Source organism: Chenopodium album, chromosome 3 (genome assembly GCF_948465745.1).
Source record: "Chenopodium album chromosome 3, dcCheAlbu1.1, whole genome shotgun sequence".
Taxonomy (NCBI): Eukaryota; Viridiplantae; Streptophyta; class Magnoliopsida; order Caryophyllales; family Amaranthaceae; genus Chenopodium; species Chenopodium album.
The window spans coordinates 67839055-67911143 of record NC_137836.1 but is presented as its reverse complement, the minus strand read 5'-3'; the positions used below and the strand labels follow the sequence as shown (position 1 = coordinate 67911143).

General features: G+C 33.6%; 2 protein-coding genes and 2 long non-coding RNA genes across 4 annotated transcripts; 1 reads left to right on the top strand and 3 right to left on the bottom strand.

Annotated features, from left to right (window-relative positions):
* Positions 1-27807: 27807 nt before the first annotated feature.
* Positions 27808-28970, bottom strand: LOC145615119 (uncharacterized). The gene is made up of 2 exons (XR_014107231.1): positions 28006-28970; positions 27808-27897 (listed from the first exon to the last, which is right to left on the bottom strand). It is a non-coding gene; the product is annotated as an uncharacterized LOC145615119 (long non-coding RNA).
* A 24730-nt stretch (positions 28971-53700) lies between these two features.
* LOC145625253 (uncharacterized) lies at positions 53701-54459 on the bottom strand. The gene has a single exon (XM_081678319.1). The coding sequence runs from the start codon at positions 54457-54459 to the stop codon at positions 53701-53703; it is 759 nt and encodes a 252-aa protein (XP_081534445.1).
* Positions 54460-61274: 6815 nt separating this feature from the next.
* On the bottom strand, positions 61275-63513 carry LOC145615111 (uncharacterized). The gene is made up of 2 exons (XM_081670192.1): positions 62523-63513; positions 61275-61604 (listed from the first exon to the last, which is right to left on the bottom strand). The coding sequence occupies exon 1, from the start codon at positions 63448-63450 to the stop codon at positions 62539-62541; it is 912 nt and encodes a 303-aa protein (XP_081526318.1). The 5' UTR covers positions 63451-63513; the 3' UTR covers positions 61275-61604; positions 62523-62538.
* Positions 63514-65959: 2446 nt separating this feature from the next.
* LOC145615105 (uncharacterized) lies at positions 65960-67572 on the top strand. The gene is made up of 2 exons (XR_014107229.1): positions 65960-66221; positions 66893-67572. It is a non-coding gene; the product is annotated as an uncharacterized LOC145615105 (long non-coding RNA).
* The last annotated feature ends 4517 nt before the right edge of the window (positions 67573-72089 follow it).

The window sequence follows — 72089 nt, the reverse complement described above, 5'->3', positions numbered from 1 at the left end:
CATTCAGGGATAAGCGAACCATCTACAGCCCATATTCGGGAATAAGCGAACCATCTACAACCCACGTTCGGGGAAAAGCGAACCATTTACAACCCATGTTCGGGGATAAGCGAACCATCTACAACCCACGTTCGGGGACAAGCAAACCATTTACATTCTACGTTCGGGGACAAGAGAACCATCTATAGCACACATTCGGGGATAAGCGAATCATCTACAACCCACGTTCGGGGATAATCAAAACATCTCTAGCCTACGTTTGGGGATAAGCGCGAACCATCTACGGCCCATGTTCGAGGACAAGAGAACCATCTACAGTTCACGTTTAGGGATAGTCGCTCGAACCATATCATTTTTTAGTGGTCATCTCCCAAGCGAAGACGATTTACGACGCTTGGTTCTTGATACTTAGAGGCTTGCAATCTTACCATCAGATAAGCTTTTCCTCAGGGATGGGAAATTGTCGATCGTTGCCATCTCTCAAGGCGAAGAAGTCAATGATTATATCATCATTAACATTCCTCGAGCATGGAAAATATCACAACAATCTTCATCCGGTGGATTTCTTCAGGCATAGAAAACTACCAAACTTATTTGCCACCGATACACTGGTGTCAGATACTATCGAACATCTTCGTCACCTATACACTGGTGTCAGATAAGAATTCTATCCCCTCTCTTTTTTCTGCAAGTATCGGCGTTTACAGAGTGATTTAGGATCGCATAACTTCTTAAATCATTCTCCCTTCCAATTGAATACTTCGACTATCGTTTTTTAAACTGAAGTTTTTACAAACTCTGTCAAAGTAGGGGCTTCTACAGACACCTAAAAATGTCTCCCCGAAACCAGACCCAATGATGAATAACCTTTCACCGCCATTATTATTCGGGTTGAGTATTTAACACTACTAAAATTCAGCTAAATTACGATTGTTTTTCTACGACCGTTAAGTAAACGGTCGCAAAATATGAAACTTGCGACTGTTTTTTACACGGTCGCAATATTATGACCGTTTTTTACATGTTAGCCATATTACGATCGTTTTAAAGGCGGTCGAAAATTTGCGACTGTTTTGTAACAGTTTTTTGGCTTTTTAAACGGTTGCAAAGATGTTTAAACAATTAAAAATAATTCTGAAATAAAACAATCTTTTTGCGACTGTTGAAACGGTCGTAATTAGCGATCGTTTATTTGACAATCAAAATTTTGTGACCGCTAAAAGTAGTGGCAAAAGGGGGTTTTTTCAAAAAAAAAAAAGAAGGATATGAAACAATGCCTCATGTTCCCAAACCCTAATCTTCTTTTCATGCACGCCGCTCATCTCTCTTCTCTTTCCATTTTATATCTTCTCTTTCCTATCCATCTCTCTTTCTTCCTTTCCTTTCTCACCCGCCCTTGGCCTCCATCTCCTTTTCTTTCCTTTTCCTTTCTTTCTCCTTCTTCTCTTTCCGTTATTGCAGCACCATTTCCTCCATTTTCGTTCTCTTTTTCTTTGAATTTTTGTCTACAAATGATTTTGGTTGTTTGGATTTTGTTGAACTAACGAAGAATTATTGTGTTTATGGTCAAATTCGAACATAAAAACTTCAGATATTAAGTTTTTATGGTCGAATTTGACCATGCAAACCCAAAGAGGAAGAAATATTGGGAATGTGGTTTGTTGCGTTTTTTATTTCAATTTCCATGATTATTTTAATACAAATTTTACATATTTTTTTGATTTTTTCGAGTTTTTATTCGAAGTTCGTAGATTTTGGGTTTGTTTATGAGTTTTCGTTGATTTTGTAAGAATTTTCGTGAACTTTGTTCATATTTGGTTCGAATTTCATTCCTTTTGTGTTTGATTTCGATTTTTTGTTGATTTTTTTCATATTTTCGGTTATTTTGTTTATGTTTTCGTTGAATTTTTTCATGTTTTCGTTGATTTTGTTCACATTTTCGTTGATTTTGTTCATGTTTTTGTTTGATTTTCATTAATTTTCTAGATATCTCTTCTTTTAAAGTCTATTTTTTTTTATGAATTCAAATGTTTTTTTAGGAATGTTTTGGGTGCGCGACGATGGTGGGTATAGGTGGTAATAGTCGTGGGGTCGCTGGCTGTGATGAATAAGAAGTGGGTGCATTTTTCTTTTTTTTTTTCTTTTTTTAGATTTAAGAGACTGCCAAGAGCGGTCGCTAATTGTCATATTTGCGACCGTTTTCCTTACGGACGTTGAAAATATTAAAAATGGTCGCAAAAAATCTACGACCATCAATTGGTCGTAATTATTATTTTTTGCGACAAAATTAATAATGACACCACGTTACGACCGTCGACGTTCGCAATTAATTTTAGCGGCCGTTTTTATTTTTTTTCAACGTTTGTAAGGAAACGGTCGCAAATATGACAATTCTACAAATGATTTAGGATTGCAGAATGTCGACGGTCGTTATACGCAAATAGTATGTTGCCATATATATATACTAATATAGTCAAAAGAAATAATTAGATTGATAAAAATAATAATTATCTTTTTATAGTTAGTTAGAGTTTACCCCTAAATTTAAGAGTTATACATGACTGGCCGACTTGGAAATGACTCGGCCTGATTGTAACCCGCAAATTATTGACTTGAACTGATCTCGACTTGAACCCGAGAATGACTCAACTTGGAAATGACCCAACCTGATTATAACCCGCAAATTATTGACTAGAACCGAACCCGACTTAAACCCGAGAATGACCCGACCTCATTTTAACACGCAAATTATTGACTTGAACCGAACCCGACTCGAACCCGAGAATTATCCTAACCCGTTTTAACCCATGAAAACCCGAATTAAACCCGACCTATTATTCACCCGACCAGAATGTAACTTATTAACCCGACCTAAACCGATAAGATATATGACCCGACGTGACCCGACTCAAGCATGACCTACTCGAACCTGACCCACATAGTTTACGGCATTAACCAGACCCACTTTTACCCGACCCATTTATCCGAATTGACAGCTCTATATTTACAAATATAGATTAATATATTCTATATTATCTAACAAGAATATTTGTAACTTATCGAACTCTTGAAGGGACCGAGTATAGCACAGTATATATTCATTATTGGGCCGGGTATAGAACAGTATATATTCATTATTTCACTCATGGATTATATTTTCCAGAAAATATGCTTTATTGATGAAAAAGTCAAAATTTCAAGCCCATGTTGTTAAGATTTTGGGAACTTTTAAATGGAAGTCTATAGTTTTGCTCATTGTCATTGATAACAAAATCTTTGGTAGATTCTCCCTAATAACATTACCTTTTTTGAGGAAACCTAATAACATTACTTTTTATAAGGGTTTAAGTATTTTAGTAATGAAAAGGTTAGTTGTGATAACGGGTTTTTTTAAATTTTTTTTTTTGACATATGCAGATGTATTAAAGGTTAATGGAATGGTTAATATAAATATGGGTAATGATATATATAACCCTCATAGTTATGTATAAGCATTATATTTAATTTGTAAAATGGAAATAAGTTGGGAATTCATGGCAAAATTACACGCAAATATGTGTAATTAATATAAATTTATCCTTAATCCTTTTTAAGCTTCTTATACATAGCTTTAAGGGCTATGTTTATCATTTTTCTATAAATATTCAACTTATCTAAAATTAACCTTTTAATTATTGTAATTGGTCACACTTATTAAAATTATATACAAGTAATAATTTTGAAAATTGCAACAATAAAGTGGAAATAACTTTTTCTAGTTTATTGTTTTTGGTTTTAGTTTTAAAAATAAAAAATAAAAAACTTAAAAACAAAAAACAATCACAAACAAGTACGTCCTAAAATTATAATTACAAGGTTAGGTCTTGTTCCATGTATGGTCCTTTTAGTATTATTCTTATCAATTTTACACTATTTTAAATGGATTCCTTAATTATGTTCTATTGTTGGTGTTGTTTTTAACTTATCACCAAGTCTTTTGGATGAAAGCTAAATTTATCAATACGATTTGTTAAGCATTATTTATAAATTTATAATGAGATGCAATGTTGTCCAATAATGACTTACTCTATTAATTAATTTTTTTTTTCAAATTAGGCATCAAACAAGCAAGTGTATGTCAATCGGTGAAGTTTCATTTGAGATTTTTTGAAGTGTACTACTTGTCAAATTAGTGATTCCATCCAGTAAAAGGTTGAAAGAGTGATTTATATAGCTTTATGGGTTATTTTCAATGAAATATTGTTTTATTCATTAATTTATTTTTCTAAGATGCCTTTGTTAAGTCGACATCAATAAAGAGCTAATTTGTTTGTTTTTATCCCATTATTTTCTTTCTTCCCATAGTTGTTGCCTTGTTGGTGCTTATGCCATAAATTGTCTAAAGAGATAACCTTTGGTTCAGATATCAATAATTAGACTAAAAGAGATATGAAATATAAACGATGGAAATAAAATGAATATAAACACGATATGGTGACACGGAAAACCCCAATGAAGATAGGTAAAAACCGAGGGTGGCTATGTATCCACCAATTCAGTATGATGCGGGCGTTATAGCCATTATTGATACAAGTACAATAATTATTCGGGCGTCTAAAGCCATAAAAAGTAAGAAATGAACAAGATATTAAGTACTACGTATATTTTATAGCTACTGAGAAGATGTATAAACGTTTAGTTGATCATTGCAACTTGTGGAACAATCGAAAGAGAAATGTGCTCGTTTAGACCGTCAAACGAGCCTTGTGATGTATGTTTTGATGATATATTTTGTAATGTATTATTCATGGGTGTTGTATACTCGGAATATGATGTGTATCATTTGCTTTTATGGCTAGTCTTGTGCTCCTTTTAGTCTTTTACAGTCCTCCAATTAGTAGAAGTTGGTTAGAGGAAGATAAGGGCCGGGTGAGTTTCTTGATTTTAGGAAGTGGTTGTTAGCATCTTGATTAGGACCCTGTTCTTTTGATTTATTCTGCTCTTCTCTAGTGAAATATGATCTCCTTAAATCTGCTCTGCATTGCGTTGGAAGCCTTGCCTTGCCTTACTATGCTCTGATGTGCTGAAATTTGCTTTGCTTTGCTCTGCTCCCGCTCTACTCTGTTCGAAGCTCAAAAGAATAGGGCAAGGTCATTTGATGAATATGGACTAATATAGGTTATTTTTTAGGAAGCACTAATAATTGCTTCAACCTGTTCCTCAGCTTTCTAGCGTCATCCGGCAAGTATCGTGTCATGTTTGGTCGTTTGGATATATTGGATGTCAATGTCGTGTGTATCATCTTCTGGTGTCGAATGTTGGATGTTGGCATCAGTGGTCACGGTAAGTCGTCAGATGAAACAATAGTCATCGTACGTCAAACATCGACTTCCATCATTTACGTCCGTCGTTGCTAGATATTAGTGTCGAGCATGCCTTGATTGTCTCGACTACTCCCTTGATATTCTCTTCTATGTTTGACCGCCTCTTGTCTTTCTTCACCTGATATAACCTTGAACACCAAGAATCGTGTAACATGTGAGTGTCTTGGTAATAGAACCTTTTAGGAGTCAGTTATGTCATTAAATTATGGAAAAGTATTTGTGAGTCTAGTCATACAAAAAAAAAAAAAAAAAAATATCAATTTATAAGTCGGGGGATGGGGATGGGAGGGGGAGGATGGTCTCTGGCCTCGGTCACTGGCCTCCTAGGTAGTGACAGTGGATAGAGATGAGTGTGTGCATTATAAATCGGACTCACGTGAAACGGTATCATGCAAAACCTTCTCTTAAATTATGCCCATAACAATTTAATGTACTCCTTCTGTTAAATAATAGTTGCAATCTTTCCTGTCATAAAATAAACGAGAATAAAATAATAATAATAATAATAATAATAATAATAATAATAATAATAATAATAATAATAATAATAGTTGCAATTTAGTATTATTTGTGAGTTATAAAATATTCTAAAATTACAACTAATCTGAGATAGAGGTAGTCATAAAAATAAAAGTAGTAAAGGAAGATCAATTAAAACGAAATGGCATTAAAGGATAATGATTTGCAATAGAATTAATAATCTTGTTAAAACACAATTAAGGGTCTGTTCTCTTCCCTTGAAATTCAATTCAGTTCAATTCAGTTCAGCTCTTAATTTATGTCTAATGATATTGCTAATGATATAAAGCCAAAATTCATTCTTTTAAGCTCTTATTACAACGACAATAATAATAATAATAATAATAATAATAATAATAATAATAATAATAATAATAATAATAATAATAATAATAATAATCAATAAGTAATAATAATAATAATAACAATAATAATAATAATAATAATAATTTGGGGTTAGATACTAGTTAGATACATGTATTAATTAAAACATTAAAGAGAGTGGGTTAGGGAGTTGGACTGTTGGGCCGTTGCCTCTGTTAGCTTTTCATGTTTTTTTCTTTTTTTTTTTTTTTAAATATTTTTTTAAAAAATTTGTTTAAATGGGTTAGATACATGTAAGTGTTTTGAGTTCTTTTGTCATAATACTATTTTATTTTTAAATTAAATAGTATATGTGTTTAAAATGTTTAGAGGTTTCAAGTTTTTAATATATTTTCCATAAATTTTATAATTATATAGTATTTTTTCGTAAATATTTTAATATGTACATTAGTATATACACATATGTATAGTAATAAATAATCAAATATCACTAATCCGTAGTTAAAAATCACTAATCAATAAGTTTAGCTCAGTTCAGTTCAGCTCAGTTCAATTCAGCTCATTTCATTTCAGTTGAGTTCAGACAATCAGAACAGACCCTAATTTGTAAACAAGTAACATAATTAGTGTGTAGCATCTTGATTACTAATGAAGGTTATTGTTGTTAAAGTTGACAGAAACATGCCCTTGTGTACCAATCTTGGTCTTCACACTAACATCTCCATTAGTCTGTGTACCAAATCCATTGACATTATGCCCAAAATTCGTCAAAGAAGAGCCGCCGCCGCCGCCACCACCACCAGAGACATTAAAAACCATCTGCCCTACCTGAAATGCACCCACCGCTGCCTGCTGTGGCAGCGGCTTATCATCAATATGTTTCGTCTTTTGCTCAATAATTTCGAGTCGTATCAACAACCTCTACAGTCCACCTTACCGTAAATGCTCTTGAGACGGAATTGTTGAGGTCCTAACCAAGTCACTATCCAATCTGTACTATGTGGTATTGGCCTATCTATATCAGGATAATACAACCGTATCGATTTTTGATCTTTATTAGCTCTCAAGTAGTTACCTTTCGGTGACCTGAGACGTATCACCTCGACGGATTTATTCAAATCATCCATCTTACATAATATGATCTAATCTTAAATTCTTAATTAATTCTCTACACTATTTTTGTATGGCAAATGCTAACGAATGCCCGGGGTATTGGATAAGCTAGATAATAGTAGAAGGATTAAATTAAAAATTAACATTAATTTCACCGATCGACGCGTGATTTTGTCATGGTTTTCCAAATTAATACCATTTTAGGTAATATTTTACATGCTTATCTAACGCCCCGGGGGCGTGAAAATAGTATAGTGCACCCGGGTGCACCATGCGCATGGTGCACCCGAAAAGAACATTAATCTTATTTTAAAGAACATGGGCAAAAAAAAAAAACATGCTAGTGTTTGAAAAAGAAGACCTGTTTGATAAAAGAACAAGTTTGTGTAATGACAAGAACATGACATTACAAAGAACATAAATTCTTTACAAAAAAACATGTTATTTTTCATGGTTATTCGGTTGGTTGAACGTGTTTGAAAAATAACATAATATTTGACAAAAAAAGAACATGTTATTTTCCATGGTTACTCGGGTGGTAAATCGTGTTTGAAAAAGAACATAATATTTGACAAAAAAGAACATGTTTGCGTTTGACAAAGATAGAGGTGATCATTGGGCGGGCCGGGCAAGGTTAAAAAAATCAACTCACTTCTGGGTCAGGATAAATTTGGGCCAAAATTTTTGTGCCCAAACCCGCCCAAAATGGTCTGGACGTGCGGGTTTTTCGGGTCGAGTAAAAAAAATCAACTAAAATGCAAAAAAACGCATTCCCAAACCCACCAAAAAAAAAATTATAGGCCGAGTCCGACCCGATTTGGGGGGCGAAAAAATTATGCCCAAAACCCGTCCAAAATCCGGTCGAACTTTGATCACCTCTAGCCAAAGAACATAAATTCTTTACAAAAAAAAACATGATAATATATTAAAGATCATGCTCTTTTTCCGGGTTACTCGGTGTTTTTTTTTAACATTAAAAAGCATATTATATATTGTAAAGAACATATATTTCTGACTCAGAGAGCATAATAATCAAATTTAAAGAACATATTATACCCGCGTTCTTTATAAATATCTATAATGTTTTTTTTTCCCATTTTCTTTTAAATATATCTAATATTCTTTCCGGATAGGTATCCCCTTTTTCTCCTTTCTCTCTCCTCTCTCCTCTAGGGTTTTAATTTTCTTGGCCGCTTAGACCGGAAATAGTTTAATTTCTTCGGAAATTAGACTATTTCCGACCCTTTTTCTTTAATTCAATTTAGTTTTTTGTTTTGTTTTACGTTTTCGTTTATTTGTTATGTTTTGTTCTCTCCATCTGTGAGAGTCTGTCCCAATTTTCTGGGTTTTTCCCAATTTTCTGGGATTTTTATTCTCATCTATGGATGAGAATTTTATTTTTAGGGTTCTTATAATAATTGGGAAGGTGATTTGGATTCCTATGGGTCTGGGATGTGTCATCAACTGATCGATCAAAACATCAGCGCAGATTGCGGAGGTCTCAACTTGGAAAGATGCAAAGACATCGAAAATCATTGCTCGCGTCAAGCTTGAAGCGGTGGAGTATTAGCTATGCCAAATATGCAAATTAGTTATGATTTTGATTGTAAAAGTTATGATATTTTCTCTAAATCTGTGGTTTACAGATCCTTATTATTGTAGATGCCGTATGGCTTTTATTTAATGATATTATTCTTCCCGTTCAAAAAAAAAATCTAATATTCTTTCCGGATGCACCAACCACACGTTAGTGGGGGCGTTCGTTAGCAATATCCTTTTTGTATATGCCTTGATATGTACTTGAAATCTTGAATAGATGAATATCGTATAGCGTCTAGGGTTAAAGCGGTAATTTCATATTATATACAATTGAAGTCTATATTCATCATTTCACTATTGGACGAAGAATCTTTGCTCTCCATCAATGAAAAAAAGATAAAATTCGATTCAAATTAAAAAATAAAGGTAAAATTTGAAGCCCACATACTTTATAAGTCAAAAAAGAACAATTAATTTACCAAGGTATAAGGACAACTGTAAGGGGATTCTTATCAAAAAGATCTTTTGGAGAGTGGGATTCTTATTAAAAAATCTTTTGGAGACTCTTGGCACTTTGGCAGCTATTATTGTTAATCCTTAATTTAAAACTTTATATCGGTTAAATCCAAGAAGCTTGGAGAAAAGTAGAAAACAGCTTACCTAGTACTGATAATATTAATCACAAACTAGTTCAAACAAGGGTAATCTAACTTTTTTTAAAACTATGAAAGGATGTATATATCAATTACCAAAGATAACTAGACAACATAATATTAACAAAATTTTGTTAATTACTACCTCAAAATGAGAGGCTTTGTGAATTACTATCCCTATAAAAAAATAATTGTTAATTACTACCCCTAAAAATGATTAATTCATGTGTTTTAAAAGTGAAAATTTTCGCTTTTAAAACATATGCATTTCACTTTTGCTAATTGGGAAAATTTTTATTTTATTTTACTACCATACAAAAGCAAGTTTGTTAAAAATTGCTACCGCTTAACACTTTCAGTTACTAATTGCGTTAGAGAGATCGGCCACCCTCATTATCACCTTCCGGCCACCACTCCCTCCTTAGCCACCCTAATTTCCTCCCTGTCAGCCACCAAAATTTATTTTTTTTTGAATTCCAGCCACCCAAGAAACTAGCCCAGCCCCTCCCGTTAGCCACACAGCCCCTCCCTCCGACCGATGACTGGCGCCCAAAGCTGCGGCCGGCGCCGGCAAACCCATCCCACCCCTTTCCCCAAAAACACAACCTAGCTCGAAATAACTCGAATTTCATAAGCAAAACTCAAGCAAATTTCCAGAAATTCAATCAATCAAATACCCTTTAATTACTTCAATTCATCAATGGCGTAACACCCAAATTCCAGAAGATACAAAAAACACCCACCAAGAACAAGAACAGGAAGAAGAAGGAGAGGAATAGATAGAAAATTGATTGAGAAATTCATCATCATATTTATGGTGGCGATGGCTCCCGAAAGATCAAGACCTCTCCATAACTTTTTCTTATCACCACACTTGAATTGGGGAACTTAAAAACTTCTTCGTTGCGCCAAAATCACCAATTTCGACAACCTCTCTTCTTCAAACGACGCCGTTTCCGATTTAATCCCCACTTCAGGCGCCGGCCGCCGGCAGGGGGGAGGGGAGAAGGTGGCTTACGGGAGGGGCTGGGTTGGTTCAAGGGAGGATGTTTTTTTTTTTATTATTATTATTTAAAAAAAAACTTAACGGAACCCCTAACGGATCTTGTTAAGTGGTAGCAATTTCTAACAAAGTGACATTTATATGGTAGTAAAATCAAACACAAAATTTCTCAGGTAGCAAAAGTGAAATGCATGTGTTTTAGAGGTAGCAAAAGTCAATATTTCTTAATATTAACATAACCAACCAACTTCTAATACTCCCCCTCCTGTTGGAGCTTTTAATAATGCCCAACTTGCTAACAGAACCAAAAATGTTATCACTTAAGAGCCTTAGTAAAAATATCTTTCAATTGATGATTTGACAAAACATAAAAAATAGGAAAATCTATTTAAAAACAAAAATCATTACACAAACTTTCATATGTGCCTTGTCACACCGTGTGGCCAACCATAATTTTTTTTTCGGTTTTTAAAAAATATTTTTTCTCTCTCTTCTCAGACCTCTCAGTTTCCCTCATCAACGCCCCAACTCACTTCAAACTCAACTACCTCGTCGTCCTCTTCCTCACTCTCGCTCCCGATCCTCTCTCTTTCCTCCTCGTCTTTGCCTTTGTCGTCGCATGGTTGGTGTTCTTCTTCTCCTCCCGCACTTCTCCAATTAAAATTCTAGGGTTCGTCGTTGACGATCAAGTGTTAGCACGGTGTTCTCAGCAACGACGATCGAGTATTTTTCACAATGTTCTCAGGGCTCCGGTCGGTGATTTTGATCTTTATGGTGGTCCTCACTACAAGAAAACAGCGTAATTGCGACGGAAAAATTCCATCGGAAACTATGAAAAATCTTTCGGAAATCGAGTTATATAGTGAGTTATAATTCATTTTATGTTTCCTAAATTTTGTTTTATTTTAGTTTGTGATTGTCGTAGATTTGTGATTATTGAATCATATGCTTGATTTATATGAGCATTAATTTTTCTTGTAATTTATCAAAATTTGTAGTTGATTGCAATGAAATTCATCACGTTATTGCTAATTTGGACAAATTTTGTGTAAATTTTTTGTCAAATTGGTGGTGTGGTGGAGTTTAAAGCTTTGAGGTAATATAGGATTAGGGGTTACTAGGTCGGGGTTATTGGTCGTTCAGGGGTTACTAGGTTAGAGGGTCAGTGGATACTGGGTTGGTCAGGGGTTACTAGGTCGGTTAAGGGTTACTTAGGTGAGGGTTTGTTAGGCGTGTCGCGTACTTTAGACACCCATTTGTGTCTCCCCAAAACAAAACCCAGTGATGAATACCTTTCATGTTATTTGATTATCGAACAAAGCGAAAGTGTGCAAAGTCTAGTGTTGCGGTTAGTTTTTTATTAAAAATCTCTCTTTTTGTTTTCAACAACCTACTCTATTTTATGAAAATATACAATCTAGTTTAGTTTGGTCCATAAAAAAAGTCTAATAATAGTGTAGTTGGATTGGGCTCAAAAAGAGTTTTCCGACGATATATTATAAGCCCAATTCCGATGTATAATGAGGAAGTTATGGCCAAAATACTAAACTGGGCCCGGTTTGATTTTTATATGCGGCCCAATGATCTAGAGGAGGTCCTATTATGAATTATCATTCCTAATGGAATTAGGATTGATTATAGTCTTGTATAATCTTCTAGAAGGTTCTTTTGAATCTTAATGTGATTAGGATTGATAATTATGTTTTATGAGTTTTTTTTGGAATTACGATTTTACCCTTCGTACGAAATTTTACGACTTAATTTTATCAAAAATAGAAAACGTGTGAAAAAAACTTCTGCGGCGCCAAAAGTCAGGTTGTCGCCTAGCGACAGACTCAGTTGCGGTGACAGGAGCTGTTGTTGGCGACAGAGGCGTGTTTTATTCCTTTTCGAACTATGATTCTTTTTATCAATTCAGGACTTTTCATTATAAATAGCGTCCTTATACCTCTGTTTTTAAGAACCGGAATTCTCTAATTCTTCTCTCTCTCTAAGCTAAAGCTCATTCTCTCTCTCTCTCTCTCTCTCTCTCTTTCTAAACTAACCCTTTTTCAAACAAAATTCCGCATTCACAAGATCTAGAAACACTTAGCCAAGTTCGAAGTTGCTTTCGCCCTAGATGTGAAAGGTTTGATATTTCTTAGGGTTTGGTCCCAAATCTCTATTTCAATTATTTAATTTAATTATTTTGATTTTTTATTTTCCTTGAAGTTACTAACGTGTGTATTTAGCTATTAGAAATAGGTACGAGGCATCCAAGTAAGTGCTTTAATTGTTTAATTGATATTATTATGATATAGAAATCATGTTTAGATTGTTATTTTGAGTATCATGTTAGGATGCTTTTCTTAGTATCATGTTTAGGGTAATGAATAAGTTCCTCATATCAATTATGATTTATATGGTGCTTCCTATTTTCTTTCCTAACATCATGTTAGTATCATGTTAGGGCTAAAGCTTTGATCTTTATTGTTTAGTGACATGTTAGGGTTTGTTATATATTAATCTTGTTAGTATCATGCCTAGGATCTTACTTTTATTATTATGCTTTATTTTTAACATGATCATGATTATTATTTTTATTATGATGATTATTATGTTGCTTGAGTTTATATATTTATTATCATTGCTTGATCACGCCTTTATGCATGTTTAAAGAGAATTTGTACTTGTAATCACGCTTAATAAGATAATTAATAATCTTGTTTACGGTTAATTTGATTATAATTCAAGTGATCGCCAATAATAGGTTTGTTTGTGCATTAATATTCGACCAACATAGATAAACAGGTTTAGGGTTAACCTATTGATCGCTTGTTAGTCAAAAAGCGCACATGAATACGAGAAGAATAAAGTAGAGGCCTATTATAAGGGCAGGTTCTTTCTCTTTTAGATTGGATTTGTACCTTCATCCCCGAACTTCCAGTCTTGGTTCCAGACCTATTGGAGTTAACGATCTCCTGGATCGTTAAGGTGTGTAACCTTCACCCTGTGAACGGTTTACAAGTTCCTAAAATTTGTTGGCGACTCTTTTGCTCTAGCTTCTTTCCCTTTGGACGCCACCATGATTAAGTGTTTGATCACAGTGGGGTTCAAGTTTGGGGTAATGCTTGAAATATTCCCTACAGTTTTTTTCGACTCCACTTGGGAGGATTTCTAATTCTATTCCTAAAATTTATTTTGGCAATGATTTAGAATGACTGGATGAGACTCGAAAAGTTCTAAGTATTTCATGTGCATAATTTTGATTAACATCATTGTCATATGCATAAAAAAGGTTCTCATTAGAAAGACCATCCGTAATGAGTAAAAAACATAGGATTTTTACACGTAGGAAATTTGAGAAATATCTTTCACAACTAAAATCGAAATAATAATGCGAAAACTTGAAAATTCTAAGAACACATAAAGCTGGTGAGGCATGTAGGAACTAGCGTCTATAAAACAGAGTGCGTCGTCCGAAAAATGGCCTTGTCGCCTGGCGACAATGTTTTTGTCTGGCAACAGACTCTGTTGTCTGGCGCCGTTCTCTTCCAATACCAAGCCAGAATTGTTTCGACTAGTTCTATCTAGCACTGTTGGCTCGATTCTATTTCCTGATTGAGTTTTTCTCTCTTTTCTAAAACTCATATGTTTTCTTCATATGGACATAACCGTTTGGGAATTCATGCTCCATCTACCCGATTGAACGCTCTAAGCAACAAAGGGTACATCTGAGAATGCATATTGAATTCACCAAACCATGGAAGCGAGTTTAACTCGCGGGGTCCCATCCACACGCGGCAACCCTTCCAAAGGTAAGGCTTCTGCGCGGTGCATCCGGACTCATAACCATGGACCCTATTTGACTAACCCTTATCCTTGAACTTTAGAGAACTAGAGTCATGGTTAGGTTGCAAACTCATTGCATCATATTGTGACTACTTGACTACTTGTGCATCTCTTATTTGTACATACTTATTAAGTGACTAAACTAACCGTTTGGTTTGACTTGTAATTATGAATATGCTTAAATAAACTAACCAATGACTAAAGGAATTTACTTAATTAATTAATTAATTAATTAATTTAAACTTATAAATATGTCTTAAATTGATTTATAGTCCCTTTGAGTCAACCCGGATTTTTATTCCCGTATACTGCACAAGCGTCAACTTGTTTTGGTCATATCCAGAGTTCTAGAAACAGTTACGAGTCTTACAACCTTTGGATCTGTAGCCCCGAGTTTTATATTTAATTTGGCGTTGGTTTCGTCCCAATAAGAGTCACAGATCAAAAGTTATGACTAAAGTACCACAACCTGTCTAGTTTAATGCATGTATGTGAGGTCTTAACTTAGTCTTTGCTTGAGTCTAGTCACATGGTCATGACACAAGTCTTAACATATCACCTACACTCACTAGTCTTAGCAAACACTTTGTATATGTCACCAAGACCATATCTTAGGTTCATGCATGAGTCGTCTTTCTGTCATTTGAGTGGGGGTCCAATCTATTCCCATTCTCTTCCACATTCTCTTCCATGTTGAATAGAGCTTGAGTCAAAATAAATAATAAAAAATTTATCCCTAATTTCCCTTTACACAGTACTTGGTCAAGGAGAGAAGGGCGATTAATCAAGGACAACACCTTCATTCAAGTTCAACTTTTTGATAAACCAGTCGATCGAAAAAGAAAAGCTAAGAAGATAATGGCAAGTCAAGAATAAGTCAATGAGCGTAAGAAGCAAATGGCAGACGTGACTAAGGTGTTGAAGGCTTTAACCCTCCAAATCAATGATCCTGTGAAAAAACAACAAATGGAGCTCATGCAAGAAAGCTTGAGTAAAATCCAATGACTATATTTCAGGGCATAAGCTTACAAGGGGTCTTAGTGGACAAGGAGCTTCTTCCGCAGAAGTTCAATGCCAATGACATCCCTAAGTTTAAGCCAACTGACAATCCTTACTTTCATTTAAGGTCCTTTGAAACTGTAATGAACATTAAAGGGATTGATAAGAATATTTTTCACTATTTATTCTCGTTATCTCTTGAAACCATTTGTCAACATTGGTTCTTCTCCCTTGATAAAGAGAAGACCTCTACTTGGGATGGAATAAAAAATGCTTTCATTGATAGATATAAGTGTAATATTCAAATTGAAACCGACTATAGACAACTTGAGATGCTAAAACAAAAAGAAAACGAAGGGTTCACCTCCTTCTTCAACAAGTGGAGGGAAACTTCCGCTAACATGATCGAAGTCCCTACTGAAAATTAAAGAATCAGTGAGGATGTTCATAAAAAATTTACAAGAAAAGTATTCAAAGCACTTAAAATATCAACACAAATTGAATACTTTCAAGGCCGTCTATGACATAGGCATCGAGATCGAAGATGACCTTGCAAAGCAAAAAATACTAACAATAGTAACCACAGTGGCTGGAAAGGAAAGAAGAACGACAATCCTTCTTCTTCCGAAAACGCCCACTCTAGTAACAATAATAGTACCTTTGATCTCAGTGATGTTTTAGCCATGGATAACCAAGGATCTAAGAAGCAACTAAGGAAAGACTTCACCCCCATTGGGATGAGCTACGATGCTGCCTTCAATCGACTCCATACTGAGGGACTCATTACTCCCATTAGACCTATTCAAGATCCCGCACCTGAAAAGAGATTGCCTAGTTGGAATCCAGATACACATTGCAAGTATCATCAAGTTAGGGGTCATACTACTGAGAGCTGTTGGAAGCTAAAAGAGGCTATCCAACATTTGATCGATAATAACAAGCTTTCCATACTTCCAGCTAGCAAGAAGAGCGAGTAATGATAAAGCAAACGACACAAGGCGAGCTTCAACGACAAGATTTCGTGACCTCTCTTTTTTCTATTTCTTTTATTTATCCCTTCCCCAATAAGTCTAGCATAGGCACCTTTTTCCCCCTTAGATTTATTTTGTAGGATCATTCTTTCTTTTCCTTTAATAAAATGAGCATTTTATTCCTTACATATGATCATTATATTTCCAAAAAAAAAAATCGTCGAACTGAGTACAAGGTATATCAATGATTTGAGGCACCTCTTGTAGCCATATCATATCTCCTTTCACCTTTCAAATATACAATCCTTTTTTGATAAACCACTTTGAGCCTCGTCTAACGATAAACCTTTCTTTCTTCAACCCACATCTACATAACCTTAGGATGGGACAGTGTCCAACATATGAAATTTTAAAAAGCTTGAGTGATTTCAACTGATCAAAATAAATAAAATAGCAAAAACAATAAAAGTGTATAAAAGGGAAAGTGTTCCAATGTCTTTGATATGAACACGTCTCAAATTGCGTTTTTTACCGAGTGCTCGATACCGTGCCTGAGAAACAAGAATGCCAAGTGAGTGATAGACCGCATGATCGGGATTTCCCACACTTATATAAATAAAATAAATGCTAAAGAAAAAGAGAGAGCAAAATATAAACATAAAAAGAAAGAGAGCTAAAAAAGAGTTAAAAGCCTCAAGCGTAAAAATATAAAGATTCGTTCAAAAGCAAGGTTGCACACCTTGGGGGTTTATCTAGGGTCTTGAGCCTTTGTCCTTTTCTTCTATAACCTTTATCCTAACCACATTACAACCCTTGAGGTATACACACACTTGTGCGAGGTTCGGCTAGAGCTACGTTCGGCTTGATTCCTAACAGATACGTAGGCAACCTCACATCAAGGTGCGGCCGTAATAAAAATGCATTCATATTTACGTTGTTCTTAATCGATCATATCAAGGGATCTCCGATGCTCATCCCTATTTATTTAGAGCTAGACTTGGGGGCTTGATCCCTACATCATTAGCCCACCCAGCCTAAGAGTCATCACCATTTGACTCTTTTCAATATATTTTTCCACACACTTAGCCCTTGCGGTCTAACTTTAGTTTCACTATCACACACATCAGAGATACATGACCAAATAGTCCTTTCCTTAGGAACCCTTTGTCATGAAATCTTAAAGCATACTTTGTCATAACAAAATCACTCATCACTCATCATTGCATCACAAAGTACGAAGTGGTTAGCCTCCGTGCCTAAGTTACCCAAATACTTTCATCATTGAGTCAACAATCAAGATAGCCTAGGATGAATTAATCCTTGTACCTTAATTGAGAAATAGTATCAAACAACATTTGACTAAGCTCATTCAACATGCACCATCAAAAATATCTTCCTTTTTGTGTCTTTCTTTTCGAGAGAAAGTCGGTACCCTCCACAAAAAAATGACAGAAATTTTTTACTTCACACTATAATGCACACACGAGTCATGAACATTGAATCATGTCGTGTCATATCATCTTGAATTGATTCAAGTCACATGTGTCAAGCACTTTGAGTCAAGTCATGGCAAGTCATATATGTTTGAAACACATTAAATCTTAATGATAAGCAATACTAAGCCTTAGGGCAACCCTAAGATAATTAAAGAGATGATCAAAGTCCTATAGTCAAAAATATAAATGCAGGTGCATCCAAGCAAGCAAGAACATTCCCGGGTATTTTTCAAAAAACCGCGAATATGACACATGAAATTCTTCCAAGATGAGAGGAGTTACATATATCAGTAAATTAGAGATAAAGAGCTTAAATTTACAAAAGATTTGAGCGGATTTGGTTAAAAGGAAACAACCAAGTTCAAAGTTCGGAGCAAAACCGAGCAACGAACAGCAGCAACAAGAGCAAAATAAGGAAGACTCGACTCCATCGCCAGATGACAAGGCTGTCGCCTGGCGACAGAAGCAAAGTGCGGCGACACGTTTTCCAACTGCGCTGGTGCAGCAACATAATGCATGTCCCCATATTAGATTATGTGGACCTAGTGCAGCAATTTCTGAATTCCTTGGTACGCCAGTTAGCCCCTCTAAGAAATTTGACATGATTTAGTAATCGGCTCGATTACAATCACATAAAGTGATCGACCTGATAAAAGATCGTCTCACTTAGCTTAAAGCGCCTAAGCATTAGCTCATCACAAGCACCGAAATAACAGTTCACAAAGAATTCCTAGGATGGAAGACTTCAGCAAATCAATTTGAAGACTTTGAGAATCTTAGATATAGCTCTTAAGAAGAATTTTCCAAAGATGGAAAGGTCGATTATTCCTAAGGAGTAAGGATAAGAAGATTTGGAGATTCAAGATGATGAAGCTTTCAACAGGGGGGCTTAAAAAGAGTCTCTTGCTTGGATTTGAGAAGGACGGTTTGAGATGAAGCGACCTTCAATAGCTTTCACTATGATTGGGGGGGTTATTATTAGATTTGAGAAGAACGATTTAAGATGAAGCGGTCTTTGATAGGTTTTGCTATGACTGAGGAAGTTATCACTTGATTTGAGAAGATGGCACGAGATGGGAAATCTTCGACAACGTTCACTAAAATTGTGGAGGTTGTCACCAAGATTTGAGAATATGGCACGAGATGGGCGGTCTTCGACAGCGTTCGCTAAGATTGTGGGGGTTGTCAACAAGATTTGAAGATAGCACGAGATGGGCGGTCTTCGATGACATTCGCTAAGATTGTGGAGTTTGTCACCAAGATTTGAGAAGAACAGTTCGTGATGAGTCGGTCTTCAAAAAGTTTCGCTATGATTGGGAAGGTTGTCACCATGATTCACGAGGAAGTGTGGAGGTCGTCACAAAATGCAACAACAAATCGGTTACTTCAGAGACGTGTGCTCGACTGTGCAAGATACGCGTTTCTTAAATCTCTTATCTGTTTAACTAACACTAGTTTGCAAGTATCGGCGTTACAAGAATGATTTAGGATTGCAGAACGTTCTGAATCATTCTCCGTCCCTATCGATACTTTGGCTTTTGTTTTCGAAACTTGCGTTTCTCCAAACTCAGTCAAAGTGGGGGCTTCTGTAGACACCCATTTGTGTCTCCCCAAAACCAAACCCAGTGATGAATACCTTTCATGTCATTTGAGTATCGAACAAAACGAAGTGTGCAAAGTCTAGTGTTGCGGTTAGTTTTTTTATTAAAAATGTCTCTTTCTGTTTTCAAAAAATACTCTATTTTATGAAAATATCCAATCCAGTTTAGTTTTGTCCATAACAAGGGTCTAATAATAGTGTAGTCCTTAGACCTTTGTTTTTAAGAACCAGGAATCTCTAATTCTTCTCTCTCTCTAAGCTAAAGATTATTCTCTCTCTCTCTTTCTAAACTAACCATTTTTCAAACAAAATTCCGCATTCATAAGATCTAGACACACCTAGCCAAGTTCGAAGTTGCCTTTGCCCTAGACGTGAAAGGTTTGATATTTCTGAGGGTTTGGTCCCAAATCTCTATTTCAATTATTTAATTTAATAATTTTGATTTTATATTTTCCTTGAAGTTACTAACGTGTGTATTTTGTTATTAGAAAAGCTACGAGGCATCCAAGTAAGTGATTTAATTGTTTAATTGATATTATGATATAAAAATCATGTTTAGGTTGTTATGGTTATTCCTAGTATCATGTTAGGATGCTTTTCTTAGTATCATGTTTAGGGTAATGAATAAGTTCCTTATATCAATTATGATTTCTATGATGCTTCCTATTTTCTTTCCTAACATCATGTGAGTATCATGTTAGGGCTAAAGCTTTGATCTTTATTGTTTAGTGACATGCTAGGGTTTGTTATTAATCTTGTTAGTATCATGCCTAGGATCTTACTATTATTATTATGCTTTATTTTTAACTTGATCATGATTATTATTTTTATTATGATGATTATTATGTTACTTGAGTTTATATATTTATTATCATTGCTTGATCACGCCTTTATGCATATTTAAAGAGAATTTGTACTTGTAATCACGCTTAATAAGATAATTAATAATCTTGTTTACGGTTAATTTGTTTATAATTCAAGTGATTACCAATAATAGGTTTGTTTGTGTATTAATATTCGACCAACATAGATAAACAGGTTTAGGGTTAACCTATTGATTGCTTGTTAGTCAGAAAGCGCACATGAATACGAGAAGAATAAAGTAGAGTCCTATTATTAGGGCAGGTTCTTTCTCTTTTAGATTGGATTTGTACCTTCATCCCCGAACTTCCAGTCTTGGTTCCAGACCTATTGGAGTTAACAATCTCCTGGATCGTTAAGGGGTGTAACCTTGACCATGTGAACGGTTTACAAGTTCCTAAAACTTGTTGGTGACTCTTTTGCTCTAGCTTCCTTCCCTTTGGACGCCAGCATGCTTAAGTGTATGATCACATTGGGGTTCAAGTTTGGGGTAATGCTTAAAATATTCCCTACAAATACCTAACAAAAATAAACCTAACTAGACCACTACTATGTAGACGGACAAGCAAGGGTCGGATCCCAACAGACTATGGTTCAACTAATTAAATAGACTCAAGCAATTACTAAGCAAGTAACCAAATCAAATAAGTGAGAATAAATATCTAAAAACTAATTAAAACGATTAAATCAAAACAATACGACAAATCAATGCTAAAAACATTCAAGATCAAGCATCACTAGACCTGGCAATCCTGACCCGACCTAATTGACCTAACTTGAATGACCCGACCTGTAACCCGAAATTTGACCCGAAATCATTGACCCGAAAATGACCCGAACCCGACTCGAAATAGAGTTGACCCGAACCTGACCCGATGACTAGACCCAAAGACCTTACCCGAAATTGACCCGAAACCCGAACTTGACCCGACCGGAAATGACCTGAAACCCGAAGTGACCCGACCCAATTTTAACCCAAATTGATTGACTTGAATCGACCCGACCCATAATGACCCGACCCGAATTAACCCGAATCCTAAATGAATAGGGTGAAATAGTGAATTACTTAGTTTAGGGCTTCTTTATTTCCTACGTAATATGTACTCATGATTTATTTTTATTTTTTTAACGATTTTACTTTATTTTTTGAACTATTTTTTTTAAATGAATTTATTTTGGTGACTCGACACAAACTTGACCCGAATATACTCGACCCGAATTGACTCGATCCGAATTTGACCCGACCCAAAATTGACCCTAAAAATTGACCCGACCCGAACAGACCGACCCAAATTAACACGACCCGGACTTGACCTGCCCCGAATTTGACCCGAAGTGCTGACCCGAAACCCAAATCAACCCGAATCGACCCGAACCCGACCTGAACATTGACCCGAACTTAACTCGACCTGAATTGACCCTACCTGAATGACCTGTTTTCCAGGTCTAAGCATCACCATGAATACAATTAATGCAATAGTTGTTCTACCCCTAACACATAATTCAATTGATTAAAGAGGAAAAATAATCTCTGCATAATACCAATGGTCTCTCCCGAGTTATCAATGGCTTCTCTAATCACAATCAATCTTACTTCCTTGGAATCATGTAAATTAAAGACCTTAAGCTCATTACTCTAAATTCCTAATCATCCATTCAACTACTCCCGTGATGAACTTCAAACCCTTAATTGATTTATTCAAAACCGTCAAAACCCAACTCCCGTTGCGATTAAAACAAAGGATTAATCACAATACCAATTATCCTTAATCTAGTATTGGCATTAGCATAATCAATTAAGCATATCGATATTATTAGAGAATTTGAAGAATTATATCATGCATTACTCATATTCGGGTTCCGCTAGATCTTGGAATAAGAAAACTACTCACACATATTAACAATAACAAAAACAAAAACGAAAACAATAATCAATGAAGAAAACATGATTAATGAACAAGTAAAAACAGAAGAAGTAAAAATGAATACCAATTACTTGAATGAAGAAAAGTACTAATTGTTGATGAACAAAAATCGAAACTTGAAAGTGTAAATTAATCTAGATCTAGATAGAATATTAGGGTTCTAATGAGGGTTAAAAGCTGAAAAATAATAACTAAGTGTTTTTAATCCGGGTTTACAAGGTATTTATAACCCCTAAAATAAGAAAGCCCGGAAAATAGGAAAATGAGGTTCCCGAAACCTTGTCTGGGCAGCCAGAGCAATGTTGCCCGGTCGGGCGCGAGAAGCACACTTGCTCTTAGGCCTCTTCATTTAGCTTCCTCTTGTCTGCCCGGTCTGCCAGGGCAATGCTGCTCGGTCGGGCGCGCAATACACACTTCATTGTTGACCCTCAAATCTTGTAATCAATACAAATCTTCTCTGCCCTGGCTGCAAGGGCAATGCTGCCCTGCCAGGGCGATGAAAGGAAGATGCTTCGTAGTAATCTTCGCTTGTCTCTTCTCCTTCTTCCGCCCTGGCTGCTAGGGCAAACATGGGATAATACTCTTTCATCATAAAGAACTCTCGTGATCATCCAAATTAGCCTAGTTCATTCTGAAGTACATCAAAAACAACGAAACTACCCATAAAAGCATAATATGATCACAACTAAACCAAAACAAGCTAAGATAAGCTATAAACAACTAAATTAGACTCAAAAACTACCTAAATGGAATAAAAAAACACACTCAATATACAACTTATCAGGGTTACTAGGTCAGTTAGGGGTCACTTGGTCGGTCAGGGGTTACTAGGTCGAAGGGGTTACTAGGTCGGTCAGGGGTTACTAGGTGTAGGCGTCGTTCGAAGTGTGCCTACGTCAAAGCATGTGTGAATATGCTTGGCACTCATAGGAAGTGGGAATTGACATAATAAGATTAGGGACAAGGAAAGTAGGGAGCCGCCAATAAGTTTTTAAGGAACTTGTAAACTGTTTACGGATCATAAAAGGCAACCACGAATAAGGGACAACGTAAGACAACATCAATTGACCCGTGAAGGTTACACCCCATTCATAATCCATTAGATTACTAACTCCATATGTTTTGGAACCACAAAAGAAGGATTGGGGATGATGGTACGAAGTGAGTCATGGAGTCACATTCGCCCGTATTGGCCTCTAGTCAATGAAAGCATTCTTGTGATCTCAAAGCCATGCAAACAAAGATTCAATTTGCTCCAAACTATTATTACGCTAAATTAGTTGAATATTAATGCAACATATAATTCTAAAATTTGGGATCACTTGATTAAATAACAAGATTAAAAAGGAACCTAAACCGGTCGTCCAAATTATCTTATTAGGCGTGATTTTCAATTACATATTCCCTTTAACATGCAATATGGTGATCATAAATAATAAAATAATGAACATTGATATTAGAAGCAATTCAACAATAATAGCGTTAGTCAAATCAAATAATAATCCTAATCATGATACTAGCAATAAGAATAATAATAAGAGTAATTAAGTGATTAATTAATCACTTTCTGCGTTTCCTTGAATTGCTACATCATGAATAAATTGTTAGTAACTTCAACAAAAATATAAATCAAATTGAAATTAAATTAAAGGAAAATTTGACTTTTACTACCACCAAAACACCCTTGTTTCACTTTTGCTACCCATCTAAAATTTTATTTTATTTTACTACCATTCAAACCCGAAAATTATAGGTTTTGCTACCACTTAACCTTTTCCGTTAATATTTCCGTTTATGGGGCCCACAAATCACCTCCTTTCATATTCTTCTTCTTTCCCCACGAATCTCCTTGCAGCAGCTCCATCCCACACCCAGCCCCACCCATTCTCAGGCAATGCCATCCCACAACACTAACCACAACAGCCCCATGGCCCCCATCTCACCCCTATTCGGCCATAGCAGTCGGTAACAACCACCGCCGGACTACTATTTCCAAATTCCAATTGTACACACAGAAAATCCATACCCCTAAAACTAATTTATATGAATTATCTAAGCTTCATTTACCCAAAAATCATCGTCTTCCTCAACTAAATTGTATTCTTTCTTCACATTTTTTGGTTATGCAAAGGTTGCCATGAAAGATGGAAATATTTATATATAAACATACCCAAATACTAAAACTAAATTACCCATGAATAAAATGCAAAATTATACTGTAATTTAAAACTTTGAACATCTTGAAGCTTGGATTCCACATTTAGCAACTCTTCCAAAACTTCATTGGTGCAGTCCATTTCCCAGAATTTTCAACTCTTCGTGTATGTAAAATTTGTACTTTTCAATCAATTAAATTAACCCCAAATCGTAGTTCAAGAGATCAACACCCAATTAAATTTGAAAATGAATTAATCAAAAGCCCCCAAAATTTTAATTAATTTAGCCCAAATTGAGAACCCTTTGCTCAATTATTTTAATTTGAGGCCAAGATTTCTTCAATTTATCAAATTGCTGAGATACTTTGCTGACGTTTGATGGTAATGATCGATGTTGATGATTGTGTGGTGGGGTGTTGCCGGAGAATGGGTGGGAGTTTGGGATGGGGCTGCTATGAAGAGGTTCGTGGAGAGAGGAGAAGAAGAAAGTGGAAGGAGTTAAATAAATGGGTTCCTCAAATGGAAATTATAACGAAAAAGGTTAAGTGGTAGCAAAACCTATAATTTTCTATTTTGAGTGGTAGTAAAATAAAATAAAAATTTAGATGGGTAGCAAAAGTAGAATAAGGGTGTTTTAGTGGTTGCAAAAGTCAAATTTTCCTTAATTAAATAAAAGTAGAGTTAATTTGGTCCAAACCTTCAGTTAATTATACCTTTCACGCCTTGGTTTAAGGATGGAACCTTGGGTTAAGTATGGACTCCTTGGAGTGCTTAAGGGAAGTATTATGGAAGAATAGGGAAGCTAGAAATTAGGCTAAAGTGGGAGAAGAGAATGATTTTTGGTGTAGGGAGAGAGAGAATGATTTTTGGTGCCCCGATTTGCAGAAAGGAGGGGGATATTTATAAGGGAAATGAGTAGGGGATCACACGAAAGATAAAATCCTAAATTTGGGTGCCGTGACACGTCAGATTTTTGGCGCGACACGCCAAAATCTGGGGTGACACGGGACAATGTAGAGTGACGCGGGGAAGTAGCAGCCCTAAAATGATAAAGCACGTGCAGTTGTGTACGCGGAGAAAACACGGAAAGATCCCGTGTCACGATATGTGTTTAGTGACACGCCAAAGGATGTCGCGACGCAGCAAAGTCCACCGTGGCGCGACAAGTGGCGTCGTGTCACGGTGTACAATTTTTCCAGATTTGTGCGAGATTCATAAGCGCGTGAGAAAAGGAATGCGGAAAAGACACGAGAAAGCACCATGACACAGTGAAGAATATCGTGTCACGCTACCAGGCATCGTGCCACATCATCATCCCCCGCGACGCGCCAATTTAGCTTTATGCGCGGTAATTCCAGTTTTTAACACGTTTTTAAAACTATGTTAACTTTTGATCCGTAAATCGGAATAAGGCATATAATATATCTTTGGAAATCTTATCAAGTCTACTTTCCAACCCAATTAGAACCAGGTCAAAATAATTTGTATATTTTAATATATGGCCGTTTTAGTGAAAGGGTGTTGGTTTTAGGCCGAGTTTAGTATTTCGCTCATATCTTCTTCGTTTTAAATCGGAATTGGGATTATGATATATTGTTGGAAAGCTTATTGAAAGGCCTATCTAACCAAATAATAATTAGATCAATATAATAGGGCCACAAAATCAGATTCTCTCGGTTATGTGATGTGGATACGAAAAGTGGAAAATAGGTTATGATTTAGGAAAATGAGCTAGGAATTGGGTTAGTTTATGAAATGTATTGGATTGAACATGGATTTAAGCACTCCAAAGATTAAATACTCAATCCGACCAATAATGGCGGTGAAAGGTTGTTCATCATCGAGTTTTGTTTTGGGGAGACATTTTTAGGTGTCTACACTAGGTCAGTCAGGGGTTACTTTGTCATGGGTTACTTGTGTGTTAGTTGGCCACACCGTGTTGCCTGCCACACACAAAACCTGTTGAAATCATTATCCCCATCATGCCACATGTAATTTTTTTTTATTAGTGCCACATGCCACCGCGACCATTTAACCATTCTTTTTTTAATCTTTTTCCCATATTAAAATAAAACACTAGCTTTAATTCAATACATGTATGAATGTTGTTTGGTTCACTTTCCCCAATTTAATACTACTTCCGTTTTTTATTAGTTGACACCTTTTGACTTTAGCATTATTCACACACTCTCCTTTAACCTTGTTTTGTGATATATACGTAATAAAATATATAGTTATATGGGGTCTTGTTAAATTCGTCCAATATATATTTTTAAAATATCAACTTTTTAAATTTTTTATAACCGGTAATTAAATATATTAACGGTTGAATTTGTGCATTGGCATACGAGACTAAAGAAACGTGTCAACTAAAAAGAAACGGATGAAGTATCTTCAATAATTAACTTTTAATAAATATATGGGATATCTACCATAATTCAACAACTTTTTTAAAAAAATATCCATTTATAATATATTTAATTTATTTAAAAAGTTAATAGAAAATTAGTAAAAATAAGGTTTGGTAAAAATACTTCCAGTTCAATAAAATAATTTAGGAAAAATGAAAACTAATAATCCCACCGTTGTCATTTATGCTCAAAACAATCCCACTGCACCTTTTCAAAATTTTTAAACAATCCCACTTTTCGAAATTCGAAAATAATCCCACCTTTAACCCTCATATTCTTAAAACAAGCTTTTTGACCTACAACGTGTTATACAGGTCGATCAACTTTTTTTTTTTTGCTCTTTTTTTCATCTTCTAACTCAAGTCTCCTTCCTCCTTCCATGGCCACCACCACACTAGCCTCCCCCCGACCACCTTGAAACCCCCTAATTCCTAAATTTGACCACCCTTACTCGAAAATTCCCCTAACCCATGTATCCGACCACCCCTTACCCGAAATCCGACCACTGCTGCCAACCCTATACCCCTAATTCGACTACCGCAACCACCCCAAACCCCTAACCCGACCACCTACTGAATCCTTTAAACCCGATAACACACGAAACCCATTGATATAAGCCCTTTTTATCAAATTTAATTTTTTTTCTTTGATTTTACTTTATTAATTAATTTGATGCTTTTAACTTGATTTAATTCTTCATGATTCTTTTTTTTTTTAATTTTTTTTGAGTTGTTGAACAGGAGCAAGTTTGATGCGATTTAGTTGATTGCAAATTGCAATCACTAGAGAATAATGACTGTAATATGTATGATGAGCTGTAAATTAACCCAACTTGATTGTATTTTATCATTGATTATAATGTGATGCAGCAGAAATCTAATGACCAGAATTAGTACAGAACAATCGAACAGTACCCTGCTCCAATCCAATTTAATGGATGAGTAGCAGATTGATTAGCTCAGAAGTAATCCAAAGATGAAGGGAAACTTCGAGAGTGATAATCAATGAGGAAATGATGATAACAGACTAGAGCGAGAAAGAGATTAGAGAGAAGGAAGGATTTGTATTAATTTCGGCATAATGAATTACAACCACTAATTTGGCTTAAATAGCCTTCATTACATGCAATGAACCTGCAAATGAAAATAACAAACTTAATAAAAAGGAATTCGCTTCTTTTTTTGGCTAGCATATCAAGAGAAGTTTATGACCAATGCTACAAGGTTCTTGAGACATCTTACCTCGGACCCTAGATGCTTAATGTGTGGCCATGTGGAAGAGAACATTGAGCACATCCTTCGTTTTTGTCCAGCTGCGAAGACAGTTTGGAGAATTCTAGGAGGTAAATTTGAAGGTCAACAGCATTTGATTTTGCAAGATTGGATTCTGTACAATCTTGATGAGAGACGAGAGCGAAATTGTGAATATTGGCCTTTGATATTTGCAGTAACATGTTGGTGGCTTTGGAGGTGGAGAAATGAAAGAAGCTTTAATCGAGATTGTGAAATTCCTATAGATCAAGCGGCCTTTGTGTTGACTAGAGTTGGTGAAATTAGAAGGGCTTATTCGATGGCCATTAGTCACAGATCAAGCAAGAAGAGAAAAACTGATATCTTCATTCGATGGGAAGCCCCTCCTTTGGGGTGGGTTTGTCTGCATACAGATGGGGCTGCTAAAGGCAACCCAGGCCTTGCAGGAGCAGGAGGTATTATCCGAGGACCGAGTAGAGAGATCTTTGAAGCTTTTGCCATGAATTGTGGTGCTTGTACTTGTACTAGAGCCGAGTTACTTGCTGTTCTTAGGGGACTTGCTATCGCATGGAATGGAGGTCATAGAAGGGTAATTTTGAAGATAGATTCGCAAGTTGTGGTGCGTCTGTTGGAGGATGCTACTCCCTCCAACTCCCCTTTCATTCATATCATTCGAAAGTGTAAATCATTAATCTTGCAAGACGGTTGGGAAATCACTATTGAGCACTGCTTTAGAGAGGCTAATAGAGCAGCCGACTGGTAAGCTAACTTTGGTGTGTTATCGGAGAAGAAACTGGTTATTTTTGAGGCGATCCCGGTGGATCTACGAACCATTTTATTGGAGGATTTGCGTGGAGTGGCTCTTCCAAGATTGGTTCGGGCTAATAATGAGTAGTTTCTTGTTAGGTTTTTAGTAGTAGTTTCCTTTTTGTTTTTTCGGTTTTTAAGTTTGTTTAAGGTTTTTCCTTCTTTTGGGGCTTGCCCCTCGGCATCACCAAAAAAAAAATAAAATAAAAAATAAAAAGGAATCTAGTTTGTTAGGCTCCTTCCAGCTCACCTTCCAGCTCAGCATTTCCTAACTTAAGCTCAATTATCATCAATGGAACAGTGACCATATTACCCTCCAACTGGCTAATTCTTGCATCATAATGTTCACTAGAGGCTAATGATCTAGCCTTCGCTAAAATTACAATTTCTCAAGGTCTTCTATTCGCCCGGGATGGGGCTTTTGTTTGCTGGCAAGGGACAGGGGTGGTGTTGTTGGGTAGTCGGGATTCAAGAAGGAGAAGGCTGAATCTTTTTTTTTAAAGTACTTTTTTTTATTAAAAAAAGTAGAATTGAACCAATTACAACGTGACACATGATAAATTACCTTCTAAAAAAAGTTGCCAATTTTACAAACTTGTAAAAGGCCTGTTATGAGAATTTGAGGGTTAAAGGTGGGATTGTTTCTAGATTTCAAAAAGGTGGGATTGTTTTGAGCGGAAATGACAAATGTGGGATTATTAGTTTCCATTTTTTCAATAATTTAATTCAATAAAAAAATATTTCAAGTAAGTAATAATATAGATTATAGGACCGTATTTAATATTCTATCCATAAATTTTACACTTAAATCACTTAAAGTAAATCAACCATCTGGGCATAAAACTAGTACATATAAATGGGAGTTTTTTTTCCCAAGGTTTTAGAAAGCCACGATAAAATTTCTTACGTGTCACGCATGATTCTAAATTTTGTTATAGCCAATTACATGAGAGATTTGTAATTTCTTTTAGAATTAAATAATTCAAATGCCATGTAAGCAAAATTGACGAATGAGATTTTAAAGTTTAATTAAATTTAAAATAAAGCATTATCTTTTGATAATGAATTTTATCAAAATATATAACGAATGAGATGAAATTTGACAATTTAATTTTAAATGATATACTACGCGAATAAAATAACAAATTATTACATACATATATACAAATTAAAAGATATTTGTTTGTAAAAAATAAATCGTCCATCAAACAGGCTTCATGTATTATCATATCACTAATAAATAAAGCTTCTCTTGCAGCCAGGTAACAAGACAACAACATTTGACATTTCAATTTTTTGCCAAGTATCGCGCCACGTAAGCGACAAATAGGTATTATTGTCACTCATATGATGCTAAGTAAGAGATTCTTGGATAGATTTTTTTTAGATAAATATTTTGTATAGAGTTTTATTATCACTATACTTCTAATAAATCATATATACAAAATTAATCATAAATTTTAATTTCGTACATTCGGTTTTATTTCCATCATAAAATTCGTTTCAAATTTTTGCTTAAAATGATATCTATTTATAATACTTTGTAAATTTAATTTAGTTAAAAAAAAAAAGTAATAGAAAATCAGTAAAAATACATTTTAATCAGCAAAAAAAATTTTGGTTTGGTAAAAATACTTTCATGAAGTAACAATAATTTTAAGTCAATTATAACATAGATATCTATTTTGAAAAAACCACAATTTACACTATTATATGATATCGTATGTCTAAATATCTTTCATTGTCAAAATGGATTATATGTCCATATTTAACATTCATTAAGTTAAGTTTATCCTAAAATTTTATTAATAATGTGGGCCGGACATCGCCTAGGTATAAAACTACTATATATATTAAAGGGAGTTTTTTCCCATTTTATTTTTTAAAATATTATTGAAGCGTCATTCTCATACGTTTATTTTCAGTTCAGTTCAGCTACTAATTTCCCTCTCTTATAAAATATACATTTCAGTTCAGTTTGTTCTGTTCAGCTCCGCTGCTAATTTCCCTCTCTTATAAAATATTCATTTTGGTTCAGTTCAGTGCAGTTCAGTTCAGTTCAGTACAGTTCAGTTCAGCTTAGTTCAGTTCTATTCTGTTCAGTTTAGTTCAATTCAGTTCAGTTCAGTTCAGCTGAGTTCAGTCAATGAGAACAGACCCTTAGGATTAATATTTTAAAAATACTACAATCAAATTATGCCGCGTAAGATTAGTTTTTTTTTTTAAAAAAAATGCTACGTGGGATTATAATAATAAAAAAAAGCGCCACGTAGGATTAATAATTTCGAAAAATGCTACAATAGGATTATGTCACATAAGATTAATTTTAGAGCATCACATAGCAAAAATTTATATTTTAGCCAATAATAAAATTGCAATTTATTTTAGATCAAAATTTTATATTAATTATATAAATAAAAGCACCGCGTTTTTTGTATGGCTGGTCATACCGTATGGCCGGCTGAGATACACCCAAACACTGACCAAGTAACCCCTAATTGATTGAGTAACCCTTGACTATCCAAGTAACTCTTGAGGAAGTAATCTCGACCCCATGGTGTGACCAGCCACATATGAAATTTTGTGAAATAAAATACTCCGTATTATCTTTTTATATTACGAATTTTATTTAAATATGAGAAACAAAGTTAATAATTCATTTTATAATAAAAAAAATCAAGTACCAAGCAAGCAAATATCACATTTTTTTGGTGTTTAGAGAGCCACAAGCGAATATCACAAAGTTTATTTAGTAAAATAATTTATTTGAAAAAATACAAACAAGCCGTGCACCGCAGGGGCTTCATCTAGTTATATATAAAGTAATATATTTCGTTGACTACCAATAATAATAATAATATTACCTTTTTGTCAAAAAAACTCAAAGGAAAATAAAACTCAACATATATATAAATTAATATCATTAGAAAAAAGAATTATTTATATATAATAAGTTCGTACTTAGAAAATTAATCTTGTATTTTTATTCATATAACTTAAAAAATGAAAATATATATGTTCATTGATATTATTTTTTTTTGTTAAGGAAATGTTAATTGATATTATTAATTAAAGTTATATTATAATGATCTTTAAATTAAGTAGAATAAAAAAAATTTAGTCTTATCTTTGCATGTTTTCAGTACAAAAAAGATGGAAGTGGGATAGATCAACAACAATTTATCAAAATTATTTACTATTTACAAGTGCATGCATGTATTGTGCTCATTTCTATAATTATGCTTACTAATCTTTAAATGTTTCCATTTGAAAAGATCTTTGATTATAAAATGACCAAAGTCCAAAGATTATTAGTCTTTGAATATAAAAAGACCAAAGAAATATTATATACTATGAATATAATTATTCTACTTTCTAAATAGCAATCGATTTTAAGTTTTTAACATAGTGTCCACGTCAAAGAATATGTATTCCATAGAATATTTAGTAAATATACATGTTAATTATATTATTTTGATATTAGTATAATCAGTTATTTTGGTATCGTTAGCAATGAGTTAAGCCTCATTTTCTTCACCTTATTTTTGCTGAAATGAAATTATTTTTACCGAAACAAAATTACATTTGCTGAACTTAAATTATTTTTACTGAAACAAAATTACATTTGCTGAACTTAAATTATTTTTACTGAACTTAAATTAATTTTACTGAACTTAAATTATTTTTGTTGAACTGAAATTATTTTTACTGATTTTCTATTATAATTCTTCTTTAAGAAAAATGAATTTTACTGAACTGAACTTATTTTTACTGAACTGAAACTATTTTTACTGAACTGAACTTAATTTTACTAAACTATACTTATTTTTACTGAACATAAATTATTTTTACTTAATATTATTTTTTAAGGTGAAGAGAATAGGGCCTTAGTATTATGTACTCCTGGATCATGTACTGCATACCTATTAAAATTAGTAATTTATTTACCAAACTAAGCTTGGTTTAGTGAAAAAGGATGTATCTTCCAACCTTGAGGTTGGGGTTTCAATCCCCACTAGAGGCAATAAAAATAACATGAATATTATAAACCTAGAGCACCTTGCATTGTGCATGATACTCCAAGAATAAGAGGTAAGAAAAATGTCCACCTATTTTATCTAGGTAGATGCACTTGCAAGATTGTGAATCAAATTTATCCTTAATCGGAGGACAATTAGAAGCATAACAAAGACAACCAAAGACCCGAAGTGTATCATAGGAAGGGACTTGACCAAATAAAACACTCATGCGAAGTTTTACAATCTATCTCTCCTAATATACTAAAAGACGTTTCCAACAACGTCCACGTGTCACGTAAGCTCCCCTCAGTACGCCACATCATCCATTCAAGTACTCATAACGCCACGTGGGTCTCTCTTCCATTGATTTTCATTACATTTCATGCACTCATAATCATTATAAAAAAAACTCGCAACTTCTATTTCAAGAACTAAATGTCTTACCACCAAGCTATGTGATTCTTTATGTAATTTTTTTAATACAAAATATTAATATGTAGCAAATGACAATATGAATAACAAATTTAATTACAAGAAAATTAAATCTTAAATTACAATGTATATTAATGATCAGTTAGTTTCATGTAATAACCCGGAGCATCACCCAAGCCCAAAAACTAGTTAAGAACATGAAAAATATAGGAGTCTTATTAATCAAATGAACAACAGTCATAACGCATTCACCCCAAAAATACTTAGCCAACTTAGCTTGAAAACAAATAGCATGAATCACATTTAAAACGTGACCATATTTATGCTTCACCCTAGCTACCATTTTTATTAGCCGTGTCAACACACGAAGTTTGATGCTAAATGCCCTTTTTAGCAAAAAATATCGCCCGGGCCCAAAAACTAGTTAAGAACATGAAAAATATAGGAGTCTTATTAATCAAATGAACAACAGTCATAACACATTCACCCTAAAAATACTTAGCCAAATTAGCTTGAAAACAAATAGCACGAATCACATTTAAAATGTGACCATATTTATGCTTCACCCTAGCTACCATTTTTGTAAGCCGTGTCAACACACGAAGTTTGATGCTAAATTCCCTTTTTAGCAAAAAAAAAGGCTAGGACACTAAGCAGGGGAATTCGTTATCACTACGTACCTTTTTACCTTTCGTTAAAATTAAGTCTTTTTATAACACAATTACACAAAGCTCCTTTTTCAATTGGCTGATTAACCTCATATTTGCCAACCAAAAGAAAAACCCATGTAGAACGTGAAAATCATCCACAATAGTAAAAAAAATTAAATAACGAGCGTCATAACTAGAAAAAATTTTATTCCAACCCTAAACATTATAATGTATCAAATCAAATATTCCAGATGCTTTACTCATACTTAATGGAAAATAGTTTCGGGGTTGTTTAACTCTCTCTCTCAAAGTGCACCTTGTAGGCGTCGTTCGAAGTGCACCTACGTTAAAGCATATGTGAATATGCTTGGCACTCTTAGGAAGTAGGAATTGACGTATACGATTAGGGACAAATAAAGTAGGGAGCCGCCAACAAGTTTTTAAGGAACTTGTAAATCGTTCACTGATCATTTAAGGCAACCATGAATAAAGGGACAACGAAAGGCAACAATGATTGACCCGTAAAGGTTACACCTCAGTCATAATCCATGAGATTACTAACTCCATATGGTTCAGAACTACGAAAGGAGGATCGAGGATAATGGTACGAAGTGAGTCATGGAGTCACATTCGCCAGTATTGGCCTCTACTCGATTCTTATAATGAAAAGTGATTCTTGCGATCTCAAATGCATGCAAACAAAGATTCAATTTGCTCCAAACTATTATTATGCTAAATTGGTTGAATATTAATGCAACATATAATTCTAAAATATTTGTGATCACTTGATTTAATAACAAGATTATAAAGGAACCTAAACCGGTTGTCCAAATTATCTTATTAGGCGTGATTTTCAATTACATATTCCCTTTAAACATGAAATATGTTGATCATAAAAAATATAATAGAATAAGCATTAATATTGGAAGCAATTTAACTATAATATCGTTAGTCAAATCAGATATAAATAATAAACCTAATAATGATACTAGCAATTTTAAAATATAATAAGAGTAATTAAATTAATTAATTACTCACATTCCGCGAGTTCCTTTAAATTGCTACACTATAAATAAATTGTTAGTAACTTTAATAAAAAAAAAATGGAAATTAAATTAAATTAAATAAATGTAGATTTGATTTGGTCCAAACCCTCAGTTATTTATACTTTTTACGCCTTGGTTTAAGGACGGAACCTCGGGTTTAGTCTGGACTCCTTAGAGTGCTTAGGGGAAGTATTATGAGAGAATAGGGAGGCTAGTGTTTAGGCTAAAGAGGGAGAAGATAATGATTTGATGATCAAGATTGTTCATGATTGAAAATGGGGAGATATTAATTACCTCTATTTATAAGGAAAAATAAGGGTCGAAGAATTAAGAAAAGATAAGAATTCGAATTGGAATAATACTCTTGCGATAGACAACAGTTTTTGCGGTTTTTGTTTTTATCTTATCTTTTGATCCAAAAATTGGAATAAGATAAATAATATGTTGTTGGAAATATGTTGAAGTCTAAGTTCTAACCCAATTAGAATTAGATAAAAATAAATTGTAGAATAAAATATATGGCTGAAATAGTGAGACGATGTCAGTTTTGGATAGAGTTTGATATTTCATTCATATCTTTTCCGTTATAGCTCGGAATTGATATTATAATATATCATTAGAAAGATAATTTCAAGGGATATCCAACCATATAAGATTTGGATAAATAATATAAGGAGAAAAAAATAATATTTGTCTATCTTTAAACGTCTTTCAATTTGAATAGAAATAGGACTTTCAAAAAGAAGAGTTTTATTCAATTTAAAACTCTTTAATTTTCTCTTTTCAAAAAGAATAATTAAGATATTTTAGAAACTTATAGAAGCTTTCAATTAATCCTAATTGGTTTATGGATGGGATTAAAGCTTTTGGACCCTCCACATGATCATTGGGTTTAGGTAAGATGGGATTCGATTCGGTTTGGGCTCAGCTTAATATTTTGGTCATAACTTATTCGTTATAACTCGGATTTGGCCTTATAATATATCGTTGGAAAGCTCTTTTCAAATGGACTAAATATTTTTATAAAAAGGACATGAAAAGATTTATTTTAAAGGACACAAAATGAATTATTTTGGGTTTAAAGGCACGAAAAGAGGAAAATAAGTTATGGTTTGGGAAAATGGGCTAGGAATTGGTTTGTTTATGAAATGTATTGGGATTGAATATGAATTTAACCACTCCAAAAATTAAATACTCAACCCGACCAATAATGGCAATGAAAGGTTGTTCATCATCGGGTTTGGTTTTGAGGAGACGTTTTTAGGTGTCTACACGCCTACGTAGAGAATGTTGTGAATATTATTGGCATTCATAGAAAGTTGGATTTGACATTATAACGAAATGGACGATAAAGTAAGGAGTTGCCAACAAGTTCTTAAGGAACTTATAAATTGTTCATGGATAATTAAGGGCAACCACAAATAGGGACAAACTGAAAGACAATAATGATATAACCCATGAAGGACCCACTCCACAATGATCATTAACTGTGATTATTGGATATTTGGGGATGATGGTATGAATCGGATTATGAAATCAATTACGCTCATATTGATTCTTATAGCGACATATATTTATTGCAACTCAAAAGACATACAAACAATATTCGATTCGCTCCAAACTAATTAGTCTAAGTTAGTTGAATATTTATTGCACACAGATTAATAATTATTGTACTGTGATGATTTCGATTATGCAGCAAGACTACTGACAACCTAAACCGATTGTCCAAATTATCTTATTAGGCATGATTTTCAATCACAGATCTTGATTAAAATATGCAATATGGTGATAACAACAATAAATAGAATAAATTAAATAGATATGCATAGAAATATTGGAAGCAACTTGAGAAGAATAAAGTAACAAATTTAATTAAGCATTCTAAACATGATACTATTAATTATTAAAAACAAATTTAAGCATGATGCTAACATGACTAATATAAAGGATAAACATGTTGCTAATAATTAAAAATCAATCCCTATACAAAATTCTAGCAAGAACAACTATTATGGAATTAATTTAACTAAAAGAGTAATTAAATCTACTTACGTTGATTATGACCTTGAAATTTTCAATTACGTCATTGTTATTTTAGAAGAATACTACAAGAGGGGGCCGTGGTAAATTGTAGTACTAAGGGAATTAGCTAACTTTTTGCGAAAATATAAAAGCTAAGCTAAAGGAACTCAAAGTTACAAAAAGAGATTTTAGTGCGGAAAACTACTTGGCCCTAACAATTGTAAGAATAAAAACCATGACCACTTGGGATTTTAGGAAAGATTCTTTACTAGAATAGGGAAAACAACCTATTACAAGCTAAAGACTCTATCTCCAAGTTCCTCAACGAACTTGGAGTTCGGGGCAGTAAGTCCCTCAACCTACTGCTCTTCTCTTTTCTCTCTTTCTCTTCTTCCTTCTCTTAGAGTTCACTCAAACTCCCAATCCCCAATTACAACTCTTGAAAGAAATACTCTAATGAAAGTAATTAAGAAACTTATCAACTTAAAGTAGAATGCGACTCTTGACTCTTTTAGAAAACAACAAAGATAGAAAATATGATTGAGCAAGGGGGTAAAGTTTTCTAGGAAATAACTTCGATATACATAGGAAAACATAGCTTGATTAAAACGCCACAACCTCCACTACTTACGCCACTAGTGCTGCACATCAACGCCACTATTCTCCACCACTTCTAGAGCTGCAAACATGTCCTAGAAACTAGGGCACGTTGAACCTCTTAGAAGCAGTTTCTTCGTTAAGTAGAGAAGACTTAATCAACAGTTAGTTGCGCAAGTTTAGGAAATCAGTTATGCAAGCTTTTTGAAAGATATTTTTTCCGATATAAAACGATATTAATTTGAGACAAAATCAGAAAAGATATTTTCAATAACAAACTTTCCTACAATTTAGCAATCTTTAAATTCTATCAAAAATCAATTTTCAATCGCATTTTACTAAGTATACTAATTCTAATTATTTTCACTTACATTAAACCTAAAATAAAATTTCTATCGTAGTCGTCAACTACGGACGACTATGGACGACTATACTAAGGGATTAAATCAGAACCGTTGATTTATTAGTTGTCTAATCATAGCCACCCAATCCAACACCTAAGCTACACAATCATCCAAGGATTGTTTGGTTACTTATTTTTTTTCTTTTTTCTTTTGTTTTTTTTTTTTTTGGTTTTACACATATGAATATATTTTTTTTTCATTAAAATCGAAAAAAAAAATTTAAATATTCATCTTCAACCTAAGTCATCTTTCACATTATTAATCTTTTATGTCATCTTCGTCCTAAAACCTTCATCTTCAACCAAAACATTCATTCTCCAAATAAACTAACAATTATGATTTAAAAATTCATTAATGTGTTGTCTGGTTAAATAATTAAGGATTAAAAATAAATTAGTTATACGTAATTAGTTTCATCTTTAATTTTCATCATCAACAATGTTCATTTCAACCCTTATCAATGGATTATTAAAAGAAAAATCTCCATTGCCAACCTTAACTTTTATCATCAATTTCAAACTTCATTCATTAATAATGTGAAATTAGTAGTAAAAAAAATGATAATCATTACGTTAATATCTATGTTTTTTTAGTCAATATAAATTGTAATATGACATCAATTACATGTTTTATGTCTAAGCCACCATTGATGAACATAAAAAATTAGCAGTTAATTCAAAAAAAAAAAAATAAAATAAATAAATAAATAATACAAAGAAAAATTAAAAAAAAATCGGAAAATATGCGTGTGATAAGAGTATCTTTTAGTCTTCAATTCTCCACCATCTTTGCCTTAAGATAGGATCATGATATTTTAAAAATATTTCCAAAGGATAATTTTCTTTATATTTAAAAAACACTTTACGTATATTATTTATACATGGATTTTTTTTTTACTATTTTTGCATACATTGAAATACTTAATTAAATTTGTTCAAAAAAAAAATTAATTATATGTATTGGAATATTCAAATTTAATTAAATTTTCACTTAACAAATTCTAACTATGTTTAATTAATAATTATGAATAACTAACATTGTTGTGACATAGGAATATCTTAAAATCTTTTCATCTTTGCCAATAGTTAATCACTCATCATATTTAACGTAATAATATCTCGTTTCTTTCTTTTACCGTTTTTCTACAACATAAATCCCCAAAAAGAATCCGAATACAAATTTAAACCTTGGCGATTAGTGATTTAAGGTGGAACATTTCAATATCTTTTCATCTTTGCCTGTAATAAGTACATTACCCACTATTTTTTTTATTTAAAACACCATTTTTTTTTTGTGAGGAAAAGCGAGAGAGGATTATGATGAGGTTAATCTATTTAATTTAAAATTACAATAAGGTTAATCTATTTAAATTAAAAATTATAAAAAAAATTACTATTATTGGTTGTGATGTATAGTCAAATTAAAATTAGGGGTGGGGGTTTATCAGTTGGTAATTTAATATATTATGCCGTTAATAAAACTAAAAAAATGTTGAAAGAAATTTCTAACTTAGATTTTTTTTTAAAAAGCAAAAAATAAATAAAAAAAAAAATAAAAAAATGTAAGGGTTCAATTCGTTTTGCATCGCTATGGTTTTTTGTTTTTTGGTTTTTTGTTTTTTTAAAGTATATTATATATGTAACATAATGAATCAAAAATTATTTAGACTTATTAAAATCATAATAATTTTGAAAACTTGCAACAAAAAATTAAGTGGAAACACCTTTTTCTTGTTTCCTGTTTTTGGTTTTTAGTTTTCTAAAAAACAGGAAACTGAAAACCAAAAATGATGCCAAACAATACCTAAGTTGTAAGTTAGATCATTATAATCAGAATTTCGCTTTTAGATATCCTCAATTTCATTTTGGGCGTATGCAAAATTTGAATGTCATTAGTCAATTAGAACGATTGACATATATAAGACTTTATTAATTAAAATATAGATCACGTGCGATGCATACAATGTTTTTCATTTTGGGTATACCTAAGTTATATGTGAGCGTACCTAAAACGAAGTGGTTCAATTTTTTTTATTTATTTTAAAAAATATAGAAGTATATGGTTATTTCGGATAATCACATCCATTTTTAGAACTCCTGGCTAGATTTATTGTCACTCTATTTAAATGAGGTCTCATCAGCATAATCACGGTTATTCTTAAAGTAGAAAGCCTGAATTTAAATGCTGAAATTAACTTCTCGGCCAAAACATTACCTGTTACATGACAATCCTTGTTTAGATTTAGATAGCATTTATCATGAATTAATGGAGGGATATACGAAAACATATTGAGGGATTGAGTGGATGAAGTGGCAAAAAAAGAAGTTGAGTGAGTGTACTGTCATGGCATAGTGAGGGGGCCTGCGTGGCGTAGTATTAATTGTATAGATTCAGACTTTAATTTCTACTTTGAAAAGAATTGTGATTAACTTATATTATGAGACCTTGTTTAGATAGAGTGACAATTAATCTAGTCAAGATTACTAAATATGAATGTGAATATACGAAATAATTGTATTAATATTAATTTATGTATTTTGTAAAAAAAGAAAAAAAAATAAGAATTGAACCCCTCTGTTTTAATTAATCTAGTCAAGATTACTCAATACGTATGTGAATATCCCAAATAACCGTATTAATATATATTTATGTATTTTGTACCAAAAAAATAAAATAAAATTGACCACTTTGTTTTAGGTACGCCCAAATATAACTTAGGTATACCCAAAATGGGAGATAGTTTATACTCTGTGATCTATATATTAATCAAGTCTTATATTCCTCAAGCAATCTGATTGACTAAAGAATATCATTTTGGGTATGTCCAAAATTAAATTGGGGATATCTAAAAGCGAGTTTTATGTATACTTTGTGAGTTTGTTCTATGCAAAATAAATCCATTACAAAAACAAAGAACTAATCAATATTGCTATGATTCTTGTGTGTACGAATTTCAATAAATATCCTCCGAATAAAGACAAACTAATCTTTTTCTTTTTATTTTAGGAGTGACTAGAAGTTATTTGGGATCGCCTAGTTACGGTTTTTGTTACGTACTACGTACATTCAAGTATATATTATTGCTTAAAAATTATATTTACTTGATGTCAAGTTGTTTTTGTTAGAAACGAGTGTGATTAGATGAAGTAATGATTGTTATATAGTATATTTCTATGAATTTGGGGAAAATATAAAATATCATTTTAGATACTCCCAAATTTTACTTAGGGATATCTAAAAGAAAAATTTAAAGACAAGAAAAAAGATATTCATTTTGGATGCATCTAGGGATGGCAATGGGTCAGATGGAAGGGGTGCAAGAATATCAATGCGGCTCCCGTAAGTTTAGTTCAGTTCAGCTTATTATAGGCGTTAGACTAAGGGCTGTTCTCTTCAACTTATTTTCAGTTCAGTTCAGTTCAGCTCCTGTAAGTTCAGTTCAGTTTCATATCTTAATTTCCTTCTCTCATAAAATATTCAGTTCAGCTCCAATAAGTTTAGTTTAGTTCAGCTCGGTCAATCAGAACAGGCCCTAATGGCATGTTCACATTTACTTAATTTCAGTTCATTTCAATTCAGTTCAGTTTAGCTCTAATCAGTTCAGTTCAGTTAAGCTCCTAATTTCAGCTCAGTTCACTTCAGTTCAGCTCCAATCAGTTCGATCAGTTCAGCTCAGTTCAGTAAATGTGAACAAGGCCCTAAATCTTGCATATATTCCACTTTTATTGTATACAAAGTATATAACTAATAAAGTTTTTATTTAGTTTTAACTAATAATAATAAAAATAATAATTTAGTTTTAACTTATAAAGATATATTCCACTTTATTGTAAATTCTAATCTTACATAAATAATTATTTAGTTCTGTCAAAAAAAATAAATTATTTAGTTAGATTAAGATATTTATTTATTTAGTTATATAAAATTAATCTTAAATAAAGATTTATTTAGTGTTAGACTAAGAACCGTATCAATGCAAATAAATATTCCACTAATTTTATTGTGGAGTATGTACAATCAAATACTCCCTCCGAAACAATTTACTCGCAACAATTACTATTTTTAGCCGTAACACATTACTCGCAACAAAGAAAATTATTTCCTATTATGGTAAGTTTTTAATGGTGAAATGACTATTTTACCCTTAGTTATTTCTGAATTTTTTTTTTAATCCCTAAACACTTCTTATCTAACATTTAATCAAATACACTTAACCTAATCTAATCTAACCATTCCCACCAAAAATAACCCTCCCCTTTCTGATTTCATTAGAAATCATTCAACTCCCCAACTCCTCAACTACCAGAATTGAATGAAGATCAATCAATTCTCCTCGTTCATGGTGCCCAGACTCTCCTTATTCTGGAGAATTCACCAGATGAACATTATAAACCCTAGATCTATTCTATTTCCCTCCTTTCTCTCTCATTTTCGTCCTCTGTTCTCTCTCCTGAGTGAAACCCTAGTTCTCTCTCTGTTGTCTCTGTTTAATTTCTGTGGGAATGAGTTCCAAAAAAGCGAAGAAAGAGTCCCAAATTCGTCCAAAAAAGGCTAAGGAATCCACTATGTACATCGCTCGTAGAGGATCTGGAGTTATCAAACCAGTTCGTCGCTGTTCTTCTTCGTTTTCTCGTTACTCTGGAGGCAAAATTGGGGCGAAATTATATTTTTCAAGCGACGAGGAGGAAATTCTGGAAGTAGATCCGCTTCAGGCCGTCCCTGTTCCGGCGGAGGTGGTTGCTGAACTACCTCCTCCTGCTGTTGAAGTTGTTGGTGCTGAGAAAACGACGAAAGAAAGCCCTAAAAATGCTGCTCCTGACGCCTGAGAAGGTTTCAAGCGACGGGGCGTCTCCACGGGGACAGAAGAGGCCTAGATCTGTCTGGAAGGACGACTACAGTGACTGGGATCCCTGCTACATGGCGTATTTGAGGGACAAGTACCCTCATGACTTTCCCCCAGATCTCTGAGCATGCAGCGTAACTATTACTAAACCCTAATTTTATGAATTTTGCCTAAATTTGAGTCCCTTTGACTGATTTTTGGTTGTGATATTCATTCCTTGTTTGATATTGTTGGGTAAAACTGTTGTTGTTTGGTTGTTGGTGTACAAAAAAAACAATTGTGGCTGTTTTGAGCTTTATTTATGTTGGGTATGGTTGTTGATTGTAGTTTTTGAGTTGAATTTGTTGATTTCGTATTGGCATTGTTGGTGATTGTGGTTATAAATTGGGGGTGTTTGCTCGTGCGCTTATGTTGGTTGAAATTGTTGCTTTGGGTAAGGAAAATTTGTTGTTGTATTGTTATATTGGGCACTTGACTTGAATTCATTGGCTGCATGTTGTTATGGTTATATTGTGAGCATGAATTGCTTGGCTTGTGTGGTTTTTTGTTACTGCCTCTGAGTTGCTTGGCTTGTATGGTTTTTTTTACAGTATGGCCTATGAATAGGCTGTTGTGGGTTGGTTATTGTTGATATGAGTCTATAGGTTGGTTATTGTTGATATGAGTCTATGGGTTGGTTATTGTTGATATGAATAGCCTTTGGAATACTCTGGTTTGATGTGTGTTGATGTTGTTGCCTATGAGTCCCCACAGTTTGAGTCACTCCCTGTCATTGGTATTTTGTGATGATGCATTGAGTCCCTTTACCCACATTGCATCATAGATGTAGGTTTTCCATATGATGAAGGGACTCTTATGACTTGAGCCCATTACTTAAGGGAGCTCCAACATCTTCTAACGGAGGATGTTGTTGAGGTGCCTGTTAATGGTGGCTTATATGGTTAAACCAATCCCATCTGATGGAAAAAACAGACAATAACCAACCCATACTTTAAACACAGTGTTTACTTGTTAATGCTATGATTTCATTTGCCCAAAAAATTGTTGATTGTATAAAGTTCCATTTCAATAATAACTACCTACTAAGACTGCCTACCTACTCTATTTAACAAAATACACCTAACCATTACAAAACAAACAAAAACTTAGTTTTCAAGTTAATGGTTATGTGTGGCAGTCTTTGGTCTTCTGACTTGGTTGCTGTAGGGAATAATTTCAAGCCTTAAAAATCCCACTAGCTTGAACCCCACTGTGATCATACACTAAAGTACGGTGGCGTCCAAAAGGGAAGAAGATAGAGCAAAAGAGTCGCCAACAAGTTTTTAAGGAACTTGTAAACCGTTCACGAGGTGAAGGTTACACCCCTTAACGATCCAAGAGATCGTCAACTCCATAAGGTCATGAACCAAATAAGGGTTCGGGGATGAAGGTACAAATCCAACCTAAAAGAGATTGAACCTGCCCTAATAATAGGCCTCTACTTTATTCTGCTCGTATAAATGTGCGCTTTCTGATTAACATACAATCAATAGGTTAACCCTAAACCTGTTTAATCTATGTTGGTTGAATTTAATGCACAAATAAACTATTATTGGCGATCACTTGAATTATAATCACATTAACCCTAACAAGATTATTAATTATCTTATTAAGCGTGATTGCAAGTACAAATTCCCTTTAAGCATGCAATAAAGGTGATCAAGCAATAAAGAATAAATAAGCATCAAGCAACATAATCAATAATAATTATGAAGAATAATAATAATCATATCATAATAATAATCATAATCATCATAAATAAAATAATCATCATCAAAATAATAATAAATTATAACAATTATAATCATAATCATGTTCATGTTAATATTAAAGCATAATAAAAATAGCAAGATCCTAGGCATGATACTAACAAGATTAATAACAAACCCTAGCATGTCACTAAGCAATAAAAATCAAAGCTTTAGCCCTAACATGATACTAACATGAATAAATATTAGGAAGAGAATAAAAGGCATCATAGCAATCATATTTAATATTAAAAATACCCTAGACATGATACTAGGAATCATAACAACAATATAAACATGATTTCTACATCATAATATCAATAAATCAATTAAAGCACTTACTTGGATGCCTCGTACCTCTTTCTAATTACAAAATACACACGTTAGTAACTTCAAGGAAAATAATAAACAAAACAATTAAATTAAATAATTGAAAGAGAGATTTGGGACCAAACCCTCAGAAATTAAACCTTTCACGTCTAGGGCGAAGGCAACTTCGAATATGGCTAGGTGTTTCTAGATCTAATGAATGCGGAATTTTGTATTTGAGAAAAGGCTAGTTTAGAAAAGAGAGAGAGAAAGAATAATCAAGAAAATATTGATGAGAGTTGGTTCTTGAAAAAGGGGAGATATGACCTCTATTTATAGGAAAAAAGAGGGTCGAAGAATTAAGAAAAGAATCCAAATTCGAATCGAAATAAAACTCGTAGACAGCAGTTTTTGCGGATTTTGTTTTTATCATATCTTTTGATCCAGGAATCGGAATAAGCTGAATAAGATGTCGTTGGAAAGACCTTGAAGTCTACTTTCTAACCCAATTGGAATCAGATTAAAATATGTTGTAGAATAAAAGATATGAACGAAATAGTGAGACGGTGTCAGTTTTGGATAGAGTTTGATATCTTATTCATATCTTTTCCGTTATAGCTCGGAATTATTATTATAATATATCATTGGAAAGATAATTTCAAGATCTATCCAACCATATAAAATTTGGATAAAAAATATGAGGCACGAAAATAATATCTGACTGTCTTTGAACATGTTTAAATCCGAATAGAATTAGGACTTTAAAAAAGGAAAGTTTTATAAAAAAAAAGGAAAGTTTATATTTAAATCAAATTCCTTAATCTTATCTTTTCAAAAAAGGATAATTAAGATATTTTAGAAACTTATAGAAGATTCTAATCAATCCTAATTAGTTTAGGAATAGGATTAAACCTTTGGACCCTCCTCATGATCATTGGGTCGTAGATAAAATCCGGTTTGGGTCCAGTTTAGTATTTTGGCCATAACTTCCTCATTATTCATCGGAATTGGGCTTATAATATATCGTTGGAAAGGTCTTTGCAAGCCCCATCCAACTACACCACTATTGGACCCTTATCATGGACCAAACTAAACTGGAATGGACGTTTTCATAAAATAGAGTGGGTTTTCGAAAATAGAAAGAAAGAATTTTAACAAAAACTAACCGCAACACTAGACTTTTCACACTTTCACCTCATTCGATTATGGTTCGACGTGAAAGGTATTCATCACTGGGTTTGGTTTTGGGGAGACACAAATGGGTGTCTACAGAAGCCCCCACTTTGACTGAGTTTGGAGAAATGCAAGTTTCGAAAACGAAAGTCAAAGTATCGATAGGGACGGAGAATGATTCAGAACGTTCTGCGATCCTAAATCACTCTTATAACGCCGATACCTGCAAAACTAGCATTAGTTAAACAGATAAAAGAGTTAAGAAACGCGTATCTTGCACCGTCGAGCACAAGTCTCTGAAAGTAACCGATTTGTCGCTGTACTGTTTTGATGACCTCCTACAAGCTAGAGAATGCCATCCCGCTTGAAAACCGCTACGCCTTGTAACTGCTTCCAAATTAGAAGATCGCTTCGCCCGAAACTATCTTCCCCGCTGTGATAATATTCCACGTCCAAGGGAATACCATCGAAGATTATTTCTCTTGAAACAATCCTCAGTTGTTTGTGACAACTCTCCATAATCCAGGGAACGCCACCTTGCTGTTTCGATGTTCACTCGTCTCTGAACAAAGAGCTTCTTTTTCCTGCTGTTATAGTCTTCGAAAAGATCACTGATTTTTAATATTTGCTATGCCAGTACGTCGGCGCTTTGCTGCTTGTGAACCAGTATGTCGGTGCTTTTGCTGTGATGACAATCCTCTTTTCTTTGGGAATAGTTGCCAACACAACTCTTGTATGATGTATGACAATCCGATTTAGGGAAAGTTGTCAATGCCACGTAACAATCCATCCTTGGAAATGTTGTCACGATGAAGCGACAATCCGTACCTCGGAAAATTTGCCAAAATCCAATTTTTGGAAAAGTTGCCAATGCTTCGTAACAATCTTTCATAAGAACTTTGCTACGATCGACAATCCACATCTTGGAATATAACTCTTGAAAGCAATCCAGCCACCTTGGAAATTTGCCAACGTTATGCGACAATCCTTTTAGGAAATTATTGCCACAATTGACAATCCGCGTCTTGGAACATTTGCAAAAAAGAGTAGACCGACAATCCACTTCGGGAAAATTTACCACTTATTGAAATGAATGACAATCCGCGTTGAGGAACTTTTGCCGAAATTTATGATGAGTAAAGACCTACGACAATCCTTTGGGAAATTTTTCCATAGGGAACTGGGTGTATGACAATCCGAACTTGGAAAAACTTGCCAACAAAGAAGGAGCACGACAATCCACGCTTGGAAACCTTGCCAGAGATGACAATCCAATCTTGGAAAAATTGTCGTTTGAAGAAGATGCATGACAATCCATTTTTGGAAATATTGTCAGTTGGGGATGACAATCCAATTTTTGGAAACTTTGTCGTTTAATAAGAATGCACGACAATCCATATTTGGAAATATTGTCGTTTAAGTGCTTGCTTTTGAACTGATTGTAATGAGCCAGTGTTTTAGGCGCTTAAGCTAAGTGAGACGATTTTTTTTCAGGTCAATCACTTATTGCAATTGTAATCAAACCGACTACTTAATCATGTCAAATCGCTTATAGGGGCTAACTGGCGTACCAAGGAACCCGAAATTGCTGTATGAAGTCGAAATCACCTTTCTGAGAGGCTTCGAGCTCTGTCGTTGTTGAGATATTTCTAGCGCCAAGAATTGATTCTGTCGCCGAACGCTGTGATAGGGTCTTCCCTGTTCTGCTGCACCTGTATTTATTTTTTACTATAGAACTTTGCCAATTTCTTTAATTATCTTAGGGTTGACCTAAGGCTTAATGTAGCTTGACTCATCGACTTGACACAACTCAAGGTATAAACTTGACTCGCTGATTGACTGACTCGAGGTTGACTCGACTCAAAGTGAAATGACACATGTGTTAGACTCAAATCAAAGTGATATGACACGACATGACTCGTGTGTACATGACTCGTGTGTGCATTGTAATGTGATCGTGCGACTCGAAAATGCAAAAAGCAAAAAGCAAAAATTTCCGTCATTTTTATGGAGGGTACCGACTTTCTCCCGAAAAAGAAAGACATGAAAAAGAAAAATCAAAAGTTTGAAGATGCATGTTGAATGAGCTTAGTCAAATGTTGTTTGATACTATCTCTCAAGGTTCAAGGATTAATTCATCCTAGGCTATCTCAACAGTTGACTCCATGATGAAAGTATTTGGGTAACTTAGGCACGGAGGCTAAGCACTTCATACTTCGTGATGCAATGATAATTACGATTGATGAGCGATTTTGATATGACAAGGCATGCTTCAGCGTTGTATTAAGATTTCATGACAAAGGGTTCCTAAGGGAAATACATTTGGTCATGTATGCGTGATGTGTGTGATAGTGACACTAAAGTTAGGCCGCAAGAGCTAAGTATGTGGGAAAATATTATTGTTAGAAGAGTCAAATAATGGTGACTCTTAGGCTAGGTAAGCTAATAATATAGGGATCAAGCTCCCAAGTCTAGCTCTAAATGAAAAGAGATGAGCATAGGGAATTCCTTGATATGATCATGGTGTAAGTGTGTGAATGTGAATATGAATGCATGTTTATTACGGCCGCACCTCGATGGGAGGTTGCCTACGTATCCGTAAGGAATCAGGCCAAACGTAGCTCTAGCCAAACCTCGCACAAGTGTGTATACCTCAAAAAGGTCTTTTTAAGGGTTGTAACGTGGTTAGGCTAAAGGTTTAAAGAAGAAGGGGATAAAGGCTCAAGACCCTAGATAAGCCCCTAAGGTGTGCAACCTTGCTTTTGAATATTTGTATTTTCATGCTTGAGGTTTTCTACTCTTTTTTTTAGCTCTTTCTTTTGCTTTAGCATTTATTTTATTTTTATAAGTGTGGGCAATCCCGATCATGCGGTCTATCACTCACTTGGCATTCATGTTTCTCAGGCATGGTACCGAGCACTCGATAAGAGACGCAATCTGAGACGTATTCTTATCGAAGATATTTTCACATCAAAGACATTGGAACACTTACCCTTTTGTACACTTGTTTTTATTTTTTTGCTTTTGCTTATTTTTGCTATTTTGATTTTCTGAAATCACTCAAGCTTTGTTCTTTGAAAATTACATAAGTTGCACACCATCCCATCCCAAGGTTAGATAGATGTAGGTTGAAAAAAGAAAGATCTATCGTTAGACGAGGCTCAAAGTGGTTTATGAAGAAAGGATTTGTAAATTAGAAAGGTGAAAGGAGATATGATGTGGCTACAAGGGTGCCTCAAATCATTGGTATACCTTGTGCTTAGTTCGACATGGATTTATTTTATTTATTTTATTTTTTTTAGTTTTTTAATGCAATATAATGAAATGATCATATGTAAGGAAATAAATGCTCATTTTATTAAAAAGGGAAAAAGGAAAAATCTACAAAATTAATCTAAAAGAAAATAAAAGGTTCCTATGCTAGACTTATTGGGGAAGGGGTAAAATGAAAAAGAAATAGAAAAAGAGGTCATAAAATCTTGTCGTTGAAGCTCATCTCTTGTCTTGTGTTGTTTCATCATCACCCTCATTTTTTGTTTGTCAATCATATGACTCAAACTCGATTCAACACACATGGATGGAAGAAGTGAAGAAAGATTGGAATAGAATGTGAAAGAAGATTTAGATGGAGGGATATGAAGAATTAGGAATAGAATGTACCCCCCAACTCAAATGACGGAAAAGACCGACTCATGCATGAACCTAAGACATGGCCATGGTGATATGTACTCAAAGTGTGTGCTAAGACTAGTGAGTGTAGGTGACATGTTAAGACTCGTGTCATGACCATGTGGCTAGACTATGTGACTAGACTCAAGCAAAGACTAAGTTAAGACTTCACGTATATGCATTAAACTGGACAGACTGTGGTATTTTAGTCATAACTTTTGATCTGCGACTCTGATTGATATGAAACCAACGCCAAATTAAAGAAAAAACTCGGGGCTACAGATACGGGAATAAAAAACAAGTTGACGTTTGTGCAGTATACGGGAATAAAAATCCGGGTTGACTTAAAGGAACTATGACTCGATTTTATGTTTATTTATTAGCTCAAATTAATTAATTAATTAATTAAACAAAGTCCTTTAGTCATTAATCGGTTTATTTAGTCTTAACACAAGTCAAACAAACGGTTAGGAAAAATCACATAGAGTATGCACAACAAATAATGCACAATTAGTCAAGTAGGCACAATATGATGCAATGAGTTCGCAACCTAAACATGGCTCTAGTTCTCTAAAGTTCGGGATATGGTTTAGTCAAATAGGGTCCATGGTTAATTGTCCAGATGCACCGCGTAGAAGCCTAACCGTGAAGGGTTAACGCGTGTGGATAGGACACCGCGAGTTTTTAGAAAAAACTCACTTCCATGGTTTGGTGAATTCAACCTCTCAGATGTACCCTTTGTTGCCAGGAGCGTTCAATCAGGTAGATAGAGCATGAATTCCCAGAGGGTTATGTCCATATGTAGAACACATATGGGTTTCAGAAAAGTGAGAAAAAATTCAATCAGGAAGTAGGATCGAGCAAACAATACGAAAAACCGGTCGAAATTAGAACGCATATTTCTGGCTCGGTATTGGGGGAAATTGGCGCCAGCAAACAGAGACTGGCGCCAACTTTTAACCGTAGCGCCTGGCGCCAATACTGGCGTCTGGCGCTACGGCTAAAAGTTTGGCGCCAAGCTCTGGCCCCTGACGCTACTTCCCACATGCCTCAGCAGCTTTCTGTGCTCAATAAAACCATCCAGTTTCGCGTGGTGTTATTTCAGTCCTAGTTGTGAAAGACATTTCTCAAATTTCCTACGTGTAAAAATCCTATGTTTTTTGACTCATTACGGATGGTCTTTCCAATGAGAACCTTTTTATGCATATGCCACAATGTTAATCAAAATTACGCACATGAAATACTTAGAACTTTTCGAGTCTCATCCACTCATTCTAAATCATTGCCGAAACAAATTCAGGAATTAAAATAGAAATCCTCCCCAGTGGAGTCGCCAAAAACTGTAGGGAATAATTTCAAGCCTTAAAAATCCCACTAGCTTGAACCCCACTGTGATCATACACTAAAGTACGGTGGCGTCCAAAAGGGAAAAAGATAGAGCAAAAGAGTCTCCAACAAGTTTTTAAGGAACTTGTAAACCGTTCACGAGGTGAAGGTTACACCCCTTAACGATCCAAGAGATCGTCAACTCCATAAGGTCATGAACCAAATAAGGGTTCGGGGATGAAGGTACAAATCTAACCTAAAAGAGATTGAACCTGCCCTAATAATAGGCCTCTACTTTATTCTGCTCGTATAAATGTGCGCTTTCTGATTAACATACAATCAATAGGTTAACCCTAAACCTGTTTAATCTTTGTTGGTTGAATTTAATGCACAAATAAACTATTATTGGCGATCACTTGAATTATAATCACATTAACCCTAACAAGATTATTAATTATCTTATTAAGCGTGATTGCAAGTACAAATTCCCTTTAAGCATGCAATAAAGGTGATCAAGCAATAAAGAATAAATAAGCATCAAGCAACATAATCAATAATAATTATGAAGAATAATAATAATCATATCATAATAATAATCATAATCATCATAAATAAAATAATCATCATCAAAATAATAATAAATTATAACAATTATAATCATAATCATGTTCATGTTAATATTAAAGCATAATAAAAATAGCAAGATCCTAGGCATGATACTAACAAGATTAATAACAAACCCTAGCATGTCACTAAGCAATAAAAATCAAAGCTTTAGCCCTAACATGATACTAACATGAATAAATATTAGGAAGAGAATAAAAGGCATCATAGCAATCATATTTAATATTAAAAATACCCTAGACATGATACTAGGAATCATAACAACAATATAAACATGATTTCTACATCATAATATCAATAAATCAATTAAAGCACTTACTTGGATGCCTCGTACCTCTTTCTAATTACAAAATACACACGTTAGTAACTTCAAGGAAAATAATAAACAAAACAATTAAATTAAATAATTGAAAGAGAGATTTGGGACCAAACCCTCAGAAATTAAAACTTTCACGTCTAGGGCGAAGGCAACTTCGAATATGGCTAGGTGTTTCTAGATCTAATGAATGCGGAATTTTGTATTTGAGAAAAGGCTAGTTTTGAAAAGAGAGAGAGAAATAATAATCAAGAAAATCTTGATGAGAGTTGGTTCTTGAAAAAGGGGAGATATGACCTCTATTTATAGGAAAAAAGAGGGTCGAAGAATTAAGAAAAGAATCCAAATTCGAATCGAAATAAAACTCGTAGACAGCAGTTTTTGCGGATTTTGTTTTTATCATATCTTTTGATCCAGGAATCGGAATAAGTTGAATAAGATGTCGTTGGAAAGATCTTGAAGTCTACTTTCTAACCCAATTAAAATCAGATTAAAATATGTTGTAGAATAAAAGATATGAACGAAATAGTGAGACGGTATCAGTTTTGGATAGAGTTTGATATCTTATTCATATCTTTTCCGTTATAGCTCGGAATTATTATTATAATATATCATTGGAAAGATAATTTCAAGATCTATCCAACCATATAAAATTTGGATAAAAAATATGAGGCACGAAAATAATATCTGACTGTCTTTGAACATGTTTAAATCCGAATAGAATTAGGACTTTAAAAAAGGAAAGTTTTATAAAAAAAAGGAAAGTTTATATTTAAATCAAATTCCTTAATCTTATCTTTTCAAAAAAGGATAATTAAGATATTTTTGAAACTTATAGAAGATTCTAATCAATCCTAATTAGTTTAGGAATAGGATTAAACCTTTGGACCCTCCTCATGATCATTGGGTCGTAGGTAAAATCCGGTTTGGGTCCAGTTTAGTATTTTGGCCATAACTTCCTCATTATTCATCGGAATTGGGCTTATAATATATCGTTGGAAAGGTCTTTGCAAGCCCCATCCAACTACACCACTATTGGACCCTTATCATGGACCAAACTAAACTGGAATGGACGTTTTCATAAAATAGAGTGGGTTTTCGAAAACAGAAAGAAAGAATTTTAACAAAAACTAACCGCAACACTAGACTTTTCACACTTTCACCTCATTCGATTATGGTTCGACGTGAAAGGTATTCATCACTGGGTTTGGTTTTGGGGAGACACAAATGGGTGTCTACAGTTGCTGATGAGTCCTTCATTTACAAAAAATTACTTGTTGTCTTGTTCATTTACAAAAAGTTGCATGTTCTTACTTGCTTGTGTGACCTTCAATCTGCGTCTACTTCCATATCTTCACTTTCTGGTTGAGGTCATGTTGTTGGAACAAAGAGGGTGTTGAGATATTGCACTGTGTCTGCAATTAGTGTCCTGTCTACCTACAAAATGTCCCCCAAAGTCCCTTGCCTGTCTTGCCTTGCTTTGCCAATATGTGGTGGATTGTAGTTGTTCCCTCCTTGTTTTTCCAATACCTTAATCATGCAAGCCTGTAGTGTGATCCAAGTGTACCTATTTAGTGTTGGATCAAACAACTCAAATGCCTCTGCCACTTTCTCAAGTAGCTCATCAATATTTTTTGGGAATGACTGGTATTGTATGGATTAAATTGCCTTGAACAAACCTAGGTCCAACACATTAAGGTCTGGTGATTGGGAAGGTTGGAAAGAAAATTGAATGTTAAACCCATTAGCTTGTGTTGCTGCCAAAAACTCTTCATCTCTTGGTACTTGATGTGGCCTAGCATTATCCCATTGTATGATAATATTCTTTGATAATTGTGCTGGCCATTGTGCATGAATTATTGGGATAATTTTGTCTAAAATCATGTGCCTAATAGCTTCTTTGTTTACATTCTGAATTGCTTTAGTCTCCATTGTGCCTGCTTCTCTGTTTTTGCTTTTCTTTTTTTCCCTCTCATGTTTCACAAAAGGGAACAAACCATACTTCCCTGAGTGAATAAGAATCCCATCTGCAGCATAAAGTGGTTTTCCCACCATTCCCATGAACATTGCCTTTATCTTAAACCTTTTAGACTGTTGTGCTCTGTATGGGACTTCTTCATTTGGGGTTAGATAGAAAGTCCTTGTCTCTGGGTTTAGGTAGAACCACTTCTCTTCAATGTGTATGTGATGTTGCATATCCATAATTGTAGGGTCCCCCTCACTTGGAATTGGATGAATGTGTTGCAAAACCCACTTAAGCCTTGCAACTTTATGATTTTCTGATAATGTTGGGTGATTACTTGCTGACACTGCCCTAAGTCTGCCCCTTTTCTTCAACCTGTGTATCACCATATGATTGACATGTAGAGCAGCACCATAGCTTCTGTTTTTGGTTCTCTTGTAAAGTGGGACAGACATAAGCCACTCATCAGAGTATTCAAATGGCTTGCGACCAGTTTTCCCTAACTTTTTTGGTTCTCACATCCACTACTTCTCCCAGTTGCATGTGTTGTTTAATTACTTTTAGCCACCTGCTTGTAGTAGATTTGTGTACATGATGTTTCTTTGCCAATGAGGTCAGCATTCCTCTTGGCAGTGTGTCTCCTACCATATTAAGCATAATATCATCAACAATCTGCCTTTTTTCTTCAATGTTTAATTCTCTGCTGCTCCTCAAAAATAAGTGTTGCAGATTTTGTTGCTTTGTATCTGTTTCTGATTATGCTGATGAGATGTGTTCATGTTGTTGCTGCTGAGTTGCCTCTTCAGTTTCTGACCCAGAAGAACTGCAATTTTCTTCCATCACCAATTCCTGCTCCATGAGTAGTTGGTTTATGTTGAAAAAATCATCCAACATTTCTGCCATGAGTCCCTTATTTTTTTTTTCAGATTTGATGGTAGGTGATGAAGTGGAGTGACTTGCCTTTTTTTTTGGGAGCTTTCAGTGGAGCCTAATTTGTGTACAAATTCACTAATGCTGCTACTACTAACACAGTAATTAGGAATTAGGACTAATTTCAAATTATGGTTTTTGTAATTTTGCAAACAGTCTTGAATGAAACAACTACTCCTTTTTTATAAGGAGCTTTTGGGTTGGTAAAATTGTTGCTTTTGCTGCTTGTCCAATTGTTTTTGAATTGCTTTTAAATTTTGTGAATTTTTTGGGGGGAAAATGAAATTTTTGGGAGGCAAAAAAAATTCCCTCCCAAAAACACCCCTCCCTTCACGTGAATAAGAGAAGGAAAGAGAGGGAAAATAACAAAGGGGCCACATGGCCTCCACTAAAAAAGGACCACCTTTTTTTCCCTCCTTTTTTTGCACTACTAATCACATGCACTTTACTTTAATTTACTCCCTTAAAAACTTTTGCCTAGCAGTCCGTTCTCCCCTAGTTTGTTGCGAGTAAATTGTTACGGAGGGAGTATATCTTTATTTATGATTTAGTCATATACTCATACATCATATTATTTGGCTGACTTGTAGCCTAATAATTCTCTAGTAACTTGTACCTAATATTTGACGTTCAATGCAAAAAAAAAATTTCTTAAACTCACGTTTAATGCAATAATCACGGAATATATATATATATATATATATATATATATATATATATATATATATATATATATATATATATATATATATATATATATATATATATATATATATATATATATATATATATATATATATATATTGTGATAATCTTTTGACAATAATATATTTGTGATATTTTAAGAATGATTGTTCAAAAAAGCATTTTAGTTATGGAAAAGATTTTTTCCTTACATTAGAACTTATATTTTGATTTTATATTTATCTATTAACATAATTGATATTTCCAAGGAAAAAATGTTAATAAAGGAAACAATAATGCAATTTTTTTTTTTTTTTTTTTTTTTTTGTATTCATCTTCAACCTAAAATCATGTTCATAGCTTCAACATCCAATAATGGCGGATGATTATTCACGAATTCATATGGCTGATCAAATTAAACATAAAATCATACCTATTCTAACAATTAATCACGAAATAATAAGATATAATCTGTAAACTTTCAAGAATGTAGATATTGAAATTGATTACAAACTCTGATTTTAAGAAAATTGAAGCATATATGTAATGATTATACGTTAATCTTAATGAAATCTTATATAATTTGATAATTTTTAGATGTGTTTTTGATGATTAATGAAAGTTGAAGGTTAAATTGGATGGTTCTGTAAAAAAAAAAATTCATAAGTTGAAAAGGAAAAAAACATTACCCTCTAAAAGTAAGAAAACAAACAACACTTTGCTGACGGGGCGCTGACTGGTCATGACTTAAATGAGGTGTAAATTAGATTTTATAATTTTTCAAAACTGTAATATTCAAAGGCTAAGATTAAGCAACAACCATAATAAATGGTTTAGATTTAATGCCTTAACGTAGTCGTCCATAGTCGTTTGTAGTCGTTCGTAGTCGATGACTACGCTAGAAGCTTCCAACCTAAAATATAAAATACTTTAGACATTATAATTCTCTTAGGAAGCCTTTGCTCCAAGCCTTCATTCTCCAACTTCTACTCTGGAGCTTTTGTTCCTTCAAAGGAACACTACTACTAATCTTCTGTTTCTTTAAGCTCATGTTCCTTTGTCTTGAATAGTTCTGCAATCTTGATTTATCAAACTACACAACTTATAAAGACATTAGTTCAATCATAAGTTGACTTGTGTTCTCATCAAAACATCAAGGGCAACAATCATGAATAAATCTAGATCCACGCCCACTGTCAAACACCAGCCTAAGCTAGGGTTGAGCAAAACTACCCGAAAAAACCGAAAACCCGAAAAATCGATCCGTAATTGTTCCAAAAATTAGGGTACCCGATCCAATAACCATAACACTTCGGGTACCCGTTCCGATAATTTGTTATCGGGTATGGTTATTGGGTATCATTTTAAAATTAACGGTTACACGATCCGATCTGTTAAGCATTTTTTTTCACTACTTATATCTATTTTTTAACAAAAATATAAACTCTTACTTTACTTTGTAATTGCTTTATAATATCAATGATTAGTAATATTATTAATAATTTGGTCAAAATCATATGATATTGTTGTTAGTTAGTGGTAAATTATATCATAATAACTACATAATTAAGTTTAATTATCATTTCTGGATATCTTATTAGGTACCCGATAACCAATCCGAAAATTCGGGTACTCAAAGTCCGATCTAGGTACCTGAACTTATCGGTTCGGGCTATGTATATCACTTTTAGGGATTTTGGTTATCGTGTACTGTAGGCGTCGCTCGAAGTGCGCCTACGTTAAGCATATGTGAATATGCTTGGCACTCATAGAAAGTGGGAATTGACATATACGATTAGGGACAAGGAAAGTAGAGAGCCGCCAACAAGTTTTTAAGGAACTTGTAAACCGTTCACGGATCATAAAAGGCAACCACGTTAAAGGGACATTGATAGGCAACAACGATTGACCCGTGAAGGTTACACCCCATTCATAATCCATGAGATTACTAACTCCATATGGTTCGGAACCACGAAAGGAGGATCGGGGATGATGGTACGAAGCGAGTCATGGAGTCACATTCGCCCGTATTGGCCTCTACTCGATTCTTATAGTGAAAAGTGATTCTTGCGATCTCAAAGACATACAAACAAAGATTCAATTTACTCCAAAATATTATTAAGCTAAATTGGTTGAATATTAATGCAACATATTCTAAAATATTGGTGATCACTTGATTAATAACAAGATTAAAAAGGAACCTAAACCGGTTGTCCAAATTATCTTATTAGGCATGATTTTCAATTACATATTTCCTTTAAACATGCAATATGGTGATCATAACAATAATAGAATAAACATTAATATTGAAATCAATTCAACAATAAATTATTAGTCAAATCAAAATCATAATAAACCTAATCATGATACTAGCAACAAGAATAAAAATAAGATTAATTAAGTGAATAATTACACACTTTCCGCGTTTCCTTAAATTACTACATCATGAATAAACTGTTAGTAACTTCAATAAAAATATAAATCAAATTGATTAAATTAAATAAAAAGTAGAGTTGATTTAGTCCAAACCCTCAGTCAATTATACCTTTCACGCCTTGGTTTAAGTATAGAACTTTGGGTATTATATGGACTTCTTGGAGTGTTTAAGGAAGGAATGAAAGAATAGGGAGGCTAGTGTTTAGGCTAAAGAGGGAGAAAACAATTATTTTGATGATCAAGCTTGTTGATGATTGAAAAAGGGGTGATAAGACCTCTATTTATAAGGAAAAAAGAGGGTCGAAGAATTAAGATAAGATCCGAATTAAATCGGAATAAAACTCGATAGACTGCAGTTTTTACGGTTTTTGTTTTTATCATATCTTTTGATCCAGAAATCGGAATAAGATAAATAATATATTGTTAGAAATCTCTTGAAGTCTACTTTCTAACCCAATTAGAATCAAATTAAAATACATTTTATAATAAAAGATATGGCCGAAATAGTGAGACGGTGTCAGTTTTGGATGGAGTTTGACATTTTATTCATATCTTTTCCGTTATAGCTTGGAATTGATATTATAATATATCATTGGAAAGATAATTTCAAGAGAAATCCAACCATATAAAATTTGGATAAAAACTATGAGGCACAAAAATAATATCTTTCTATCTTTGAACGTCATTCAATTCGGATAGAAATAGGATTTTCAAAAAGAAAAGTTTTATTCAATTTCAAACTCTTTAATCTTATCTTTTCAAAACGGATAATTAAGATCTTTTAGAAACTTATAGAAGCTTCTAATTAATCCTAATTGGTTTAGGAATGGGATTAAATAATTTGGATCCTCCACATGATCATTGGGTCGTAGGTAAGGTGGCTTAGGTTCGGTTTGGGCTCAGTTTAATATTTTGGCCATAACTTATTCGTTATAACTCGGATTTGGGCTTATAATATATCGTTGGAAAGCTATTTAAAGCCCCATCCAAATATTAAATCATTGGACCCAGATTATGGACCAAAATAAACTGGATTAAACGTTTTTATAAAAAGGACACGAAATGCATGATTTTAAAGGACACGAAATGAATTATTTTGGGTTTAAAGGCACGAAAAGAGGAAAATAAGTTATGGTTTGGGGAAATGGGCTAGAAGTTGGGTTGGTTTATGAAATGGAAATATGGATTTAAGCACTCCAAGATTAAATACTCAACCCGACCAATAATGGCGGTGAAAGGTTGTTCATCATCGGGTTTGGTTTTGGGGAGACATTTTTAGGTGTCTACAGGTACCCGAATCGTTAGTACTAACAGTATGGGTACCCGTCCCATGCTCACCCCTACCAGCCACTTACACACTCATGACCCATTCTCTTAACCCACCCGAAAAATGAACACCACAATCGCCACAACAACCCGGCCCAACACTACTAGCTAGAATTATTAATAAACGAATACAAAGAATCTCATGTTCTTGTTGTAATGATGATATATCATATTGCAACTCATCCTGGATTAACTTATTTCTTCCTTCTAACATGAGCATATCATTTGGAAAAGGTATGGGATCTTTTCAAAGTATGCTGCCATTGGTTTGCAAAAAAATTTCTATATCAGATAAAGTGAAATTCTTTAGCAGGACATGAGTTCATTGCAAATCTATAATACTACCTTTGTTTTTTTAGCAGATGCCATTCTATTATCACACTTGTTAATGTACTATTTTAATATTTTTTTATTAAAGTAGGTAAATATATTAGCTAAGGCCTCTCAGAGCTAGAAGTAGCAGCAAACTAGTAGCAGTCAGGGGGCTAGCAGCCCATCACAGTTAAATTTTACAAGCATAGGGTTCATACATAACATATAAATAACACCCACATCCGGGCTTTGAATAGTAGAGCTATCAAAGAAAAGGTTAGCAACTTGATTCCGTAGCAACTCATGCCCACAAGGCGCTTGACGAGCTTGGGACGCTTGAAGGTGGGCTTGAATCACCTTCAATTAATATCTCTAATTATAAACATTGTAAAAATCATAAAAGTGGGTATTAATAATAATATACACATGGATGGTTCAAACAAGATCGCACATTACTATGATTTATTTTTATCGTAGCTATTGATCAAAAAATTAGTCAATGTGTAGTTGGTGAATTGTCCAAAAGTCAAATGGTGTAAAAAAAATAAATAAATAAGATAACAGAAATCACATTAATGACTTGCATTAATGCTTATTCTAAGTCTATTATTCTATACAAATTATAATAGCAAAGGGGGGAGGGGGTTAGGAAACATCGAAATATTATTAATATACTACAAGGGACCGAACAATATAATTCTGTAATATAACTCTAGAAAATTAGTGTTATTAGATATTTCCCCTGTTCTTTTTTACTTGACCTGTTTCTTTTATCACGCTTGTCAATGCAAAATTTTAGCGATTAATAACTTTAATTCTCCACAAGTAAAAATTATAAAAATTGTATATTACGATAGTACTTAATGAGAAGAATTCAATAAGACCCCACATGAATATATTTTTCCTTACATGTCATTCACAAAAGACGGTCAAAGGAGAGGTGATGAATAGTATAAAAGTCAAAGCGGGTCAAGTAAAAAAGAACGGAGGAAGTAGTAGATACACATTCATGCAAATAAAGTATATAAAAAGATCTTAGAATCATGAAAAAAAAAAATATTAGAAAGTATTGTGTCAATCCGGAATAACAAAATGCGGATTTTGATATCCTCAATTGACAAGAAGATATCCTCTATTGGCTGGATGATATCCTTTATTAGCTACATGATATCCTTTATTGGCTTGATGATAATTCTATTGGCTAGATGATATCCTCTACTAACTGGATGATATCCTTTATTGGCTAGATGATATCCTCTATTGGCTAGATGATATCTTATACTAACTGGATGGTGCCCTTTATTAGATATATGGTATCCTTTATTGGCTTAATGATATTTCGACTAACTGGGATACCATATAGACAATAGAGGATATCATCCAACCAATAAAGAATATCATAGGCACAATCATAAAATATATTATATAGCCGATAGAGGATGTCATCTAACAATGATATCATATAGCCAATAGAGGATATGTATATCTTGTTTGAGAATGTATAATTTGTTTGAGAATATGTATAACAATGGCAGAACCTCCACTGAAGATCTCGTACTCAAGGTCATGGGTATAACATAAGTTATATTTCTCAACCAAAATACATGTGTATGTTATTAAAATTCTCACAATTAAACATACAATCATATGTGACAATCAATTTCAACAATTATACATCACATAAGAACACCCCAATTAGATTTTTTGGCTGGGCATTTTTCGAAAAATCCGAGAATCTCAAGCAATTAAACTTTCTCTCTTCTGTCATGGATGACCTCGCTCCTCTCCTTCGTCGTAACCACCGCCAACTTCTCATCGGGTGGAAACTTGTTCTTCATCGTCGTAAGAAGATGACGATGATACTTCTCGACTGACGAAACATCGGGTACGTTGCGGCATGCCGCACCCAATACTTTGTGAAAATAAAAAGAGGTAAGGCAAAGTATGTCCAAAAAAATATTGTAAAAAAAAAGTATGTAAAAAAAATAAGTACTTCAAGAAATGGACACCAATATTGAATTGGTACCCGGCCTTATCCATTATTTTTGGCACTCTCCAAGGGGCATTGGTTCCAAATGATGCCTAGGGTCCGTTCTGAATTAGTGCCAATTTACTATTTTCTATTAGTGATATATGTTAATATGTATATACTTTAAGATTACAAAGGATTATGGTATCATTTTATGTCTTTATATTGATATGCTAATTTTTGGAGCCAACATAGAAGACATATACTTCATCTTTTCTTTTTTATTTGCCTTATTTTTATGAAACTTAGGATTATTTGAATTTATTCTTTAAGATAAAGGACTTAAATAAAGTTGATACTATTTTGAGTATCAACGTTAAAATAAGTGTGGGGGTTATTCTCTTAGTAAGTCTCATTAAGATACTTAAAAAACTTGAGCTTTTAAGATTAAAAGAACTTTATAATAACTCCATATGATAAATATGATAAATCATGTAAACTAAGTAACAATTGTGGAACACCTGTTACACAATTAGAGTATGCTAGTGCAATTGGTAGCTTGATGTTTGCTACTCAATGTACTAGACAAGATATTGCATTGATAATACATTTTTTTTTAAAGGTAAGAAGGACCCCACTGAGCTGGCACCTCTCACAGATTTAGTCAGCCTAGCTTTACAGGTCATCACTTGAGAGTAGAGGGAGAGAAAAGGGAATCCCCCCACTTCCAAGCATTTTGTAGTTGATGGGGCTCAAACTCGTGACCTCACAAGATGTGTTCCCCACCAACTGGTATTGCATTGATAATATATACTTCGTACTTATTACTGCAAAAGAAAATTCGAACTTAATAATACATACTTCGTATACAATAAGGCTATAGGGATCGGGAGCTTGCCAGGTCCATTCCTGTGTAAAAGGCGACAGAAGCATGTTCTTGTGTACCAATCTTAGTATTCACATTAACATCTCCATTAGTCTGTGTACCAGAGCCATTGGTGTTATGTCCCGAATTCGCCGAAGATAATAACCCGCCAATACCAGCATTACCACCACGAATAAAATCTGGGACATTAAAAATCATTTGTCCAACCTGATACATATTCGCCACCGCCGGCACTACACCCTGCTGTGGCGCCACCTTTTTATCAAATGGTATCGCCTTACTGTTATTAGCAATATTTTTATGAATTATGCTATTACTATTAACAATATTGTTATTGTTACGAATATGAGTCTGATGAACAACTTCGACGATCCACCCTGCACTACTTAAATTCCACCCTTGCATGGTATAGAATTTAGTTTGAACATAATTTAGCATCTTACCTTTGAGGCAGAGTCCATCAAGATCTTCTAAGGTATAAGAAGAATAATGTTTAGGCATGAGCTTAGCCTTAACTTCCTTGACACTATTAGTACCATCAATTAGCGCGTTCTTCATTTCAACGTAAAAGTCCCCTGCACCATCTCGTACAGGCCAATTTTCTTGTTTCGAATAAATCGAAATCAGGACTTGCAGAGTATTGACAGTGTGGGCAGTACTCGGCGCCCCAGCCGTCGAGGTTAGACGTCGTCTAATAGTGAACACCTTGCCGTAGATGCTCTTGAGAAGGACTTTTTGAGCCCCTAACCAAGTCACTCTCCACTCTGTACTTTGTGGTATAGGCTTATCTTTATCATGATGATAATAGAAGCTGATCGATTTTTCATCTTCATCAGCGTTTAAGTATCTACCTTTCGATGATTTGAGCCGTATCACCTCGATGGATTCACTTTGATAATCCATCTGTGTTCAACTAATTTTCTATGATATTTGCTTGAATACAACTCCTTATTTTTTAGTTTTGGCTTGGTATTGTTATATACTAAGTCTAGGGGTTAAATTCGTAATTAAACTAACATGAATATTTTACTTTAACGAAAACATGAAGGTGTCGGGTAATAGTATATATTCATCATTTGACTGGTGGATTAAGAATCTTTGCTTTATCAATCAAAAAGGTTTAACTTGAATTTTAAGAAAATAGAAATTATACAAATTCTTGGCTGTATTCTAGTGCAGCCAAACTAGCTGCAACAGCAATAAATATGAACATATAGTACGTTAAAATGAACATACGTTTTTTTTCCTTCCCTATATCTTAATTCTCTTTCTTCTTCTTCTTAGCTCTATAATTTTCCTCTCTCTTCAGTTTTCTTCTCAATTTAAAATTTTCTTTTTCCTCTTTACTTCACTTCCCTTCAATCTTTAAAGTTTTCTTCTTCTTTATATAAAATTTTGAGTTAGTAATTCGTGTTTTGATGGGTATACTCCTTTCTTTCTAAATCTATGAGTTTCAAATTCAATCATTTGGCTTTATCAAAGAGGAAAGAAAAAAATGGAGGAGAGAGAAAGTTGAGGTCAAAGAAAACAATGGAGGCTAGATTTTATCAATTTGTAATTGTATTTTGTATGATTTCGTTGATCATGCATGATGATTATTGTTTGATTATTTGAAATTATTATGAGTTTGTGATGAATATCAATTAAATTGCTTAATTGTTAATGGAATATCAATTGTATTGCTTAATTTGTAGTTATTTTCTCTCTCCCCCTATCTTTCTCTCTCTCTTTTGATTTTTTTTCTTTTGATTCTAATCATGTTACAAATCAATAATTATTTTCTCTATGATGAATCAAGATTAGATTTAAGGTTTATAATCAATTTTTTAGAGTTTCAATAATTACAATCGATCTTGAATATAATTTCTGTAAAAAAAAACTGAATACGTAGGAATTTAAAATGAACATCTTTTACAAAATTAGCATTTAGTACACCGAAAATGAATATTAAATACATAAAAAATGAACATATTTCGACAATTTATTTTATCTTTATTTTTCATTAATAATTATGTACAATGAATTTGAACCTTTATAAAAATCATGTCCATTTTAATATCCTAAATGTTCATAACTTTTTGTTACATATTCATTTTATAAGTGTTCATTTTTTAATACTAAATGTTCATTTTTATTAGGTTGAAAGTAAAATATAATACGTTGAAAGTTAAACTATCTGAACATTTATGTTGAAAATCTGAACAATTTATTATGAATATATATATGTTTCGTTATTCTTTACGAACATATCTGTTATTGATTATGAACACATATGACATATAGAGTGAATATTATTTATATTTTTAAGTATTGTATTGATGATTATATATTATAAACATTCTAAATAATTATTATGAAGATATTTTGTGATGATTATGAAAAATCTGATTATTTGTTATATTTTAGTGAGTACAGATTAATTGTATTTGTAGAAGACAAAGACTTTGAATTAGTGAAGAAACAACTAAGAAGTGATGAAGAAGTATATGATATGTACAATGAATTTGCCTTTAAGTTGGAGAATTTCCAATGTATATGATCCCAATTTTATGGTTGTATGATAAAGGTTCATTTCTAATTTACTAAATGTTCATTTTTTTTAACATGTTCACTTTTTATTACTGAATGTTCATTTTTATTACTGAATATTCTTTTTTTAATTTTTTTTTATGTGTTCATTTTTCTAACTAAATGTTCATTTTTAAGGTCGTGGTCTAGCAAATTTATGATTATATGATAATTAGATTCATTTTTAATAAATTATCATTTCCTTGTAACATGTTCACATTTTAGTATTAAATGTTCATTTTTTTTACGTGTTCATTTTTTGTTTTTATATGTTCATTTTTTTTCATGTTCATATTTTTCAACTAAATGTTCATTTTTTATTTGGGCCGCGTGTTTTGGGCTTCACTTGTTGTAGCTATCTTAGCTGCACTAGAGTGCAGCCAAGACCAATTGATAGAAATTATAAATTTGAAGCCCAATAGCATACACTATTTTTTTTGGTGACCCAATAGCATATATTATGAATACTATTAAGTATTAAAATGTATTCCCTCGTTTTCATAATAATCATGCATGCACAAATTAGTTTTAATCCCTCTAATTTTTATTTTTATATTTTTCTATAAAATAGAGTTGGATTTGCAGATTTGCCGAGATATAACTTTGACCGTTAATATAATTAATTAGAGGTTAGTAAAAATTATGAAAAAATAATTTATAAAAATAGACATTATGACAATTGACAAATTTAACATAATATTATATGACCATATTTGTATATTATATATTAGTAAAGAAAATTAAGTAAATGATGACATATGAATAGTGAAAAATTCCAACTCTAGCTCTATATATATATATATAGGGAGTGGATCATGTGAAAACAAAGCTTAAGCTGAAAACTGAAAACAACAAATCTTGACCGTAGATTATAATCAATCTCTGACTAATCATATCTTACGGATGTATTTTTTCCCACAATTTCAGACTAAAGCATTTAGTTTCTCTCTCCTCCTTCATTTGCATGCGCAACCTTTCTCTCTCCTATTTTCTCCATTCTTCTTCAAATTACATTCTACTTCTTCAAATCACAGTTGTAAATCTTATAATTACTTCGATTCTTCATCAAATTGGTTGATATTATCGTCTACGATCTATCAATTCAAGTGAGTAAATCGTTTATAATTTTGCTAATTTTTTTTATCAGTTTAGCCTCATTTGATTGATTTTTCTTTATTTTAGCTTTGAATTAGTGAATTTATATTTGTAATCTCATTAATTTCTTCCTATCATTGTATTTGAGCCATGTTAAATTTAGGTTTTTCGTTTAAAATTTTTATTTTCTATTATTTATTTTTTGAAATCAAATTGATTTCACGATTTGAATTTTGATTTTCGATTTAAATTTTAGTTTTTTCGAAGTAGTTTGAGATGCATATGTGTAATTTTGAGTTTTTTCTAATGATTTTTGTGTAATTTTGGTCGTTTTTTATCGGGAAATTTTCGATTTGATTTGGATGTTTCAATTTTATATGAGTATTTTTTAACTGTATTTTGTTCAATTTTGCTTGATTTTAGTAAATTAGGTCTTTATGTGTAATTTTTGCTCGAAATTCTACTCTTCTTGTTGTTCTTCACCTTCTTAGTAACACGATTTTTGTGTTATTGATTTTAGTAAATTAAGTTTGGGTAAAGTTAGTAACATGGATGTTTGATTGTGATGAAAATAGCTTAAATTAAGATAATCACGTTTAATTTTTTATATTAAGGTGCTTGATTGATTTTAACTGAGCATACTTGTTTTTGTTGATTTGAATTGAAATGGAGAATTGGACAGACGCAGCATGTAGTGACAGAATTAGACACACACACGCTGTGTTTGATTGTGTTGCTGTCAAAGACTTGTGGGATGCAGCTAATTGCACACAATTGTTTGGCTGTCATAAGGAGTAAAGCATGATTGTTTTCTGGCAGAAATTTAATCCCAAATTGGTGCGAAAAGGCGTGGCTCTAATGTGGTATATTTGGGGTTGTAGGAATGATAAGATATTCAATAACAAGGACACTCCTCATCATCCTGTTATTATTGAGAGAACCCTACGATTTGTGGAGGACTTTGATAAGTACTCTGATAAGATTTATGGGTTAGAAAACCCTCTGCTGGAAGTAAGTCAAAGAGCTAGAAGGCACCTACAGTAGGAGTGCTTAAGGCTAATTGTGATGCTTGATCTTGTGGTAAATAGGAGTGCTTACGACTGGCTAGGTGAATGAAGGTGGCTGTTAGGTGTTGCAGGAATGCGTAGCTATTGTGTATATAGCAATCTTAATTTAAATATTGTAACATTGATGTAGTTACCTTATTTTTGTATATAGTGACCTTTATTTTGTGTATATTGACCTTTATGTAAATAGAGTCAAAAACTCAAAATCGATATAGTTACCTTATTTCTGTACATAGTGAACTTTATGTAAATGGTGTTAAAAACTCAAAGTCGATATAGTTACCTTATTTCTGTACATAGTGACCTTTATGTGAATGTTGTCAAAATTGATATAATTACCTTATTATTGTATATAATTACCTTTGTGTAAATATCGTCAAAATTGATATAGTTATGTTATTTTTAAATATAGTGACTTTATGTAAATGTCATCAATTAGATAAAGTTACTTTATTTTTGTATGTAGTGACCTTTAAAATGATCGAATTGATTATATGTAAGGTTGGAAAGATCTTAGGCATTTTAAACCGTTTGATCTTTTGTGCTAATAATGAATGGTTGAGATTTGTTGTTTTCAGCATAAGCCTTGTTTTCAGCATAAGCCCTGTTTTCAGCGGAACCACCCCGTATATATATATATATATATATCTTAGGACCCGTGCTATGCACAGTAATTTAAAAAAAAAGGTTTTCTAAGCTATGCCCCTAAGGTAGTCGAGTTTCTAAGGTGTACTCATGCTTTTTCAAATTAGAAAAACCCTAAAAAAAATAAGTTATATATATATATATATATATATATATATATATATATATATATATATATAGAACTATAATCGACATAACACAGCTATAACATATACTAGGTTGCGTATAGTTTCTTCTTATTGTGCAAATACACCCAATGGGTAGGAATAATAATCTCGTTTTAATGATATTTGATCAAATTTTTTTCCATAACAAAATATAAAAATATGAAAATATTTAAGAAAAAAATTTAAAAAGTACATACATAGATTAGAGTTCATAATATTTATAATGTTAAGCTATATTATATACTCCCCTCATCCCATTATGTTCTTCGTATATATTATAATTAGGTGAGAAACCAATTATAATATTTAAAAACAAAAAACAAAAACAAAATTCCAATTTTATATTAAAAAAAATTCTAATCAAAATATTAAGAACATTAAAAATTCCCTCAAAAAAAAAAAAAAAAAAAAAACATAAAAATTGCACTAGAACTTAAAGTATGGTGCAGCTAATACACTTTTGTCATAGTGGAATACATAAATAAGAAATATATAATAAATAGCTAAAAATTTTAAAAATAGAATAGTTATTTTTGTCCAAGAGTTAAATAAAACAATGTTATATCTTTGTCCAAGAAATAATTCGGTTTTTTTTTTTAGGAAAAATAATTCGTAAGTTATTAGTACTTAAGTAGGAAGATTTCTAATAAAAATACTATTTTGAACTTTCTCAATATAATAATAATAATAATAATAATAATAATAATAATAATAATAAAATATATATCTGTGTTAAGCTGCTTGGTGGTCCCTCTAGTTTCGATTCTAATTTTAATGGTGAGCTTGTGATGTAGAGGGTGACCAAGACTATTGCCCTTATGGATAAGGTCGCTATGTTAGATGATCCTCAGTGTGAGCTGTTGTTACTTAGGGCATGTACCGTAGTTTCTAAACTCTACTTTGCATTGCGTACTTGTCTTCCTAGTACTTTTGAGGCGGCTCGGCGCACTTTCGATGGGGCTCTTCGATCTTCCTTGGAGTGTATTGTTACTGCTTCAGATCGGGGGCCTGGGTTTGGCAATTGGCAGTGACAACTTGCCACCTTACCATTTGCGTTTGGAGGGCTTTTGGTGTTTATTTTGCAGGTGATGTTTGTCACTATACTTTTCTTGCTTCTCGGTTGCAGTCTGTTGGGTTGCAGACACAACTTCTACGGCATGTAGACATTGTTGGTCTTGGACGAGCCTTTGAGGATATGTTGAGTTTGTTTAACGGAACGGTGGAGTATGACAATTTAAGTAATCCTAGTGAGGTCGCTGCCCCTAAACTCATGAAGAAATTGACAGATATATATTTCACAAAGGTTATCGCTTCTGCAGAATCTGCTTATTCTTTAACACCTCAACAAATCAGCATTATGGAAATCACATCATGGAGATCACGCCTTTGCTTGACTTCAAGCGGTCCCCATTTCGGGGTTGGGTCAGATGATGAATGCTAAGACTTGTCACTGTGATACCGGTTGGGTGTTCCATTGTTCTCTATCACGACGTCGTGCTCTGCTTGTTTAAGGGTTTTTTATGGAGATATTTTCGGTGATCATGCGGTGCCTTGTGCTGGTATTGTGGGCATTAAATATCGGCATAATTTTGTTCGGGATACCCTTGTTGATGTTTGCTATCGGTCGGGATTTCAGCTAGAAAGGAGGTGGACATTGGACTATCTGGAGGGAACAACGACGGGGTCTTCAGACTTGTAGATGTGTTACTTTATTCCTAGGATTGTGGTCCCGATGTCTGTGTTGACTTGACAGGGCCTTCTCCTTTGACATAGTGTGGGCTATCTAACTTTGAACCTGGACGGGTAGTTATTGATGCGGCCAAACAGAAGCGGGTCAAGTACGGATCCAGTTGTCGAGCAATTGGATATGGCTACCTTCCTTTCTCTTTCTCTTCTTTTGTGGAGTTAGAAAAGGAGGTTGTTGCAATATTGGAGCGGATCCAGAAGTTCTCAAAGACTCAGGACATTGGGGCACGTGCTGCAGCTCATATCTTCTCTAGGATAAGATTGCTATAGATAGAGGAGTGAGGGCCCAGATTGTATCTCGGTTACCCACTAATTTTTTTATATGTTGTATGACTAAATCTATTTTTGAGATATAATAATAATAATAATAATAATAATAATAATAATAATAATAATAATAATAATAATAATAATAATAATAATAATAATAATAATAATAATAATAATAATAATAATAATAATAATAATAATTTTTGAGACCTGCCGATGTGTTAATTTATTCATGGATCGTGGTCGTGATGTATGTGTCGACTTCACAGGGTCTTCTCCTTTGACACAGACAAGGCTATTTGACCTTGTTCCGAGACGGGTTGTGGATGATGCGGCTCATCGGAAGCGGGTAAAGTATGAAGCTCGTTGTCAGGAGATTGGATATGGTTTCATTCCCTTTTCCTTTTCTTCGCTTGGGATTTAGAGAAGGAGGCTGTTGCGTTGCTGAAGCGGATTCAAAGGTTCTCGACGACGCAAGACATTGGGGCTCGTGCTGCAGCTCACATATTCACTAGGGTAGGCTTTGCTATAGATAGAGGAGTGGGGGCCCATATTGTATCTCGGCTTCCCACTAATTTATTGTAGGTTGTATGACTTTTGTTTTTGAGAAATAATAATCATAATCATAATAATAATAATAATAATAATAATAATAATAATAACAATAACAATAACAATAACAATAACAATGACAATAACAACAACAACAACAACAGTAATACATTCATTGGGTTTTTTTAAATATATATTGTATCACAATAACCCTGTTTAATAAAATAATTCATATTAATAATTATAAAGAATAAAATTTATGTATTGTGCTATTTAAAGATATGGTGGAGTATGTGAATAAAAAATACCATAATTATATGATTTGGTGAATAAAAAATATAAGATATAAAGTAGTAGATTAGTGTAGACACCCATTTGTGTCTCCCCAAAACCAAACCCAGTGATAAGTACCTTTCACGTTGAATCATAATCGAATGAAACGAAAGTGTGGAAAGGTCTAGTGTTGCGGAAAGTTTTAATTTCTTTTCTCTTCTTTCTGTTTTTGAAAACTTATTTTAAGAAAACAGCCAATCCAGTTTGTTTGGTCCATGATATGGGTCCAATAGTAGTGTAGTTGGATGGGGCTTGCAAAGACCTTTCCAACGATATATTATAAGCCCAATTCCGATGAATATTGAGGAAATTATGGCCAAATTACCAAACTGGGCCCGGTTTGAGCTTTATGTACGGCTCAATGATCTTGGGGAGGGCCTAATATGATTTATCATTCCTAATGCAATTAGGAATGGTTTTAGTCTTCTAGATTCTTCTAGAAGGTTCTTTTCATTCCTAGTTCAATTAGCATTGATAAGTTGACTTTGTTGACTTTTCAGAGTTTTAATTAAAATCAAATAGCTTTTTCGAAGAAATTATATTATTTTATCCTCCAGTACGGTAAACTTATCGAATTTTCGAAAACGCGTTAAAATCAAGCTTGGCGTCCAACCCCAGGCCTTGGCGCCTGGAACCAGGCTTGGCGCTAGCCATTGGCGCCTGGCGCTAGTGCTGGTGCCTGGCGCCAGCTAGCCAGGGTTGGCGCCAGCTCTGTTTCCTGAGCGTCAGACTCTGTTTTGTTAATTTATATTTTTTGGCTGATTTTCTCTATAAATATCGTATTAAAAACTCCGTTTTGATTCATCATCTACATCTATCATTCACCATTCATTCACGAATTCTCCTCATTCACATGGTTTCCTCAACAATTAGTTTTAATTAGCATTCTTTCATTCATCTCCCTCATTCATCTTTCCTCTACAATTTGGCTTCTTATACAAAATTCCGCATTCGCAAGATCTAGAAACACCTAGCCATATTCGAAGTTGCCTTCGCCCTAGACGTGAAAGGTTTAATTTTTGAGGGTTTGGTCCCAAATCTCTCTTTCAATTATTTAATTTAATTGTTTGATTATTATTTTCCTTGAAGTTACTAACGT

Coding starts and splice junctions, on each gene's coding strand:
- LOC145625253 (XM_081678319.1), bottom strand. CDS start 54,459: ATGTCTGTCCCACTTTACAAGAGAACCAAAAACAGAAGCTATGGTGCT.
- LOC145615111 (XM_081670192.1), bottom strand. CDS start 63,450: ATGGATTATCAAAGTGAATCCATCGAGGTGATACGGCTCAAATCATCG.